Below are 72,089 nucleotides of genomic sequence, written 5' to 3'. Positions count from 1 at the left end.
ACTTTTTTTCCTCATTCTTCTCTCCACCCATTCTAGGATTGCAAGTAATCTAATAGAGATGCTACATATAAAATCATGTTACAAATATTTTCATACTATAAAAGAAGTATTAGGGGAATAAAAGGAAAAAGTCATGAGAAGAGAAAAACCAAAAAAAAAGCAAAATTAAGATGTTGAATATTGTATGCTTTGATCTCACTTAGATTCTATAGCTTTTTCTCTAGAAGTGGATGTCAATTTCTATCACAGATCTTTTGTAATTGTCTTTTATCACTTTATTGACAAAAAGAGCTAAATCTAAGAGTTTATCATTGTACAATGTTGCTGTTAGGTTGTATATTATTCTCTTGATTCTGCTTTTTTTCACTCAGAATCTATTCATATAAGTCTTTCCAGGATTTTCTGAATGCTGACTGATCATTGTTTCTTCTAGATCAATAATATTCCATTATACTTATATATCTTAACTTGTTCAGTCATTTCTCAAAAGAGAATAGAATTTCCTCTAATTATTTACCACTAATAAACTAGTTTCTGTGAATAATCCTGTACCTGTGGGTGTTTTCCCCTTTTTAATGAATTTTTTGAGATACGAATCTAGCAGTGGTATTTCTGGATTAAAGGTCAGATTGTTTTATTGCCCTTTGGACATAGTTCCAAAAGGCCCTCCAGAATGGTTAGATGGGTTCACAATTAAACCAAGAGTGCATTAGTCTCCCAGTTTTACTACATCCCCTCTAACATTTATCATCTCTCTCCCTTCTGTCATTTTAACAAATATAATATGTGTGAGGAAGTATCTCAGAGTTATTTTATTTTACATTTCTCTAATGAATTGTGACAGAGCATTTTTGCTATGCTTTTAGATGCCTTTAATTTTTTTCATCTGAAAACTGCCTATTTTTATCCTTTGGCTATCATTCAAGGATTGAATGTTATTCTTATAATTTTGAATTCATTTTCTATTTATTTTAGAAATGATACCTTTTTCAGAAATATTTGTTGTAAAAATTGGTTCCCAGCTTTCTGCTTTCATTCTAATATTGGTTGTATTTATTGTGTTCATGGAAAAACATTTCAACTTAACATAATCAAAATTATCCATTTTGCATTGCATAATATTCTCTATTTCATCTTTGTTCATAAGGTTTGAATTTCTCTGCATAGATTTCTTGCTCTTATAATTGACTTATGGTATCTCCTTTTATATTTAAATGTTCTACCCATTTTTTACCATATTTTGGTATAGGGTATGAGATGTTGGCCATGCCTAGTTTCTTCCATACTATTTTTCACTTTTCCCAGCAGTTTTGTCAAATAGTGAATTGAGACACAAAATTACTATAGTTATTTCATTCTGTGTCTTATGATATTCATCTATGCCAAGGATCCACCATTATATCTTAAGAAATATCAAATAGTTTTGACAACTGCCACAATTTAATATGGTTTTAAATCTGGCATGGCTAGGTCATCATAATTTGCACTTTTTTCATCAATTTCCTTGTTATATTAATCTTTTCTTTTTTCCAGATAAATTTTGCTTATTTTTTCTAAGCCCTATAAAATAATTTTATGGTTGTCTGAGAGGTATTGAACTAAATAAGTATATTATTTAGGTAAAATAGTCATTTTTATTATTTTAGTTCAGGCTAGCCATGAGTAAAATAAATTTTTCCTAGTTGTTTAGATCTGCTTCTATTTGCATGAAATGTTTTGTTTTCATATCCATATAGTACCTGGGTTGTTTTGACAAGTAGAATCCCATATATTTTATGTTGTATACATTTATTGTGAATGGAATTTCTCCTTATATCTCTTGTTGTTGAGCTTTGCTGGTACTGTCCAGAAATATTTATGCCACTTATTTCAGAACTTGGTGGAGCCCTTCCTCTTACAATTATGCCAATTATTGTAGAATGACTTCTTATAATTATCATCAATGAGCTCAGCAAAGAGTCCTCATAAGGTTTGCTGATAATTCATGATGCTTACAATGATCATTGTGGGTGTCACCACAATAGTGACAGCCTTCAAGTTGACCTTGAAGCTGGCCTTTCCATCTCCAGAATAATGTGGGTCATGTCTTCTTTATAGCTGAAAAAGGTTATCAAGTAGGTGGGCTTAGTGATGGTTATCTTTGTGTAAGTTCTTCACCTTTTCTTGGTGCCTATTGCTTGTATTTTGAGGCAAAAAGTCCAGAGATCCAAACCTGCGAGCAGAAACCTTCCTATGGGTCTTGTTGCTACTGTTGCAACTGGCTGCCACAAAGGAGAGTTGATAAGATATATATTCCTTTCAATCCCCATTCAATTTTCTCCAGAGTTCTATCATATCTAACTTCTTAAAAATTCTGTTCACCTCCTTTACTTGTTTCTTATTTATTTTTACTTAGATTTTATTTGTTTTCGAAGGAGAAAGTGGTCTACCCTAGTAGTTTTACTATTTTCTCCTATAACTTATTTAACATCTTTAACAAATGTATATGTTATATCATTTGACACATATAGGTTTAGAAATGATATTATTTTGATGCTTGTGTTACCTTTTGGCAAGAGATAATTGCCTTCCTTATCTTTTTAAAATATATCTATATTTGCTTTTAATTTATCGAAAATCATGATTACTATCCCTATTTTTATTTTCTTTGCTTCATCTAAAACATAAACACTGTGCTCCAGTTCCTGTATATCTCTTTGCTTCAAATATGTTGAAACAACATATAAAGCATGTTATATCGTTCTCATTTTTGATACTTTGTGCTATCTACTTGCATTTTGTAAGTTTATTCCATTTCCATTCACAGGTATAATTACTAATTGTTTATTTTACGCCATTCCATTTTTTCTACTTCTTCTTCTTCTTCTTCTTCTTCTTCTTCTTCCTTCTCCTCCTCCTCTCCTTTCTCTTCCTCTCCTTTCTTCTTTTTCTTCTTCCTTCTTCCTCCTCTTCTCCCTCTTCTTCTTCTTCTTCCTACTTCTTCTTTTCTTCTTTTTTTATTTTCTTCTTCTACCTTCTTTTTTCTCCTTCCTCTTCTTCTTCTCCATCCATCTTTTTCTTTCTTCTCCTCTTCTTCCTCTTTCTTCTTTTTTCCTTCCTTCCTTCCTTCCTCCTCCTACTTTTTCTTTTACTTGTTCCATTCACAGGTATAATTACTAATAGTTTATGTTATTATATTTCATTTTTCTTTACTTCTTCTTCCTTCTTCTTCTTCTACTCTCTCTCTCTCTCTCTCTCTCTCATCTTTTACTCTGTTCCTCCTCAAAATTTGCTTTGCTTTTGAGAATCACCTGTCTTAATCCATCCTTCATTTTAAAAGTTCCCCCTTTCACTTATGATCATTCATTTACTTTTCTTTCTGTTTTGGTTTTTCTCCTTTCCTTCTTTCTTTGCTTCTTTCTTTTTTATTTCTTCCTGAAACTATATGGAATTCCCAAGAACCATTCCAGAATGACATACTCTTCTTTATTTTCTCATGAAATTATGTACAAAATGATTGCCAATAATTAGACATTGTGTCAGATCTTCACTGAAAATTATAGTAATGGCCTCCTTTTGTTTCTATAACTTCTAATATCTACTTGTCTACAACAAATTAGAAGAATTATAAATAGAATGGAATGGGGAAAAGATTTAGTGAACTATAGACACAACACAACTACTAAAGATATCCCTTGTCAATATAAAATTTAGAACCTCTCATTTTTGAATAATTTAAAGAGCTGTCAATTTCAAGTAAGAAAACAAGAGTGCAGCACTTGAACTTTATCTTGCATGATTTTTTTACCTTTACTAAGTCATTCACATTTTGACTATGTTAAATACCCTTTAGTTACTAAATTGTACAGTTTAAAATATATTGTTCATCCTACGTACTTTGTAATGTTTTTACATTAAATATGTTTTAAAGAAATGAAAGCACTATATAAACAATATACCTCCAAAAAAATTGCAACATTATTAGCATTTCCATTTTCAAATTAGAAGCTCTTACTTCATGGTCAGATAAAAAGGCATATTTTACAATTATTGAATCATGCTCAAACACTCATAATATTTTATATTAGCCAAATGCAGGACAAAATAAGGGATAAAAATATGGAGGTATGGACAATTTAGAAATTTAGAGCCCAAAATGAAGAATTAAAGAGGAAAAACATAGAAGCAAAAATGGTGGTAAGTAGAATAGGAAGAGAAAGGGGAAATAAAAAAAGTTTCTTTGATTTTTCAAATTTTCCAAAAGCTGACTTACAGATAATTCCCCTTCTCATGGGATCTAGATCTTTCTCCCAATAAGATAAAGCAAAAAAAAATGAAGAAGCATGCATTTATAAAATAGAATAATCTATTTCTAAGGGAAAAAATCAAATATGATTCTTTCCTGGATAATTGTTTTAGTGATTATTTTACATTTTACCTGTGAGTTAAATATATCATACGTTTCTCAGTATACAATTGTATCATTTGTTATACTTAACAATTTTAAATTAATAACATCATAGTATCAAACCATTTTCAAATTCAATTTCCATTTGAATATGAAAATACCCTAACTTTTAGAATTTTTTTTACCTTATCAATAATAAATTGATTAATCATTACCCATTCTCTACTATATAAATTCCAGATTTTCTTACTAGACATTTGCATTAATAGTAGGTATTATGGAAGAGAGAGTTTGATCATTGAATCAAAAAGACTTAGGTTCAAATATCACCTCAGACACTTACCACCTGTATGATCCATGATGAGTCAATAAATATCTACTTGCTACAATTTTATTCATCTGTAGATTAATGCTAATAAAAAATGTTACTTCCAGCCAAGATGGTGGAGAGAAGCCAGGCACTGTATTAAGCTCTCCTGGCTTTCCCTTAGAACTCACATGAGCCAAGACCCTTAGCAGATTTTGGATGCACAAAACCCACAGAAGAACTGAGGGGAAGATTTCCCAGTAAGATCTGTCACAGGGAAGTGTGGGTGTGTGTCTGTGGTGGGGCAAAGATCAGATCCCCAGCCTGAAGGTCAGTGGGGTGAGGCTGGGGACTAATGTAAGAACAGTGGTGGAAGCATTTGCTGACCTACTGGCAGGTGGGAGAGCACCAGCATTGAGGCCCAGACTTCTATCTGACCAGCTGGACTGGTCTGGAAGTCCTGGGCCTCAAGTCCTGTGTTTTCAGTGGTGTTCCTCACCCCCTCCTATGGGAGGGCCTGAATTTCTCCAGAACAAACACAGAAACAGCCCAGGTGTTAGTATCTTGTCCCAATGCCCAGGTGTGGCTATTTTCCAGCACTGATTAAACTGATTACAAGGAGAAAACCTTTAGGTTTTGTAGCCTAAGGGACCAGTCAGGATTGTGCCAGTATAGCCAAGGTCTAGCCCCAGACCAAGTGAGTGGACCACAGGCACCAACAAGACAGAAAATCCAGATAAAGCTTCTGTTATCCTTTACTGACCAGTGCACTGAGTAACCTCTTGGAGATCCTATATCCAATGATCAAGGTCTCTAGGAATTTCAGCATGTATGGTCTACAATCAGCCCTTCTACCAACACAAGACCCTAGGGAAAGAGCCCCAAATGAAAAAAGGCCATGGAAAAGTGGGATCAATAGAATGTTTCCTTGGAGATAAGGATACTAGCAAAGAAATGGGTGTAGATTCAGAGGACAATATATATTGACCTACAACTCAGAGAGACTTGATAGAAGAGATAAGAAAGGATGTAAAAATCAAATGGAAAAATTGGATAAAGAATCTCAAGAGAAATTAAACATTATGCAAGAGAAAAATTAATGTCTTACAAATCCTTTGAAAATACAGTTGGACAAGTGAAAAAAGAAAATAATTCTCCACAAAACAATGGGACAAATGGAAAAAGAGAACTCCTTCAAAAATAGAAATAAACAATTGAAAAGGAGATGAAAAGGGTAAATGAAGAAAACCCTTCTCCAAACAAGTATTGAAATCTGTGAAAGCTAATGTCTTCATGAAGCATAAATAAACTATTAAACAAATAAAAAATGAAAAAAATAGAAGAAAATGTGAAATAACACCTTGGCAAAACAACTGCCCTGGAAAATCAGTCCAGAAGAGATAATTGAAGAATCATAGGATTTCCTGAAAACTTTGAAGAGAAAAAAAAAAAAAACAAAATAAAACTGGATTCTATAATTCTGAAAATTGTGAAAGAGAACTGCCATGATATCTTGTAATTAGAGTTGAAAATAATCATTGAAAGAATACATTGATCATCTCCTGAATGGGATGCCAAAATCAAAACATCAAGGAATATTGTAACCAAACTCCAGAACAATCAGATCAAAGAAATAATTTTGCAAGTGACCAGAATGAAATGATTCAAATACCAATGAGCCAGTCAGGAATACACAGGACCTGGATGCATCAACATTAAGGCACTGAAGGACCTGAAATATATTATTCAAGAGAGCAAAGGAGCTTGGATTACAGCCAAGAATTTGCTATTCAGAAAAAACTGAGCCTTTTATTTCAGGGAAAAGATAGACATTTAACAAAATAGGTGACTTTCAAGCTTTCCTGCTGAAAATACAAGTTAAAGAGAAAATTTGGTCTTTGCACAGAAGACTCAAGAATTCATGAAAAGTTAAATGGGGAAAAGAAAAAAAAATGTTATCTAGTAAGACTAACCTGGTTATATCTGCACCGGAGAGGAAGATTCTCAAAACTCATGAGAATTGTAACTCTGTTAGAAGGAATATACTTAGCCAGAATGGATAATCATGACATGTGCTTAACTGTGATGGAATGATTTAAAAATAGTATCTCAATACAAAGGGTGAACAGAAAAGAATTGGGAGGAAAACAGAGATTGAATGGGACAAATTCCATCACATGTAAGAGGTTCAAAGAACCTATTGAAATAGAGGGGAATGAAGGGAGGAGGTGAAAATAGCCTGAATTTTACTCTCCTCAAATTTGGATTAAAGTCGAATTAGCACACACACACACACACACACACACACACACACAGTCAACTGAGTTGAGAAACTTATCTTGGGGCAGTTAAGTGGCTCAGTGAATAAAACACTATCCCTGGAGTAGGAAGGACCTGAGTTCAAATTCTCCCTCAGACACTTAATAATTACCTAGTTTTGTGGCCTTGGGCAAGTCACTTAAGTCCATTGCCTTGCAAAAACCTAAAAAAAAAGAAAAGAAACTTATCTTACCTTCCAATTTTTAAGATGGGAAGGAGGGGAGGTAGAAAGGAGTAATTGACAAAAGGAAGAGAAGGAAGTAGCAGTAAAGGGAAAGAGGGGAAAAGGGGGGATTGGATAGAAGGGGATAGATACACTGAAGTATTTGGTATTCAGAAGCAAGATACTGGGGTGAGGGATAAAATGAAAAAGAGAAAACTAAAAACAGAGGGGAAATAGCAAGGAGGGCAATAAAGAGTTAGTAGTTATACCTTTGAATGTGAATGGCATGAACTCCTCCATAAAATATTACCAGATAGCAGAGTGGATAAAAAACAAAATCTTACAATGTGCTCCTAACAAGAAACACATTTGAAGCTGAGAAGTAAATACAGAGCAAAGGTAAAGGGTTGGTGCAGAATATATTAAGCTTCAGCAGAAGTGAAAGAGGAAAGGGTAGCCCTTATCTTAGACAAAGCAGCTGCAAAAGATATATCTCAATAATAGTGATACGGAAGGAAAGTATATTCGTCAAAAGGATTCCAAAGACAATGAAGTAATTTCAATATTAAATACGCATTTGCCAAGCAGTTAAGCATCTAGATTGTTAGAAGAGAAACTGAATGAGTGAGAGAAAGACATAGACAGTAAAACTCTACTGGTAGCAGGCCTCAACCTCCCTCTCTCAGAATTAGATAAATCTAGTCATAAAATAAGATATCAAATAAGGAGATGAATAGAATGTTAGAAAATTTATATATAATGGACCCCTGAAGATAATTGAACTGAGATAGAAAGGAATATACCTTTTTCTGTAGTACTTGGCAGCTACACAAAAATTGACTATGCATTAGAGCATAAGGACCACATAACCAAAGGCAGAAAGGCAGAAATATGGAATTCATCCTGCTCAGACCATAATAAAAAAATTAATGTGCAATCAAGGGCCATGGAGATATAGATCTGAAACTAATTGGCAACTAAATAACCTAATTTAAAGAATAAGTGGATCAAACAGAAAATCTTAGGAAGAATTAATGATTCATCCAAGACAATGACAATAACAAGACAACATACTACAAAACTTGTTAGATACAGCCAAAGCAGTTATTAGGGGTTTTATTATATCTCTAAATGCATACATGAATAAAATAAAGAGAAATCAATAAAGTGAACATTCCACTAAAAATTGGGCAAATAGCAACTGCTCATGTATAGGATGAGCTAATAAAATAACATTGAAAATTCCACCTAAATTCAACGACTGATTTAGTAACAAAATTGAAAATCTACAATTAAATATCAAATTATAAATTCTGAAAATTAATGGGGACTTTAGTGAAATAGAAAATAAGAAAACAATTAACTAATACAGAAAATCAAGAGTTGATTCTATGAAAAAAACAAGCAAATTAGATAAATATTTGGTTAATTTGATTAAAAAAAGAAAGAAGAAAACCAAATTACTAGCATCAAAAATGTGAAAAGTGAAATCACCACAAAAGAAGAGGAAATTAAATTAATACTTAACAACTATTTTTCCAACTGTATGACAAAAATATTTGATAATCCAAGTGATATGGATGGATACTTAAAAAAATATAAATTGTTCAGGAAAAAGAAGAGGAAATTAAATACCTAAGTAATCCTATGTCAGAAAAAAATTCAACAAGGCATTAATGAAATCCTTAAGAAAAAATTTGCAGGATCAGGTCAATTTACAACTGAATTCTCAAATATGACTAACAAAATATGCCAGCAAGAGATAAAATGAGAATTCCCAGTAAAAGGAGCTTAAGACCATGTAAAATTCTTGGGAATCTACCTGCCAAGACAGATTCAGAAATTCTTTGAAAACAATCGTAAAATACTTTTCACAAAATAAAATTAGATCTAAATAACTGGGCAAATAACAACTGCTCATGTATAGGTTAAGCTAATAAAATAACATTGACAAGTCCACCTAAATTCAACTACATATTTAGTGCCCAACTAATTAAACTACCAAAAAATTCCTCTAGTGAACTAGAGAAAATAAAAACTAAACTCATATGGAACAACAAAAATTCAAGATTATCAATGTAATTATTGAATAAAAGTGCAAAAGATTGCAGTCTACCCATACCAGACCTAAAATTACATTATAAAGTATTAGTTATCAAAACTATTTGATACAGGCTAAGAAACAGAGTGGTGGATCAGTAGGAAAGGATGTGTAAAAGAGAAAGCAGGAAATCATTATAGTAATCTGCAGTTTGAAAAACCCAGAGTCCAGCTTCTGGTTCAAAATTAATTCTTTGATCAAAAAAGTGCTGAGAAGACTAGAAGATAATATGGCAGAAGGTAAGATTAGACCAACAGCTCACATGCTATACCAAGGTAAGGTCAAAATGGGTGTAGGATTTAGACATAAAATATAATATTATAGGCACATTAGGAGAACATGGAATAGTTTACCTGTCAGATCCATGGAAAGGGTAGCAGTTTATGATGAAAGAAGAGATAGAGGAGTTTATATAAAGTTTGATTACATGAAATTTAAAAAAAAATTGCACAAACAAAACCAATGTAACCATGATCATAAGGAATGTAGTACAATGGGCAACAGCTTTTACAACTAGTGTTTCTGACAAAGGACTCATTTCTGAAATATATAGAGAACTGAGTCAATTTTTTTTTTAAAAATTTAAAATAAGGGGCGGCTAGGTGGCGCAGTGGTTAAGCACTGGCCTTGGAATCAGGAGTACCTGGGTTCAAATCCGGTCTCAGACACTTAATAATCACCTAGCTGTGTGGCCTTGGGCAAGCCACTTAACCCCATTTGCCTTGAAAAAAACCTAAAACAAACAAACACACAAACAAACAAATCAATCAATCAATTAATTAATTAGAAATTAAAAAATTAAAATAAAACAGTTCCCAATCAACAATCAAAGGATATGCAAAGTCAATTCTAAGATGAGGAAAAAGCCATTTTGAGTCATAAGAAGCATTGCACCAAACCATTATTAATTAGAGAAATGAAAATTAAGGGATCTCAGAGCTACCACTCATACCTCTCAGATTGACCAATATGACCAGAATGGAATGTGACTAATGTTGGAGAGGAAGTGGGAAATATGGGACAATAATGTCTTGTTGGTGGATTTGTGGACTGATTCAATCTTTCTGGAGATAATTTGTAATTATGGCCAAAGGGTAATAAGAATATGCATACCTTTGTTTCAGGAATATTGCTATTGGGTCTGTATCATGAAGAGACCATGAAAAGGAGTAAAAATTGCTCATGTAGAAAAATATTCATAGCAAATCCATTTGTAGTGGGAAATAATTGGAAATTGAGGGGATACTCATCAAATGGAGAATGACTAATGTACCATAATTTGGTCATTCATTCATGTTACACCAACACAATGAACTTGCTTTAGATTCCATTAGCGTTTGTTATTACCATTAAAATATATACTCCTTGAACCTAAAAATCAATCTTCCTTTCATTTTTATACTGTGAATTTTACCCATTTCCTAGCATATAACAAGGTCTTTCTAAATGGTTTATCATAAATTTATTAATTCAAATTTGAAACATCAATTATATGATAATTTTAAAGAACCTTCACTAATATCAGTAGGAAAGTTGAAAGTAATCTAAAAAGTTCAATGTTCACCTATAATATTTGTGTGTGTATGTATGTATGCATGGACATGTGTGTGTGTGTGTGTATGCCCATATGTACCCACAAGATTTCAAATTTCCTTGTAATACCATTGAAATGATTTTATTGGTCTTCATTTCAAATAGATACTTTAAAAATTTCCCTGTACTTGTTTCCAGTACTTTTCTGTTTTCTTAAACTGATTTTTTCTTTCTCTATTTCTGGCTTCTCTTCCTCCTCCTCATTTATTCTCTGAGCTAGGTATAGCCTCCAAAATTCAGTCCTTGGCCCTTTATCTTGTTAAACTGATCCTGCTTTAAGGCATCCACCTTCACTTCTGTGCTTTTACCTCTCAAATCTGTATCTCCAGCTGTAGCCTTTCACCCTAATGCAAGTCCTGCATCTCCAATTGCCTGTGGTCATTTCACTTCGATGCCAGGTCTCACCTCAGAATCACATCCCTGAGCTGGACTCATCCTCCCTGCAACACAGGTTCCCCCTCCCACTACCCTAATTGCACTCAATAGAAGCAACATTCCTGGAGTTGCCTAGACTTAAAAGATTTTAATCATCTTTTAGTTATCCTTCTGACCAAGCAGGATTTATCCCAGGAATGCAGGGTTGGTTCAATATTAGGAAAACTCTCAATATAATTAATGATATCAGTAACAAACCTAACAGAAATTATATGATCATTTCAAAGATGTTAAAACATCTTTTAACAAAATAAAGCACCCATTCCTATGAGAGCAAAGGTATAAATAGCTTGTTCCTTAGAATAATAAATAGCATCTCTCTGAATATATCAACAAGCATAATATGCAATGGGGATAAGCTAGAGACATTCCCAGTAAGATCAGGGGTGAACCAAGGATTCCAGTTATCACCAATAATATTCAATATTGTATTTGAAATGTTAGCTTCTGCAATAACTGAAGAAAAAGAAAATGGAGGAATTAGAACTGGGAAGGAAGAATCAAAACTCTAACTCTTTGCAGATGGTTTGATGGCATATCTAGAGATCCTTAAAAATATTTTTAAAAATCTACTGAAAATAATAAGCAATATTAACAAAGTCAAATGATACAAAATAAACTCACATAAATCCTTAACATTTCCAGATATTACTAGCAAGATTCAACAGAAAAAAGTTAGAAAGAGAAATTCCATTTAAAATAATTTCAGACAGGTGCAGCTAGGTAACTCAGTCAATAGAGCCCCAGACAGCCCTTGAGTCAGGAGTACCTGAATTCAAATCCAGCATCAGACATTTAATAATTACCTAGCTGTGTGACCTTGGGCAAGTCAATTAAGCCCATTGCCTTGCAAAAAGAAAAAAAATTAAAAAGAAATAAATAAAATAACTTCAGACAACATAAAATATTTGGGAGTCTACCTGCCAAGGTAGACTCAGGAGCTCTATGAAAACAACTATAAAGCACTTTTCATACAAATAAAATCTAAATAACTGGATAAGTATCAACTGCTCATGAACAGTCCAAGCTTATATAATAAGAAAGAAAATTCCACCTAAATTAAATTGCTTATTACTGCCATACCAATCAAACATCCAAAAAATTACTTTAGTGAACTGAAAAACTTGTAACTAAATTCAAATGAAGAAATGAAAAGTCAAGTACATCAAGGGATAAAAATTAGTAATTTGTAAATATGTTTAATAAAATATGTATGAAAAATGCTATCCTGGCAGTTCCCTGCTAAGGGAAGGGAGGTGGGAAGGGAGGGTGGAGTGAAATTTTGTGTCTTAGAAATATGCATGTACAAATGGATGAAAATAAAGAACTATTAAAATTTTTAAACTATTATCAAGGGATTTAAAGATAAAAAAAACACAAAATAAAGTGCTTTAATCTTACCAGATACAAAATTATATTATAAGGCATCTTTTTATGTGTGGTACTGGTTTACAAATAGAATGGTGGATTCTTCCAGCCAAGATGACAGAACAAAGCCAGGCTCTGTCCTGAAGTCAACTGTGTTTTCCTCAGAAATATTATGGATCAATCCTCTTAGCAGAATTTGTGTCCACAACACCCAGACAAAAAACATAGGAGAATATCTACCAACAAGATCTTTCTCAGAGAGGAGAGGGTGAGCCAGGGGCAGAGAGCAGAGAGTCAGTGCAGGGGACTAACCAGAGAATAGCAGAGACTAACCAGAGAATAGCAGCTGAAGCCTTGGCTGTGTAATTGGCAGGCAGGAGAGCTCTAGCACAGAAGGCAGGAAAGTTCCAGAATGTGGCTAGATATAGATTCAGTCAGTTGGGCTGATCTTGAAGATCAGGGTCAAGAGCTCCATATTTTCAGCAGAATCCCTGTGTTTACAGTTGAGTCCCTTCTCCCCCATCCCTATGGGAAAAAATGACTCTTTCCAAAACAAATATAGGCTCTTCTGTGGGCAGCAGAACAGCCTCAGTACTAAATGAGGATAAAGGCGATTAATGATCAAGCCCAAGGGCCCAATCCTAATTGTACAACAACCAGGATGCAGCTACACCATACACTCTACCCAGGCCAAGGGAGTGGGCCATTAATCAAGGTCTTAGATAGTCCAATAGGCCTGCCCACTTGGAGTTACTAAGACCAATGAGCAATTCCTCTAGGGATTTCAACACCAAAGATCTGTGAACCAATCCCTCCCCCAACACAAGATCCTAGAAAAGCCAGCTTGGGGTGGGGGTGGGGGTCCATTGAAAACTAACTTGAAGGAAGAGAACCTAACTCAGAAAGAACTAGAACTTCAGAGGGGAATATGAATTGGTCTCCAACCCACAAAGACATCTTAGAAGAGTTCAGGAAGAAATTTAAAAATTAATTGGAAAAACTGGGAAAAGAAACAAAAGAGAAAGTTAATACCTTGCAAAAAAGTAAACAAATCCTTGCAACAAACAGTTGGACAAGTGCAAAAAGATAATAATTTGCTCAAAACCACAATTGAGGAAATGAAAAACTCCTTCAAACATGGAATTAACCAATTGGTAAAGGAGTTGCTAAAGGTAAATGAAGAAAATTCTTCTCTAAAATAAAGAATGGAATCTGTGGAAATTAATGACTTCATGAGACAGTAAGGATCTGTTAAAAAAAAAAGAAAGAAAGAAAAAAAAAAGAATTGATGAAAATATAAAATACCTCATTGGCAAAACAGCTACCTAGAGAATACTACCAGAAGAGACAACTTGAGAATCATTGGGCTTCCTGGAAACATTGAGGATAAAAAAGCCAGGTGGATATTTCAGGATATAGTGAAGGAAAATTTCCCTGCTATCATGGAAACAGAAGGCAGCACAGTTGTTGAAAGAATAGAATAAATAGATCTCCTTCTGAAAGGGATTCCAAAATGCAAACATCAAAGGATATTATGTGAAAATTCCAGAACTATAATATAAAAGAGAATATCCTGCAAGCAGCCAGAAACAATATAGATAGCGAAGAGTCATAGTAAGGATTACATAGGATCTGACAACATCAACATTAAGGAATAGAAGGGTATGGAATATGAAATTCTGAAGAGTAAGGGAGCCTGGAGTGTAACCAAAAATTCAGTATTCAGCTAAACAGTGCCTTCTCATCCAGGCAAAAGACAGACATTTAACAAAATAGGAGACTTCCAGTTTTCCTGATGAAAAGACCACAGTCGAATACAAAATTTGAACTTCAAAAAGGAGACTCAAGAGATACATGGAAAGGTAAAATAACAGAAAATAAAACATTGCTATCCAATAAGACAAAACTAGTTATATCCTCACTTGGGAGAGAGATTCTCATAACTCTTGAAATTTGTAATGCTATTAGAGAAAAAATTCTAAACCAGAATTAATGGATACTGATGATTTGTCCATGACTCAGATACAATGATTTAAAAACAATATTCCTTTAAAAAGGGGGTACAGAAAAGAGACAGGAGGATGGAGGAGACTGAAAGAGGTAAATCACATTACATGAAGTATAAGGGACCTATTGCAATATAGGTGAAGGAGGGAGGTGAGGCCTGCCTGAATCTTATTCCCATCAGATTTGACTTAAGGAAGGATTAATATGCACACACTCAAGTCAAGTTAAGAAACTTATTTTACCTTTCAAGTCTTAAAAGGGGGAATGCAAAAGGGGTGCGGAGTTGGGAAAAATTTACCAATAGAAGGAAGGGAAGGAAGAAGGGGAAAATGGAAAGGGGAATAAAAGGGTGAGGGGACTTGGATAAAAGGGGGAAAACACATCGAAGGAGGTGGTATTTAGAAGCAAAATACTGGGTAATATGGACAAGCTAAAAAAAGTAAAAAGTTCAAATAAAGGGAAGCTAGTATGGAGGGCAATAAAGAATTAGTAATTATTACTTTGAATGGTAATGCGATAGACTTTATCATAAAACATATGTGAATAATAGAGTAGATTAAAAACCAGAATCCTGCAACATGCTGTTTACAAGAAATTCATTTTCAAGCAGAGAGATTGATACAGAGTAAAGGTATAAGGTTAGAGCATAATATATTTTGCCCCTGATCTCAAACAAAGAGGCTAAAAAAATAGATTTCATTGAAAAAAGATGAAATGAAATTATATCCTTATGAAAGGTAGCATAGAAAATGAAGCTATTTCATTACTAAATATCTATGTACCAAATGGTATAGCATCCAAATTCTTAAGGGAGAACCTGAATGAGTTATAGGAAGACATAGACCAAAAAACTCTACTGGTGGGAGACCTTGGTATCCGTTTCTCAGATTTAGATAAATGTAACTAGATAAATAAACAAGAAGGAATTTAAGGAGATAAATAGAATGTTATACAGCCTGGACATGATAGACCTGTGCAGAAAACTGAATGGGGATAGAAAAGAATATTCTTTTTCTCTGCAGAACAAGGCACTTACATAAAAATTGGCCATGTATTAGGGCATACAATCCCCATAATTATATGCAGAAAGACATAAATGATAAATACTTCCTTCTCAGATCATAATGCAATAACAATCACCTGCATTAATGGGCAATGGAGAGATAGATCTAAAACTGGATACTTTTGATTACACTAAATAAAAAAACAACTTTTGCATAAGCAAAACCACTGTAACCAAAATCAAAAGAAATGTAGTCAATTGGGAAACAATTTTTATAGCTAGTATTTCTGATAAAAGACTCATTTCTAAAATATATAGGGAACTGAGTCAAATTAAAAAAAAACAATTCCCCAATTGATAAATGATCAAAGGATATGCAAAGGCAATTTTCAGATGAGAAAATCAAACTTATCCATAGGCACATGAAAAATTGTTTTAAATCATTACTGATCAGAGAAATGCAAATTACGCATCACTGAGCTACCACCTCACAGCTCTCAAATTGACTGATATGACCAGAACTGACAAAATTGACAGTGATCAGTGTTGGAAGGGTGTGGGAAATCTGAGACTCTAATACATTTTTGGTGGAATTGAACTGATACAAACTTTGTGGAGAGCAATCCGAAATAATGACCACAGGGGCGTAAAATTGTGCACACCCTTTGATCCAGTACTGCGTCTATACCCTGAAAATATCATGATAAAGGGTAGAAACATCACTTGTACAAAAATATTCAGAGCAGTTCTGTTTGTGTTAGCAAAGAATTGGAAATTGAGTGAATGTCCATCAAAGGCTGAACAAGTTGTGCTATATGTATCTTAAGGAACATTATTGTTCTATTGGAAAACAGGAGGGATGGGAATTCAGGGAAATCTCGAAGGATTTGCATTAACTGATACTGAACAGGATGAGCAGAATCCAAAAAACATTGCACACCCTAACAGCAACATGGGTGTGATTATCAACCTTAATGGAGTTGTTTAAACAGAAACCCAAAACTATTACTTTCAATTTTATTTGTGTTTTATTTTTTCACTTTTATTGATTTATTTTATATTTTTACAATAATCACATGAGAGTAAACATAAACTTCCCTCATCCTCCCCAAGAAGTTGAGAAACCTCAAGACTAGTGAGAGAAAAATAATGTATTTCAATCTGTGTTCAGATTGCAATTGCTCTGTCTGTAGCATGATTTGCCTTCTTTATCATGAGTCCACCAAAGAAGTTGCTTCAATATTTTAACCAAAGTTGCTATTACTACCTGAATTTCCCCCTACTCTATTCCTTCCCATTCTCCTTTATTCTATTCTCTCTCTCATTTCACCCTGTCCCTGTTCAAAAACTTGTTGTATCTGAGTATGCTCTGCCACGATCTTGCTTCTCTTCTGTCACCTCTTACCCCCACTTCCCTCCCCCAATCCCACTTAGCCCATCACTTTCCTCTCATTTTTCTCTAGGGTAAGATAGATTTCTATACCCTATTAATTGTGTTTTTTAATTGTTCTCTGCGTCATTTCTCATGGGAATGAAGTCTCACTCATTCCCCCTCACCTTCCCCTGCTTCACTCCATTGAAAAAGCTTTTTCTTGACTCTTATGTGTAATAACTTAGCCCCTTCTTCCTCCCCATTCTTTTCCTCCAAGTGTTTTCCTTTATCGACCATTGGTTTCAACTTTTTACTATATTATACCATTATATTCAGCTCCTTCCTGAGCCTTGCATATATATTTTCCTTCTAAGTGCTAGTAAAAGTGAAAAAAAATTGAGTTGTCAGTATCTTCTTCCCATGCAGGAATACAAACAGTTCAACATCATTAAGTTTCTCATAGTTAGTCCTTCTCATCTGCCCCATCTATGGTTCACCTGAGTCTTATACTCGGACAACAAAATTTCTGTTCAGTTCTGGTTGTTACAATAGGAAAGTTTGAGAATTCCCTGTTTCATTAAAAGTCCATCTTTTCCCCTGAAAGAAGATGTTCGGTTTTGCTAGGTAGTTGATTCTCAGGTGTAAAGCAAGATCTTTTGCCTTCCAGAATATCATATTACAAGTTTGAAGAGCTCATAATATAGCTGCTGCCTGATCCTTTGTAATACTTACTATAGAGTCACAGTAGTTGGATTGTTTATTTTTGGCAGCTTTTTAGTATTTTCTCCTTGACTTGGAAGTTTGGGAATGTGGCTATAATATTCCTGCAAGTTTTGCTTTTGGGTCCTCTTTCAGGAGGTGATTGGGAAATTTCTTCAATTTCTATTTTATCTTCTGCTTCCAGGATCTTAGGGCAATTTTGCTGTATTATTTCTTAAAAAATGAAGTCTAGGCTCTTTTCTTGGTCATGACTTTCAGGTAGCCCAATAATTTCTAAATTATCTCTCCTGTGTTTTCAAGGTCAGTTGTTTTTCCAATGAGATATTATACATTTTCTTCTACTTTTTTGGAATAGTTTTATGTCTCCCTGATTTCTTGCAAAGTCATTGGCTTCTTTTAGTTCCATTCTGCATTAGAATGAGTTTTTTTCTTCAGTGAGCTTTTGTATCTCCTTTTCAAGCTAGCCAATTCTGTTTTTTAAGATATTCTTCTTCACATATGCCCTTTGTGTTACTTTGTCCATTTGGTCTTAACTGGCTTTTAGCACTATTTTCTTCAATATTTTTTGTATGTCTTTCACCAGCTGCTGACTTGGTTTTCATGATTTATCTGCATCACTCTCATTTCTCCTCTGATTTTTTCCTCTTCCTCCCTTAATTAGTTTTCAAATTCTTTTTCAGCTCATCCATAGCCTGAACTCATTTTCTATTTCTCTTGGAGGTTTTGGATACAGAAGTTTCTCTTCTGTCATCTTCTGAATCTTCCATGGGACCAAAGTACTTTTCTATGATCTGATTCTTCTTTTTCTTTTTGTTTGCTCATTTCCTCAAACTATGACTGATTTACTGTAACTCCAAGGCATTGGGGTTTTTGAGGTGGCAACACAGTGACCTTAATTCCTCTAAGGCCTTATGATTGACTGTTCTTTGGTGTATTGATGACCACAGGCTCATCCCTCTACCCTGGAACAGTGAGGATGGTCCCTGTTTCATTATGATAGCATGGAAGCCCAAATTCCAACCTGGATCTGAGTGTGGGCAAACAGAATAGTACTTCCCCAAGGACAGCAGAGAGAGTTCTGCAGTCTCCCCCCACCCACTTTCTTACTGTCTGTGGACTGCATTACAGGAGTACAGGCTGTCTTCCCCTATTCCCATTGCAGATTTTCACTGCAGGGATGCTCTGAGACAGCTGCTCAATCCAGACCCACTCTGGTGCAGTAGAGTTCTCTCATCACCCCTTCAAAGTTATTCCTGGTGATCCCTGGACTGCATCGTTCTGCAGCTGCAGATGTTTCCAACCCCTGGTCCCAGTGAAACGGACTTTTCTTGCAGAATTTCTAAGTTGGCATGGACAAGGAAATTGTATCACTCAGCCTTTTTTTGGGTACTGCCCCTCTAAATTTTGACTAGAGTCATAATTTGAAGGTTTTTGGAGATTTTGGGGGGAATGAGTTTTCAGGAATTCTGGCCTTCAAGCCTCCATCTTGGCTCTTCCCCACCTTCACTTAAAAAAAAAAAACTGTCCTATGCATTACATAATTTTTCTTTGTCTAATATTTGTTTTTTCTTCAAGAATATGATTTTTCTCTCAATAATTCAATTTTGATCAGTATATAGTATGGAAACAATGAAAAGTTTATCTGACTGCTTTCTGTGTGTGGGGGGAAGAGAATGGGAGTGAAGGGAGATGGAGTAAAATGTGTAAAATTCAAAACTTTACAAAATATGATAAAAGCTACTGTTTTTTATAGTTGGAAAACAAATGAAATTTTTATATAATAAAAAAGAAACAAAGTGATGGATCAGTGGAATAAACTAGGTGCAAAAGAGACAGCAGGAAATGATTGTAGTAACACTATTTTTTAAAATGTTTTTTTTTTTAATTTATAGATTATTTTTTTGCAAGGCAATGGGATTAAGTGGCTTGCCCAAGGCCACACAGCTCGGTAATTATTAAGTGTCTGAGGCTGGATTTGAACACAGGTTTTCCTGACTCCAGGGTCTCTGCTCTATCCACTGTGCCACCTAGCAACCCATGTAATCCACTATTGATAAACACAAAGTGTCCAGTTCTTTGATAAATATTACTGAAAAACCTGGAAGATAGTATATCAGAAACTTGGATTAAATCAATATCTTATACCCTAAGCCAAGACAAGTTCAAAATGAGTGAAATATTTAGATATAAAAATATCATAAACAAACTAGGAAATCATGAAATAGTTTACCTGTCAAATCTATGGAAAGGAGAGCAGTTTATGACCAAAGAAGAGATAGAGAACATCATCCAAAAAAAAATGGATAATTTAATTACATTAAGTATAAACTCTTTTGCACAAACAGAATCACTCTAACAAAGATGAAAAGAAATATTGTAAATTGGGCAAGAATTTTTATCACTTGTGTTTCTGACAAAGCACTGATTTCTAAAATATATAGAGAACTGAATAAAATTTATAACAAAAACAAGCTATTCCCAGCCAACAAATGGTAAAAGAATATGCAAAGCCAATTTGCAGAGAAGTAAACCAAATCTATCTATAGTTTTATGTAAAATTGCTCTAAATTCTTATTGATTAGAGAAATGCAATTTCAGGCACTAATGGGATATTGATAAAATAAAATTCAAAGCAAAACAAAAATCACTGATCTAATGAAAGAAACCTAAGAATTGGTTTTAGGCACAATGTAGCAAAATAGATAAACCTTTGCCAATCTGATTAAGAAAAAAAGAAAGATAATCAAATTACCAGAATTAAAATCAAATAGGTGAACTAGTGACCAATGAGGAGAAATGAAAGAGATAATTTGGAGTTATGTTGCTTAACTGTATGCCAATAAATTTAAAAATCTGAGTGAAATGGATGAATATTCATGAAAATACAAACTACTGAGAATAATAGCAGAGGAAAATCATAGTTAAATAACCACATTTCAGAAAAAGAAACTGAAGAAACCAACAATAAACTCCATAAGAAAATGTCTCCAGGTCCAGATGGATTTACAAGTAAATTCTAACAAACATTTAAGGAATAAATAATTTTTGTTCTACATTATATAAAAAAATAGGAATAGGAGAAGTTCTTACAAGTTCCTTTTATGACACCAATATGATACTGATACTAAAACCAGGAAGAACCAAAACAAACAAAGATAATTTTAGATCAATCGCCCTAATGAATGCTGATGTAAAAATATGAAATAAAATTTGGTAAAGATATTACAGCAAATTATTATTAATGGATAATACATCATAATAAGTAGGATTTATACCAGGTAGGCAGGGATGATTCAATATTAGGAAAACACTCACCATAATTGATCATATCCATAGCAAAATCACAGAAATCATATGATTATTTTCAATAGATGCTGAAAAAGCAAATATTGATAATTATATAACATCCATTCCTATTAAAATCATTTGATAAGGGATAAATAGAGTTTTTCTTAAATCTATCTAAAACCATCAAAAATATTATATGTAATAGGGATAAATTTGGAGCATTTCCATTAAGACCAAGGGTGAAAGAAGGTTGCCCATTATCACCTTTACTATTCAATAGAAATGTTAGCTTTAGCAATACAAGAAGAATATTCAATTGAAGAGATCAGAATTGGCAATGAGGAAGCATAGCTTTTGCTCTTTGCAGATGATATGATGGTTTACTTAGAGAATCCAAGAAGATCATCTAAAAACTACTTAAAAATTAACATTTTCAGCAAAGTATCAGTATATGAAAAAAAACCCACATAAAGTATCAGCATTTCTATATATGAACCTCATTGCCCAAGAGCAAGAGAAAGAGGGAGAAATTTCACTTAATCTAACTCTGGGCAAAACTAAATACTTCAGAATCTACTTCCAAGGAAAATCTGGAAACTGTATGAACACAATTTGAAAACATTTCACATCCAAATACAGTCATATCTAAACAACTGAGGAAATGTCATTTGCTCATGTTTAAGTTGAGCTAATATAATAAAAATGACAAGTCTGCCTAAATATATTTACTTACTCATTGCCATGCCAATCAAAATAACAAATAAGTATTTTACTGAGCTAGAAAAAAATGTAACTAAATTCATCTGAAACCACAAAAGGTGAAAAATATCAAAGAACTGATGAAAAAAAATATAAATGTAGGTGGCTGAGTTCTATCAGATGTAAAACTGTACTACAAAGTGGCAGTCATTAAACTGCCTGGTAGTGGTTATGAATTAGAAACAAACATCTACTGTTTGACAAATTCATAGACATTAGTTTCTGGGATAAGAGCCCACTATTTCATAAAAATTTTGGGGAAAACTGGAAAATAGTAAGGTAAAAAGTAAGCATAGATCCATATCTCACAGCTTATACCAAGATTAGGTTAAAATGGGTACGAGTTTTAGACATAAAAGGCAACACCATACATAAATTAACAGACTAAGAAATATTCTATCAGATCTACAGAAAGAGAGATTTATGAACGAGCAACAGATAGATTACATTATAAATTGGAAAATGAATGATCTTGACTATATTAAAATAAAAAGATTTTGCATTAATAAAATCAATTATTTGACATTAGAAGGAAAATAAAACTGGGAAGCAATTTTCACAGCCAGTTATTTTAATAGAGATCTCATTTCTTAAATCTGTATAGAACTGGATCAAATTTGTAGGATTGCCATTCATTCTCCAATTGATAAACTGTCAAAGGATATGAACAGACAATTTACAAATGAAGCTATTAGTTTTATTTGTGATCATATGAAAAATGCTCAAAAATTATTATTGATTAGAGAAATGCAAATTAGAATTATGAGATATCACCTCATACCTATCAGATTGATTAAGATGACAGAAAGGGGAAATTATCAATGTTGAAGAGGCTGTGGAAGTATTGGGACACTAATGCATTGTTAATATAGTTGTGAACTAATCTATACATTCTGGAGACCAACATGAAGCTGTGTCTAAAGAGCAATAAAACCATTTATACCCTTTGACCTAACCATTCCAATAGTAGGCTTATTTCCAGAAGAAATCATAAAAAAGGAAAAAATCTCTCTTGTTTCTAAATATTCATGCAGCTCTTTTTACAATGGCAAAGAGGTGGAAATTGAGAGGATGCCCATCAATTGGGGAATGATTAATCAAGGGATGGAATATGAATGTTACCAAATACTTTCATTCTGTAGGAAACAATCAATCAACAGACTCTAGAGAAGCATGTAATGAATTACAGGATTTAATGCTGAAGGAAAGAATCAGAACAAAGAGAAGATTCTATACAATAACAACAACATTGTGAGTAGATCATCCTTGATGGATGCAATTATTTTCAGCAGTTCAGAGTTAGAACAACCCTAATTGACTGACTATTGACAATGCAATCCCCATTCAGAAGAGGAAATACAAAGCCAACAAAAAAAAAAAAACCCTTCAGAATCTAATTCACTTTAAAAAAAATTCTATGTATTTATCTCCCTTAATGTGAATTCTTTGTATTGAAAATGACTAATCTGTGATCATATTTAACAGAAATGTGCATGTACAATATTCACCTGAATGTTTGCTGCTGAAGGCAGGGGAGTGGGAAGGAAGGGTGGAAAGAACCTCTAAGTATGCATTTACATAAGGATGATAGTCTAAAAATTTTGGTAACATGTATCTGGAAAAACAAAATATCAATAAAAAAGAAACTATGAATGGTTGGATTTTAAAAAAGCATGGGAAAATTGCATGAACCATTGTTCACATTACCAACAACATTGTAAGTTGATCAGTTATGATCAATACATTTCCTCTCAGCAGTTCAGAGATCTAGAAATACCTGTTTTGCCTTCTGCATCCAGAGGTGAAAAAAAAATACCAAAAAGCCCCACAGAGTCTGAATACTATGTTCACTTTCTTAAAACGTATCTTATGTTGTTATCTGTCCTATCTCATGGTTTTCTTTCTTTTCCCTCAGAGTTACATCCTCATATTCAAAATGACTTATATGCAAATATGCTATACACAAAAGTACAGGTATAAACTATTACCAGACTCTTTCCCATTGAGAACAAAGAGTTGAGTAGGGAGTATAGTAGTAAAATATAAAACCTATACATACGCAAATGGAAAATTGTTGAAAAACTTCCATTACAAGTATTTGGAAAAATTAAATAAAAAAGCAATTTAAAGAGATTTTTGCCAGACCAATTCTATGAATGAATTTTCCCCAATTTCTAAATTTTCTTCTAATTTTAGCTGCATTTATTTTATTAGTGAAAAAGGATTTTTTAAGATTTTTGCAAGGCAGTGGGGTCAAGTGGCTTACCCAAGGGCACACAGCTAGGTAACTACTAAATGTCTAAAGCCAGATTTGAACTCAGGTACTCCAGGGTCAGTGCTCTAGAAAAAGTTATTTTTTTAAAATTTTATATAATCAAAAGTATTCATTTTGACTCCTGTGACCTTCTTTATGGCTTTTTCTTTGTCATCATGAACACTTTCCCATTCATAATTCTAAGTGTGGTAATTTCTGCCAGACTTCATTAATTTAATTATAATATCATTATGTCTAAAACTTGAATTCATTTGGTGTTTAACTTGGTATGCACTATGAGATGTCAATTTATTCCTAGTTTCTACTAAGCACAATTTTCCAAATTCAATCTTATTTTGTTATTTTAATTTTAATTTAATTTTTTTCAGATACCATCAGCTCTGTCTCTGCAGTGGATAGCATTCTTCATCATATGTCCATCAGAGATGTCACCCATATTTTTCCACATTTGCTGTTATTGATTGTAATTCCCTCTATCCATTCTTCCCCACTACCATTTATTATATTTTCTCTCTCCTTTCATTCTGTTTTTCTTCAAAATTGTGCTGTGAGGCAGCCAAATGATGCATTAGTCAGAGCACTGACTCTGGGGTCTGGAGGCCACAACCCTACATCCCAACCCAGAGACTCAGCAACCACTCAGTCCTATGGCCCCAGACAGGCCACCCAATCCCACTGACTTGCAAAAAAAGAAAATATGTTGCATCCGCTTACCCTCTCCCATGATCTACCCTCTCCTCCATCACCTACACTCCTCCCTTCCCCCATCCCCTTTCTCACATTCCTTCTCCCCCTTCTTCTTCTAGATTTCCATACACTATTTTAATATACTATATGCTATACACAAGTAAGTTGTTTCCTCTCTAAGCTATTTCCTATGAGAACGAAGTCTTCCTCATTCTCCTCACCTCCCCCCTTCCACCCCATTGCAAAAGCTTCTTCATGACTGACTCTTTTACATAAAATGTTGGCCCCTTTTAGCTCTCCTTTCCATTTCCCCCAGTACTTTCCTTTTTCACCCATTGACACAATTTTTGCCATATATTATACCTTCAAATTCAGCTCCCTTCTTTGCCTTCTCTATATATTCTCCTTCTAACTACTCTAATAAATGCAGTTTATATGAATATTATCAGTATCATCTTCCCACGCAAGAATACATCCAAATCATCTTCATTACATCCCTCATAATTGACTCTTCTTGTCCACCCTTGCTATGCTTCACCTGAGTTCTGGTCTTAAAGATAAAACTTTCTGTTCAACTCTGGACATTTCAACAGGAACATTTGAAATGGCCTTATTTAATTGAATATCTATCTTTTTCCCCTGGAAGAGGATGTTCAGATTTGTTGGGTAGTTTATTCTTAGTTCCATTCCAAGCTCTTTTACCTTCTGGAATATTATATTCTAAGCCCTATGAGTTCTCAATATGACTGCTGTTAAGTCCTGTGTAATACTGACTTTAACTCCATGATATTTTAATTGTTTAATTCTGGCTGATTTTAATATTTTCTCTTTGACTTGTGAGTTCTAGATTTAGGCAATAATATACCTGGAGGTTATTTTTAGATCTTTTGCAGGAGGAGATTGGTGAATTCACTCAATTTTTATTCTCTCCTCTGCTTCTAGGATATTGGGGCAATTATCTGGTAGAAATTCTTTAAAAATGAAGGCAAGGCTTTTTTTCTGATCATGATTTTCAGGCATCCTAATAATTTTTATTTATCTCTCCAAGATCTTTTTTCCACCTCATTTGTTTTTCAATGTGATATTCCTCATTTTCTTCTAGTTTTTCATTCTTTGCTATTGCTACTGTTTCTTGATTCCTCACAAATTCATCTGGTTCCTTTAGATCCATTGTACATTTGAAGAAATTGTGTTGCTCAGAGAGGTTTCTCATCTTCTTTTCCATTTAGCCAATTCAGCTTTTTAAAGTATTTTTCTCCTTATAAACTTTTTGGATTGCTTTTTCCATTTGACCCATACTGATTTTTTATTTAATTGTCAACAATTTGTGCATGTATATTTCCAAACTACAAAATTTCCCTCTAGCCTTCTGTCATTCCCCCTCCCCTCAGTAAGAAACTGTCAGGTTAGCATATTTTGTTAAACATATTCACAAATTAGTAATTTTGTACATGACAAGTTAGGATTAAGGGAAAGAGAAACATAAGAGATACTTTTTATACAGTGTTCATATTTGATAAGTGTGTTCTATTTCCTTTGTATTTTCTTCCTCTAGTTGGGAATAATATAGTCCATAACCAGTCTAATGTAGTTGTCCTAGCTGTCTGGATTGTTGAGAGGAGTTCCTTTCACCAAATTTGTTCATCTCATAATGTTTATGTGTTCATTGTACTCTTGACTCTACTCCCTTTGCTCAGCATCAGATCTCATGTCATTCCATGATTCTCTTGAGTCCAACCATTTATGGTTTCTTATAGAATAATTATATTCCATAATATTCATTTACCATAAATTGATTATCCATTGCCCAATTGATGGGTATCCCCTCAATTTCTGATTCTATGCCACTAAAAAAAGCTGCTATGAATAACTTGGAACATTAAAGACTTTTCCCATTTTTTATATTTTCTTGTCAATATAGTCCTAGAATTGGGGGTCAACAGGTATGCACAGATTAAATGCTCTTTGGGCATAGTTCTATATTGCTCTCCAAAAAGTTTGGATCTGTTCATAACTCCACCAGCAATGCATCAATGTCCCAATCCTCCCACAGTCTCTCCAATATTGATCATTTCCCTTTTTTCTCATCTGGGCTAATCTAATAAGTATGATCTGATACCTTATTGTTGTTTTAATTTGCATTTCTCTAATCAAAAGTTATTTGGAGCATTTTTCATATGATTATACATAGTTTTAATTTCTTTCTTTGAAAACTGTCTTTTCATATTCTTTGACCATTTATCAATTGGAGGATGATGTATGATCTTATAAATTTGAAGCAGTTCTGTATATATTTTAGAAATTAGACCTTTATCAGAACACCTGATTATGAAGATTATTTCCCAGCTTTTCTTCTAATTGTGGCAGAATTGATTTTATTAGCACAAACACCTCTTAATTTAATATAGTTAAAATCATTCATTTTGCAGTTTATAATGTGCTCTAATTCTTCTTTGATCATAAATTTATCCCCTTTCCATAGATCAGATAGATTATTTTTTGGTCTATAAATTTATCCATGGTTTGCTCTTTATGTCTTATCCTGTAGCCATTTTGACCTTTGGTTTAGGGTGTGAGATGTGGATCTATGCTTAGTTTGTGCCATTAATGTTTTCCAATTTTACCTACAATTTTTGTCAAATGGGGAGTTGTTATCCCAGAGACTTATGTCTTTAGGTATGGCAAGCAGTAGTTTGGTGCACTTTCCTTTGAACCTATCCTAATTCACTAATCCATTACTCTATTTCTTAACCAGTACCAGACAGTTTTGATGTTTCCTGCTTTATAGTATAGTTTTAGATCTGGTAGAGCTAGGCCACCTTCCTACATATATATATATATATATATATATATATATATATATATATATATATATATATTTCATCAGGTGCCTTGTCATTCTTGCTCTTTTTTAGCTTCTGATGAATGTTGTTACATTTTTTGCTAGCTCAGTAAAGTAGTTATTTGGTAGTTTGGTTTACCACTGAATAAGTAATTTACTTTGGGTAGAATTATCATTTTTTACTATATTAACTAAACCTAACCATGAGCACTTGACAGTTTTTCAATTATTTTGATCTGACTTTATTTGCATGAGGAGAGTTTTATAATATGTTCATATAGCTTCTGGGTTTGTCTTGGGAGATGATTTCCCAGGTATTTAATGTTGTCTACAGTTATTTTAAATGGAATTTCTCTTTCTATAACTTATTCTTGGGCTTTGTTGTTCTCATATCAAAATGTTGATGGTTTATTTGAGTTTATTTTACATCCTGCTACTTTGCTGAATTTGTTCATTGTTTCAAAGAGTTTTTAGATGGTTTTCTTGGGTTGTCTAGGTATACCATTATATCATCTGTTGAGTAAAACTTGTTTTCTCAATGCCAATTATTATTGCTTCAATTTATTTTTCTTCTCTTATTGCTATTGCTACCATTTCCAATATTATATTGAATAGTAATGGTGATCATGGGTATCTTTATTTCACCCTTGACTTTATTGGAGATGTTCCATTTATTGCCATTAAATATAATTTTTGTTGATGGTTTTAGGTAGATACTATTTATTATTTTAAGGAAAACTCCTTTCACCCCTAAACTTTCTAGAGTTTTTAATGGAAATGGATATTGTATTTTATCAAAGGTTTGATCAGCATCTATTGAGAGAATCATTTGGTTTCTGTTATGTTAACTGGTTTTTAACATGTTGTTTTCTTCAGCATTTTTTCATCTCCTTGACTAAAGTGCTGACTTGACTTTCATGTTTTTAATTTTATCACTCTCACTTCTCTTCCTAATTTTTCCTATACCTCCCTTACTTAATTTTCAAAATCTTTTTATGAGCTCTCTCATAATCTCAACCCAAGTCCTATTTTTCTTGGAGGCTTTGGATACAGAAGCCTGGACTTTCACATCTTCCGAGTTTGTGTTTTGATCCTCCATGGGTCCAAAGTAATTTTCTATGATCAGGTTCCTTTTTTCTGTTTACACATTTACCCAGCCTGTGCCCTGGTTTTTGGGTGCTTCTTGAACTTATGAATACTTTTGGGACACCCCTGAAAGGACCTCAGTTCCTCTAGGTCTTATGAGAGGCTCTGCCTGCTCTCCTTGCTTATGCTTTGGTCTGTAGAAGACCACAGGCATACTCCTCTGCCCTGGAGCTATGAGTAGGGTCCCTACTTTATGGCAATGGGAGGTTCCAGACTGAGACAAGAGTCTGAATATGAAGAAAGCACAAGAGTCCTGTCCTATAGCCAGAGAAGAGATCTTGACAGTCTCTCCCACTCCCTTACTTTCTGTGTGCTGAGTGCTCTGGGAGCAACTGCCAAGCAGCTCCCTGCTGGGCAGCATCTTAAACCTACTTCCATTTACTGGGATCTGGGCTGCCCTGTGGGTCAAGATGGTTCCCCACTCTCTCTGGCAGATTTTTCCCTAATGATATTCCAAATTGTGTTTCATGTTCCCTAGATTGTCATGTCAGGAAATTGCTTCTGCTGCCAGGAGCCAGAACTCTCAGGAACATAGGTACCCTACAGGATGTTTCCAGCTAGATGGAGCTCCTTTGCTGCCACCTGCTGGTACTGGCTGAGGTGGTTCCCCATCTAACCCCTTGGAACAGTGCCTTCCCATGATCTTCCAGGTCAGCTTTGATTGGAGAATTGCCTCACTGGATCTTTCTGTGTGTTCTATCTCTTAAAATTTATTTAGAGTCATAATTTTAAGGTTTTTGGAATATTTTGGAGAGATCTCTTGGGAAATGCTGTCCTCATGCAGCCATCTTGGCTCTGACCCCCCCCTCAAATGCATTATTACCAGAGAAGAGTACAATTGAAATGTTTCTTATTTTCATTACTCTGAACACCAGTTTTCCTTATTTATCTAAGATTTTGTATTCTCATTACTACTATAGTCTTAAAAACTCACTAAAATCTTATTCATTGTCATTTAAATTGCTGGGTTAGTAGGGGCAGCTAGGTGGCACAGTGGATAGAGCATGGGCCCTGGAGTCAGAAGTACCTGAGTTCAAATGGCCTCAGACATGTAACAATTACCTAGCTATGTGGCCTTGGGCAAGCCACTTAAACCCATGTGCCTTGTGAAAACCTAAAAATAAATAAATAAATAGATTAATAGATTAATGGATATATAAATAGATAAATAAATAAATGGATGAATGAACAAATAAATAAACAAGCAAACAAACAAATCAATAATTAAAAATCAATCAATCAATCAATAAATGAATGAATAAATAAATAAATAGATAAATAAATTCCTGGATAGTAATTCCTTAAAGACAGACTACACATAGAAACTTTAATTTGGAACCCAAGATAGGTCTTTAACTTTGTTTCCTTAAAACTTAATCTTATTGATCTAGCCCACAACTCAAAATTGATCAGAAATTTTTAGATCACAATTATGTCATCTACTGTGTCGGGTTTTCCTCTATCCTCTGAGTCATCCTCATTGAAATTGTTGCTTAAAATGTACATTTATCCAGTCATAGTGTTGAGAGTGCAGGGAAGGTTGAAATTCAAGAAAAACTGAAACTCTGTTCAACATGCAAGTCATTAATGTAGAAAGTTGACATATAAAGTTATTTGCAATCATGGTATAATTTTTGCCCAATCCTTTTTGTTTAGATTATTTACGATTCTCGTAGCTTTAAAGTTTTTATATTTGAAGATTTTTGAATATCATCTAAAATAGGAACAGTATCTCAAGGAATTAATCATTTAATTCTGATATACTTTTCACATGAAGAGTTAGCTAGACACAATCCTGCATGTTATTTGCCTTAGTGAAGAAATATAATTGGGGTGGGGAATGAAACAGATGCATTTCCTGGGATACAACATAGGTCAGTAACAATTATCAATATTGACCAACAGAAATTATAAAGAATCCTCTATTATGGAATGCCATGGCAGTTATTCCTTGGTATAGGGAATGACCCTATTTCCCACTACAATTTTTCATGGATTTTAGACCTTGAAGACATTTATATTAGTGTACTGGATCATATTAAGACTTTTCTACCAAAGACTCATGGAATAGCATTCATTTAATGATTCACAGAAGCAATTCATATTATATCCTTCCTTGAAAAAACAGATAATATTCAAATTGTTCAGTGTGAAGGCTGACAAATCCATGGTAGTCATCATTCAAGTTGTAATAAACCTACTTCATGTCCCAATCTGTGCAATTCTTTGACAGTTTGTTTAAAGCGTAAAAGAAGAAGGAATATTAAAGTAAATGCTTCTCACAGTTAAATCCACATGTGAAAATTGGTAAGCATAATTCCATGAGAATACAATGTCCTGCTATCATCCAATGTGACAATAAAATCTTGAGATATTCATATACTTTGACAACTGCATCAAGACCAAAGCCACTGAGTACTAATTTTCACTAAGTTCTAATTTATGCTGGCCTTTATTCTTTGACATTGCAATCTTGAGGAAAATAGGGAATTATGTAGACTAACTGTTAATTGCTAGATCAATTAATAAATAAACCTTTATATATTGTATAAACTTCATAAGCAGGAAATATTCAACAGATTCGTTAAAGCTAAGCTGTCAGCATTAGGCATGGGTCTGTATTCATACCCAATTGAAATCTTTGTAAGTTGGTACAATATTCATGTCTAAAGTTATATAAGATTTAGACTTCTACAAATTTTCCTGATCATGATTGATAGTATATCTTCTCTAGTAACACCTATATGTCAGTTTGATCATGAAAAATATATGAATATGTGACAGGTGGTCACTAAACAATTTTACTACTCTTAATCTGAAAAATATAACATTATATTTATAGCAACTTAATAGATTAGAGTGAGGATTTTCTTTTACTTTTCCCCTTACCAAGTGGATGAAGTAACTCTTAACTGGATACACAAATCTTTACCTCTTCCAAATATATATATATATATATATGTTTGTCTTTAGAACCTCTTATACAAATATTAAGTAATTCTGATTCTCTAAATCAATTATTGGAGAAAAATGAAATAGCTCTTAATGAATACCAAATACAGACGACATAGTTGCTGGTAATTTACTTGAGGCCTCTCACCTTGATATGATTTCTAGTTTTCCTTCCCTATGGCTACTAGATATTGTAATGCTATAGCTCTTCCTATATTTTTGTTATTATTAATATTATTTTTGTTTATATGTAATTACTACATGTGTATTAGGATAAGAAAAAATTTTTCATATTGTTTCTCCATTAATGGAAACTGCATATGCCCTTTCCAGTATCAAGGCCAAATAAAAGGTTAATATTTATTTTGATCCTTCACAAGGCCATATGCTGGTTCCCCCACCCAAGGTCCCCCATCACCTTTGCATGAACTTGGATGCTTTTGTGTGTGCCCGATACTCCCTTTAGGAACTAGACGTTCCTGGAGGTTGAATCTTGGGAGTGTTGGCTACCTGCCCAAAGGTTCAATGTTTAATTAATTTCATGACCTTGACCACGGATCTTCTCATGGTCATGCACGTACTCTTCACACATCCTGGTTAAGTTCCAAAAAAATTTATATAAGCCTATTGGCAATGTGCTGCCTTTGTCTGGGACCCTTTAAAAATCCTTAACATTGACCAGCCCCTCGGAGTTTTGCCTATGGAAAGGACACTTTGCCTGGGACATTTTCCCAGTTGTGACTCTGAAAGGATCTGATTTGGAACTCCCCAGCCGCTGTGGATTCAGACATTGGTGCTCCCCTGATTGGTGATGTTTTCTTTAATATCTATCTTTTTTTTAGGTTTTTTTGCAAGGCAAATGGGGTTAAGTGGCTTGCCCAAGGCCAAGTACTCCTGACTCCAAGGCCAGTACTTTATCCACTCCGCCACCTAGTAGCTTAATATCTATCTTAATGTAGGCTTTGCTCTTCTTTTTTTTTTTTTACCATATTGGGACTTATGGGTTACTTTGATGTAAAACTGATTTTTATCTACCTCTTTTATTAAATCACATCACTAAAAATAATTTTTGTTTTGTTTTGTTGGTGTGAATGTGTCATTTTGTAGTATTGAATAGAAACCAAAACTCCTTAATCAAACATGTCTTTACCTTCTTTTCCCAGGATATTTTTTTCATGTCTTAATTAATTTATACCTGCCTTGTACTCACTCCCCATAAGTAAGTATATTATTTTTTACTGTTTTGAAAGAAGTACATTTCTCAATAGTTCATAGTTCTTCTTCCTAAGATGCTCCCAGTTTTTAGACCTCACATTTTTCAAAAAAGTGTTCATCTTATACATGGGGAAATATGGTGTAGAGTTAGTCTTTTTGTCTAACTTTATATTTCTGCTCATCTATTGATCTGCTCATCTATTGTGTTTGAAGTTCAAATTTTTGGTTCAGTATTGGTCTTTTTGTCAATGAAATTTGAATGTCCATATATCATTGAAATTATTTTTTCCGTCTGAAAGATTATGTCAAGTTTTACAAGTTCCTTTGCCCTTCAGAATATCATATTTCAAGACATGAATTCCTTTAATCTTTAGGCTGATAAATCTTGTGTAATCTAGTCTTTAGGTCCCTGGTATTTAAATTACTTCTTTTTCTCAATAATTGTAGCATTTTCTTCATAATTCTAATTTTGACTACATTATTCCCTAGAGTGTTTTATTTTATTTTATTTGGCTGATAGGTAGATTCTTTCAATGATTATTTTATCTACTTGTTCTAAGACATTGGGGTACTTTCCTTTGATAATTTCCTGAATGATATTTTCCAGGCTCTTGTTTTTGAATGTGGCTTTCAGGTATGCCAATAATTCCTATTTTTTTCACGAGTATCTATTTTCCAGATTGGCCATTTTTCCCTAAGAGTTATTTTACATTATCTTCTATTTTACAGACATTTAGTATTGTTTGATGGAGTCTTAGTGTCTTGTAGAGTCAATAGTTTCCATTTGTTTAGTTCTAATTTTTAGGATTTTATTTTCTTAAGTTAGTTTTTTTTCAATTTCCTTTCTAAATAAGTCAATTTTAATTTTAAATGAGTTGTTTTCCTTTTCCAATTGGTTCATTTTACTTTTAAAAGTACTTTTTTTTCAGACAATTTTTCATATTTCCTCCAAATTATTCGACATTATTTCCTCTAACCTCTTTCATTTTTCAAATACTTTTTGTTCTCTTCCATGGGATCTTTTAGTTTTTGAGACCTATTCACACTCCACCTTGAGGTTTCACACAGAGTAATCTTTTCAATGATGAAATGATGTTTTTATCATGTCTTTCATAGTAGTAGGTTTCTATGTTAGAAACTATTTTTGGTTTATTTGTTTTGTTTTTACTCATTTTCAAAATTGAGTTTCATACCTGATGCACAATGAATACAGACCTAAACCTTTTGTGCTGAAGGCCATTTTTCTGTTTCCTAGGTTTGCTAGGCATCTTAGGTTTTGTGATTTGCTCCCTGTAAAAGTCTAGAACTGTCTGCTGAAGCAGTATTTCCAGGCTAGAACTTTGCTTTCCAATCTGGGTTTGGGACCCTCATTTATATTTATTTAGTGTACTACTGTAATGCTGAGTGAGGTCCTTATATGCTTTTGTTTGCTTTCCTGTTGTTCTAGTTATTCTATACTGCACACCCCTTTTAACAATGTGAGACATTACTTTCCTGAAATTATTCCAAGAGCTGAAATATTGTTTCACTTTGTTTGTTGCAGGGTTCTCTTGCTTTATGAACTGGAAAAACTCAGGGAGTTTAGGGACAGGTAGGTGGTGCAGTGGACAGAGCACTGGCCCTGAAGTCAGGAGGACCTGAGTACAAATCCGACCTCAGACACTTAATAATTATGTATCTGTATGACCTTGGGCAAATCACTCAACTCCACTTCCTTGCAGAAACCAAAAAACCAAAAAACCAAAAACCAAAAAGCAAAAACAAAAACTCAGGGAGTTTCCTAGCTTTGCAACACTATCTTGACTTCAACCAGAAAATCCTCTCCTTTTTCCTTCAATATTAATGAATGCTATGTCTTGTCAAAATCTTTTTCAGCATCTCTTTAGATAATCATATTATATCTATTAGGTTTTTATTGATATGATCAACTATTTTGACAGTTTTCCAAATATTAAACCAATCCTATATACCTGACATAAATTCTTCCTTGTCATAGTACATAATTCTTTTGATAGATTGTTGGAATCACCTTGTTCACATTTTGTTCAAAATTTTTTTATCATTATTTATCATCATTCATCAATCAAATTTGTCTATAATACCTTTTTCTGTTTTATTTGTTTCTGGTTTATGTATCTACACTATAGTTCTATCATCAAAGTTTAATAGGATTCCTTCTAAAACTATTTTTCCAAATAGTTCATATTGTATTGGAATTGTACTGTATATGTTCAGTGGAATGCACACATGAACCCATCTAACTTTGTGGATTTTTTCCAAGGAAATTCATTTCCTTCTTCAATTTCTTTTTGTTAAATGATGTCTTTCATGCATTCTCTTTTCTTATCTGTTATTTTAAGTAATTTATAGTTTCAGAAATATTCTTCAATTTTGCTCAGATTGCCAGATTTAAGTCATATAATTGTGAGAAATATTTCCTAATTATTGTTTCAATTTCTTCTATATTGTTGGTGATTTCCCATTTTTCAGTTTTGATAATTGGTATTTGGTTTTCTTACTTTTTTAAAAATCAAATTAGCTAAAGTCTTATCACTATTATTGGAATTGTCATAAAGCCAGGCGGCTTTATGTTGAGGCCTACTTTACTGTTGAGGCCTACTGCAATATTATATCTTAATTAAGATTTTATTTTTTCAAACAGTTATTATGAACGTTTTTCAACATTCATCCATTAGCATATATTTTTAAGTTTCATTAACTTTCACCCTCCCTTCTCATCCCCTTCCCCTCAGCAGCAAACAGTAAGGTGAATATTGTACACACATATTTCTGCTAAACATGTTTATGGATAAGTCGTTTTGGGTTAAGGTCATACAGTAGGCTTGTTCAATAGTTCAATAGTTTTTTTTCCTTTTAATTATTTTCAATCTCACCTTTGATCATAGATTTTTCAACTTGGTGTTCAATTAGGGATTGTTTTTTTTTATTTTTACAAGTATTTTTTTCCTACTTAATATCTAATTTATTTATTTGTTCTTCTTCCATTTTGATGATAGAAGAATGTATAGAAAGAGAAGTGCCCTAGCTACTGCTTTGGCATCTTTCCATTAATCTTGTTATATTGACTCATTGGGTTCATTCACCTTAATGAAATTATTGAATGTTTCTATGATTTGTTCTCTGCTTCACATTTTGTTTAGGGTTAGATTCTGTAGTTTTAATTTAATCTTTTACTCCCTTGAATTTACATTTATTTTTCTTTCATTATAATCTGAAAAAAATTATTTGAAGTTAAAAAAATTCTTTTTTTACATTTAATTGTGATGCTTTCTTTTCCTATTACTTATTCAATTTTGTGTAGTTGCCATGCGATGCCAAGAAAAGAAAGAGTGCATTCATTTTTGTTCCCATTCAGTTTTCTCCAAATTTCTGATTTCTAACTTTTAAACTATTAAATTTACCTCCTTAACAGCTTTCTTGCATATTGTTCTTGATATTGATTGAATTCTCAGAGTGGACTGTTGAGGCCTACTTCAATATTAGATCTTAATTAAGATTTTATTTTTTCAAATAGTTATTTTGAACGTTTTTCAACATTCATCCATTAGCATATATTTTTAAGTTTCATTAACTTTCACCTTCCCTTCTCATCCCCTTCCCGTCAGCAGCAAACAGTAAGGTGAATATTGTACATACATATTTCTGCTAAACATGTTTATGGATAAGTCATTTTGGGTTAAGGGAAAGAAGATTAAAAGAACTTTTTTTAAATAAGTGAATGTAGTGTTCATCAGATTCTGAAGTGTTGTCTTGGTTTTATATTGTTTTGCTTTAATTTGTTTTTTGTCCCCTGGATGAGCAATGTATTATATCCAATCCTAGGGTTGTCCTAGCTATCTGAACTTCTGAGAGGATCTGCACACAGATAGGCTGATTAACTCACAGTTGTTGCTAATGTGTACACAGTTGTTGTGTTATGTTATCCTTTGCTTAGCATCAGATTCTGTAATTCATTACATGCTTCTCTAAGTCTGATCATTTATAGTTTCTAATTGAACAATAGGATTCCATAACATTTATATATCATTACTTGTTCAAATATTCCCCAAATGATAGGTATATTTTTAACTGCAATTTCTTTGCCACTACAAAAAGAATTGCTATGAATAGTTTGAACCAAGTAGGACTTTACTGAATTTTTAAGATTTCTTCTGAATATGAGATTAATATTGAAATTACTGCACTAAAGGGTATAATAGAGGGTTTTTTTTTTTTGCTTTTTGGGGGCATACTTTCATATTATTCTACAGAAAGTTTGAATCAGTTCACAACTCCACCAGCTAGGCATTAAATTCTCTGTCCTCCCACAAGCTCAGCAACATTGATCATTTTCCTTTTGTGTCATTTTAATCAATGTGATAGCTGTGAAGTGATACCTCATAATTTGAATTTGAATTTATCCAACCAATAATGATTTGGAGCATTTTTACATGAATATATATATATATATATATATATATATATATATATATATAATCTTTCATTTCTTCATTTGAAAACTATCTATTGATGTCTTTTGACCATTTATCAAGGGGAATTACTTGTAACTTTCTAAGTTTGATGTAATTCTCTCTATATTTTAGAGACCTTTTTCATAATCCCTAACTTTGAAGATTGTTTCCAATTTTTTGTTTTCCTTCCACTTTTGACAGCATTGAATTTATTAGTGCAAAAACATTTTAATTTAATACAGCCCAAATCATTATTTTTTGCAATTTATGAAGTAATCTATTTCTCTCTTGTTCATAAATTTCTCCCCTCACCACTGATTTGATAGAATATTTCTTAATCTATTAACTCATCTATGGTGTCACACTTTATGTCTAAATCTTGTAACCATTTTGACTTTATTTTGACATATATGGTGTGATCTGTGGATCTATGCCTACTTTTTGCCATACTAATTTACAATTTTCCCAATAATTTTTCTCAAATACTGACTTCTTATCCCAGCTTTGGGTTTGTCAAACACTAGATGACTAGAGTTATTTACTACTGTCTCTTTTGAAGCTATCCTAATCCATTGATCTATTATTTGATTTCTTAACCAGAACCAGTTTATTTTGATAAGTGCAGATTTTAGAGTATAATTTTTAGACCTAGACCACCACCATCCATTATATTTTTTTCATAAGCTCCCTTGCTAATCTTGACCTTTTGTTGCTCCAAATGAATTTTGTTACTATTTTTTCTAGCTCAGTAAAATAAATATTTGATAGTTTGATTGCTATGGCACCAAATAAGTAATTTAAATTTGTCAGAATTGTCACTTATATTGCTTGCCCTACCCTTGAGTAATTGACATTCTTCAATTGTTTAGATATGACTTTTTGGGTGGGAAGTGCTTTGTGATTGTGTTCATATAGTTTCAGGGTTTGTGTTAGAAATAGATTCCCAAGTATTTACTGTTGCCTATAGCTAATTTAAATGGAATTTCTCTTTCAGTCTCTTGCTTTTGGGCTTTGTTGTTCATATATAGAAATGCTCATGATTTATGTCGGTTCATTTTATATACTGCTACTTTGGTGAATTCGTTAATTTTGTCAAATAGATTCTTAGATGATATTCTCAAGTTCTTTAAGCATACTATTATATCATCTGCAAAGATTGAAAGGCTTGCTTTCTCATTGTCAATTCTGATTTCTTCAACTTATTTTTGTCTCTTACTGTTAAAATTAATATTTCAAATGCTATATTAAATAGGGATAGTGATAATGGGCATTCTTGTTTCACCCCTGTTCTTATAGGAAATGTCCATGGTTTATCCTCATTACATATGATTTATATATGATTTTATAGGTTTTATTTATTATTTTAAGGAAAACATTTATTTCTATATTCTCTAGTGCTTTTAAAAGGAATGAATGTTTATTTTATCCAAGGATTTTTCAGCATCTATTGAGAAAAAAACATATGATTTCTGTTGGTTTTGCTATTGATAGGTTCAATTATGTTGAGTATTTTGATAATAGTGAACCATCTCTGCCTATAGTGTATAAAACCTACCTAATCATGATGAATTGTCCTAGTAACTAATCACTGTAATCTCTTTGCTAAAATTTCATTCATGATTTTAAATAAATGTTCATTAGGAAGATTGGTCTATATTTTTCTTTGTCTGTTTTAGTTCTACTTGGTTTAGGTATCAGAAGCATATTTGTGTCATTAAAGGAATTTGGCAACTCCTATTTTTTTTGAAATTTTTTTATATAGAATGAGAATTAATTGTTCCTTAAGTGTTTAGTGGAATGATCTTATATATCCAATTTGACTTTGGATACCTTTTCTTAGGAGTTTATTTATTGAGAGTTTTTTGAAATTTTTTTTTTCCTGAAATGGGGTTCTTTAAGTATGTTATTTACTCTTCTGTTAATCTAGGAAGTTTGCATTTTTGGAAATATTCATCCATTTCACTCAGGTTACCACATTAATTGGCATACAGTTCAGCAAAGTAACTCTAAATTTTCTCTTTAATTTCCTCCACATTGATAGTTAGTTCAACATTTTCATTTTTGATTCTGGTAATTAATTTGCTTATCTTCTTTCATTATCTCAAATCAGATTGGCCAAAGGACTATCTATTTTATTGTTTTTTTTCATAAAACAAACTCTTAGTTTTATTTATTAGGTCAATGTTTTTATTTTTTGTTTCAATTTTATTGAGCTCTTCCTTGATTTTCAGAATTTCTTAATTGGTACGTAATTGTGAATCTTTAATTTGTGCTATTTCTAGCTTTTTTAGTTACATGCCCAATCATTGATCTCTACTTTATTTTATTTTTACATGCATTTAGACATATAAAACTTTCCCTCAAAACTGCATTTAGGTACATTCCATAATTTTTGTTATGATATCACAGTTACCATTTTCTAGCATATAATTATTGACTATGTAATTTTTGTTGTTTTATCCACTCACTTAAAATTAAGTTATTTTGTTTCCAATTTATTTTTGGTTTATTTTTCCTTGATAATTTATTGTATCTAATTTTAATTGCATAGAGATCTGAGAAGTATATTTTTATTATTTTTACCTCACTGCATTTGATTATAAGGTTTTAATGTCCTATTAAAATGCTCAAGTTATTAAAGGTACAGTGTACTTTAGGGAAAAAAATGCATAATATTTTCTATCCCCATTAAGCTTTATCCAGAAGCCTATCGTATTTAAGTTTTCTAAGATTTTCTTAATCTTTTTACCTTCCTTCTTGCTTATTTTTTGGTAAGATTTATCTAGTTCTGAGAGAGGGAGATTGAATTCTACCAATATTAAAGTTTTTCTGTCTATGTCTCCTTGTAATTCGCTTAGCTTTTTGTTGAGGAATTTGGATGTCATACCACTAGGTACATACATGTTTGAAAATTATGTAACTTCATTAACTATGTGCTTCTTAAGAAGATGTAGTTTCCTACCTTATCCGCTTTAAAGAGTTCAATTTTTGTTGTTGCTCTATATAAAATCTGGAACACTATTTCTGATATTTTTATTTCAGTGGAAGCATAATATATTTTGCTCCATCCTTTTACCTTTGTGTACCTCTTTGCTTCAAATGTGTTTCTTGTGAACAATATATTGTAGGACTCTCACTATAATAATTTTGCTCTTTATTTCTTTCCTGTAACTCACTTAGCATCTCCCTTAATAATTTGGAATAGATACTACTTGTTGCATATATGTTTAGTATTGATATAATTTCATTATCTATGGTACTTTTAAGCATGACTCAGTTTCCTTCTTCTTCTTTTCTACTTAGGGTTTTTTTTTTGCTTTTACTTTGATATCAGGATTGCTACCTTTATTTTTTTCAATTTTCATTTGTTTTATTGCTTCTGCTGAAGAATAATGAATTCTATTCCAGTCCCTTACTTTTTGCTCCATATACTTCTCCCTGCTCCAAGAGTGTTTTTGGTAAACAACATATTATAGAATATTGGGTTTTGATGCACTCTGCTACCTGCTTCCATTGTGTAGAAGAGTTCTTCCTATTCATATTCATTGTAATGATTGCTGATATGTGTTTCCCTCCACTCTATACTTTCTCCTATTATTCCTCCTTATTTCACCCTTCTTCTTATCACTAGTGTTATACTTCTGTCACCTCCTTTGTTCTATTCTTCCTCCTGTCAGGAAAAGTACATTCTCCCATTTAATCTCTTCCTCTCCAACTTCCCTGTCTGTATATATCTGTATTTTTCTATTCTGCATATTATTCCCTCATTGAACCAATACTGCTGAAAGAAAGATTCGAAGTATGCTCATAGTCCACTACCTCGTTTTGCTCTCCCCTGAAATAGGTCTTTTGTAACTCTAAATATGAAATAATTTGCCCTATTCCATCTCTCCCATGCTCTAAACCCATTGTCCTTTTCTTTTCATCTTTAAAAATTTTATATCTTTCCCTCAATTTCACCTTATCTCTTTACTCTCTGTCTATGTTTATTCCTTCCAGCTGAACTATTATTTATGGATAGTTAGATGACCCAGTGAATAAAACATCAGTGATATAACTGAGTACAAATCTGTGCTTGGCCACTTGACAACTATTAGTGACTTTTGGCAAGTCACTAAATTTTGATTGTCTCATATTGAGGTTCATCTCCAGTCATCCTGAACCATATCAGACTATTGGACCCAGATAGGTATGGAAGAGAAAGTGATGCACTTTACTTTACACAGCACTCCCCCACCCTAATCAAGTTCACTTGCTTCTCATGGCTTCACCTCCCTGATGTCGTAGTCTTCATCAAGAGCAAAAGACAAATGTAATAATTATCGATATTAGTTATTCATTTTTTAAGAATTAAAAATGTTTGCTTGCCATGTAGAAATGTGAAGAGCTTAGCTTTATTGAATATATTTATTTAATTTCTTTCTTTCTTTTCCCTTTTTGCCTTTTCATGGTTATCTTTGATACTGATATTGGAGATTTTTGCTTAAATCATTTCTTCTATTTTCAAAGTTTGAAATTATTATATTTCATTAATTTTCCCCCTGAATTATGATGCTTTATTTTGTCAAATGTTTCTCATTTGTAGTTCTAGTTCAGATGCCTCCCTAGAATTTGAACTCTTTCTTTCTGTGCACTTGCAATATGATTTTCTTGACCTGATAATTCTGAAATTTTACCTAATATTCTACCTGAATTTTACCTGAATTTTTTGGGGAATATGGTGGGGGTAATCATTTTTTTCCTGAGATGATTGGTTTATTCTATCAATTCTAATTTTTGTCTTGGTTTCATGGACATCAGAGAAATTTTCCTTGGCAGTTTGCTGAAATGTTGTCTAGCTCCTTTTGATAATGATTTTCAATTTCTCCAGTGATTCTCATATTATCTATCCTGGATTGATTTTCCAAGTTAATGTTTTTTACCATGATATTTAATATTTTAATATTAATATTTAATATTAAAATTCTGCTTCATTTTGATGTATTTTTATATCTTACTTACAGTCATTAGACTCCACTAGTTTTATTCTAGATTTTAAGCAATTATTTTCCTCAATTACATTTTATACTCTTTTCCATTTGACCAATTTTACTTTTTAGAGAGTTATTTCATTTTTTCAAGTTTCTTCTATCTCTCATATAATTTTAAGCTCCTTTTTGAGTTCCTCCATGTGTTCTTTCTGTGCTTGAGATAGCTTCCTATTACTCTTTGAGGTTTTGTCATTTTGTCCTCTTATGGTGTTGTATCTTTGTCTTTTCTGTCATCATAATAAGTATTTTGTAGTCATGTTACTTACTGTGTATTTTTATTGTTGATTTTGACCTTGTCTCTTCCTTTTAAATTTAGGTTCTGCTTCCCAGTGTGGAAGAGGCACTATCTAAGGCTTCTTGTGACAGTGGATATAAGCTCTATTTGTTTACATAATCGTGTGCTATTATCCTCTATCCCATGTTTAAATATTGCTGAGTTTATTTTATTTATTTTGGTATCTAGTGTGTACTGAGGCCCAGTAGAGTGTTTTTGCATTTCTCTGGTGTTACATTGAACCACATGGATGCCTGGTCTCTACTGGATGCAGTTTTTGCCTGGGGCTCTTCTGAAGCAATTGAAGCTTCTTGGAGCTGGAATCTCCTCTGGCTATCCTTAGGCAAATGTGATATTTGTGCACTTCGCTGATTTTCTTTTATAAAAGTATGACTGACATTTCCTGAAGATCTTTACAGTTTACTGGCATAAAGTAATGTTCCATCCCATCTCTTTGTGAGTTTTGCTACTGCAGGACTTGTTTGGAGTTACTATCTTATGTCTATTTGGAAGTGAATATGGAGAGTTACAATGAATTACTACTTACTCCATCTCTTGGGTCCAGGAAGTTCAATAGAATGTCTTAAAAGGAGATCAGTGTGAATAAATACAGAGAAAAAAATCAACTAATTTAAGAAAAGCATGTTAATAAGGATTAAAATGATACTACTGTAATCTGCTCTTGTGCAAAATATAATCTAAAGAATTATATTCAATTCTGATCACTACAGAATAGGTAGCACATTGACAGTGTAATTATTTCAGGTGTTTTGTCATGAAAATTTATGACCAAGATGTGAGTCACATGAGGTTTTCTAGGCTTCCTCTCAAAAGAATTCTTCTTGGGAGATTTCTCTAAAGCCTTGATTTCCTCTATATATCAAGGATAATTATCTCTGTGTCCAGTAAACTTCTTAACAAGAAATTCCTATGGGAAGAACACAATTGGGTAGTCTCTAAGCCACCCAGACTGCTATTGTGAAAATAAAATTGCAATTGATAAAAGTCTTAATATTGATTGTGAGTCCTAGACTTTTTGAAAAATTTCAAAGGAAAAGCAAAATTCCTTGGGAATCTACCCCCCCAAGGCAACCCAGAAACTGTATGAATACAATTACAAAGCACTTCTCACCCAAATAAAGTCAGATCTAAGCAATTGAAAAAATGTAGATTGTTCACACTTAGGTAGAGTTAGTAGAATAACAATGATAATTCTACCCAAATTAAATTGCTAATTCAGTACCATATGAATTAAATTGCCAAACAACTAATTTTCCTAAGTGAGAAAAATAGTAACAAAATTCATTTGCAACAACAAATGATCAAGAATATCCAGGGACCTGTTGAAAAAAAAATGTAAAGGAAGGTGGCCTGGCTCTATGAGATAGAAAACTATACCATAAAGCAGCAGTCTTTAAAACTTCCTGGGAATAGTAAAATATATAGTAATGGATCAGTGCATTAGGATATCTTCAAAAGAAGCAGCAATAAATGACTACAGTTGTTTACTGTTTGAAAAACCCAGACATTAGCTTCTAGGATAAGAACTCACTATTTGACAAAAATTTTTGGGAAAACTTTAAAATAATTTGGCAGAAACTAGGCATGTACCCAAATATCATAAGCTTTAGACATAAAGTACAACCCTATATATCAATTAACAGACCAAGAAATACTCTCTCTGTGAGATGTACAGAAAGAGGAGAATTTTATTATCAAACAAGAAATAGAGTAAATGGTCAATTGCATAATAAATTATTTTTACTATATTATATTTAAAAGGTTTTGTACTAATAAAAGCAATGCTGCTAATATTAGAAGGAAAGCAGAAAGTTGGGAAAGGATTTTCACAGCTAGTTGATTTTATAAAGGTATTATTTCTAAAATCTTTAGAGAATTGCATCAAATTTATAAGATTGCAGGTCATCCCCCAAAAGTTAAATTGTCAAAGAATATGAACAGAAGAAATTAAATTCAAAAGAAGAAATTAAAATTATATTTAATTATATGAAAGGAGGCTCCAAATCATTAATAATTATGAGGTTCTAACACACACCTCTAAGATTGGAGAAGATGACAAAAAGGGAAACGAGCCATGTGGGAAGATTGGGACATAAATGCATTCTTGGTGGAGTGATGAACTGATCCAACCATTCTGGAGAGCAACATGGAATTATGCCAAAAAAGCAATAAAAGTGATTGAGCAATTCAAATATTAGGCCTATATCCAGAAGAAATCATAAAAAATTGGAAATATTCCATATGTCCTAAAATATTCATTGGAGCTTTGAATGTAGTTGCAAAGAATTAGAAACAGAGGGGATATCCATCAATTGGGGAATGGCTGTACAAGTTATGGAATATGAATTTTAAGGAACACTACTGTTCTATGATAAACCAGAAATAGTCAGACTCTATAGAAGCATGTAATGAATTACAAGAACTGATGCTAAGCAAAGGGAGCAGAAATAAGAAAATCTTGTAAACATGAAGAACAACATTGTTGATCAACCTTGATATATGCAGCTTTATTCAGCAGCTCAGGGAGTTAGGACAACCCTAAAAGACCAGCTATGGGCAATGCTATCCCCATCCACAGAAAGAAAAGCAAAACAAACAAAACCTGAAATCCTAAAGAATGTGAGTGAACACTACATTCTTTTTTGTTTCTGTTTTTTTTCCAAGTCAATGGGGTTAAATGACTTGTCCAAGGTCACATAGCTAGGCAATTAATAAGTATCTGAGACCTGATTTGAATTCATGTCTTCCTGACCCTATGGCCAATACTCTATCCATTGTTCCACCTAGTTATCCCAACTACATTCACTTTTTAAAAATTTCCCTTATGTATTTCTTCACTATCTCACAGTTTTCTTTATTTTCACTTCATCTTAATTACTCATACCTAAAAAGACTAATCTGTAAATATGTTAAAGACAAGAGTATTGACATTACTCACCTGACAGTTTGCTGCTGAGGAGAAAGTGGTGGGAAGGGAGTATTGAAGGAAATTATGTAACTTTAAAATATGCATGTGGATTAAGGCTGAAATACTTTCATATCATGTAATTTTAAAAATAAAATAAAATTTCAATATAAAACCAAAAAAAATTCATAATGAAAATAGTTTGGGATTGAATAAAATTTTGTGTTAGCATCAACCTGTAGCTAGTGGTAGCTGGAAAACCTAGACAACAATTTAGCTTCTATCTAATATTAAACTAAATGCTAAATATTATACTTTGTCAGTTGATAAAGGAAATTGACTTATTAAATTAATAATTTATAATGTTTTACTTTTATTTTATTAATTGGTTCAGAAAAAAAGAATCCTTGTATTCTCATCCATGTCTCAGATATGTAAGAGATGCCCCAGTAGTCATTTCCCTTTTTCATGAAGGTTCCATTGTAGGTTTTTTTTATGGAAACTTCCTAATAATTACATTTCTTGATTCATTTATGAGTTCTGCTTTCCATTCCCATTTAATAAACATATATGAATGTCAGTGAAGGCACATAGCAGCAGTCCAATGGGAAATTGTTTCAAATTTAGAATCAAAGTAAACTGCCAGATCAGCAAGAAATTATGTATCACATATTGTTGTGTTGGAGATTCAGCTGGTGAACTTATTTGCTCTAAATTTAACACTATTTATTATGGTATAATAAAGAAAGATACTTCCAGGATGGAGCCAAGATATTTATGAGAATCTAACATGCTCCCAGAGCTTTTCCCTACCAAAGATAAATGAAGACTCTTTTCTGATGTTTAAGCTACAAATTCCACCAAAAAGGAAAGATTCAAAGAAGTGATCAATGTTAGACATCCTGGAGGATCTTCAGAGAAGCTTTCTCTCTTATGGGGAAAAGGGAAAGTAAAGTCCAGGAGATGGGAGAGCAGGAGAGTCAGCAGGAGCCCCTTAGCCACAGACCAATCCAGGTCCTGGCAGGTTGACAACTGCAGAGGTCCTGGCAGCCGGAAAGCAAGACAGCAGGGAAAGTCTCAACTACAAACAAAGTCTAAACCCTAGGAAAATTGGGGCAAAAGACAAGGATTGGATTGGGGAACAAATCACCACTAAGTCAGAATCTAGACAAAAGAGGAAACAAGCATCATGGATCCAGAGGGCAAAATAATTGTTGAAAAAAAAATACATCAGTCCCCTCCAGGAAGTGATCCAAAAATGAAAACACCAAGGAATGTTGTGACCAAATTCCAGAACTATAAGATAAGAGATAAAATCCTGCAAACAGCCAGAAAGAAAGAATTTAAATTACAAGGAGCCACAGTAGGGATTAAGCAAGACTTAGCTGCACCAACATTAAGGGATCAAAGGATCCAAATCACAGATTCTGAAGAGCAAGGGAGCCTGGAATGAAGCCAAGTATCCACTATCCTGCAAACCAGAAGCTTCTCTTCCAGGGGAAAAATGGACATTTAATGAAATAGGAGACATCCAACATTTCTTGATGAAAAGACAAGAGTTAAATAGAAAATCTGAACATCAAACAGGAGGCTCAAGAAACACATGAAAAGGTTACAAAAAGGAAAAAAAAAACCTCCTGACCAATAAAGATGAAAATGGCAATATCCCCACTTAGGTGAAAGATTCTCATAATACTTGAGAATTATAACTCTATTAGAGAGAATATATTTAGCCACAAATGACGGACACTCGTGAGTTTTCTGTGACTCAGATAGAATTATTTAAAAACAAACCTCTTTTAAAAGGTGGACAGTAAGGAGACAGGAGGACAAAGGAGCTGAATGATGTAAATCTCATTACATTAAGATGTACAAAGGACCTATTGCAATAGAGGAGAAGAAGGGAAGAGATGTGACCTCCATGAATCTACCTCTCATCAGATTTGGCTTTAAGTTAACTTACACATGCTCAGTTAAGTTAAGAAATGTCTCTTACCTTTCAAGTATTAAAAGGGGAAAAAGGGACAGGGGAAGATGTGGAGGGAGAAAAAAGGGAAACTAACAGAAGGAAAGGAAGGAAGAAGAGTAAAAGGGAAAGGGTAAAGATAGGGGAAGGGGGTTGATATAGGTGGGCAAACACTGAAAGTGGCAGTATTCAGAAATGAAATACTAGGGAATATAGATAAACTGAAAAAAGGGGAACAATATAGAGGGAAGTTAGCATGGAGGACAATAAAGACACTAATTATAACTTTGAATGTGAATGGGATGAACTTTCCTTTAAAACATAAGCAAAAAGCAGAGTGGATTAAAACCCATAATCCCCTAATATGCTGCTAACAAGAAACTCATTTGAAGCAGATATATATATATATATATATATATATATATATATATATATATATATAGATTAAAGGTAAAGGAAGGGAGCAAAATATATTTTGCTTCAGCTGAATTGAAAAAAGCAGGAGTTGCAATCCTTATCTCAGACAAACCAATTGCAAAAAATGGATATTGTTAAAAGAGATATGGAAAGACTCTATATTCTCCTAAAAGGTACCAAAGACAACACAATAATTTCAATACTAAATATGTATGCACCCAATTGTATAGCATACAAATTCTTAGAGGAGAAGTTGAAAGAGCTACAGGAAGATAAAGACAACTAAGCTTTACTAGTGATAGACCTCAACCTCCCACACTGAGATTTAGATAAATCATAAAATAAACAAGAAGGAAGCTAATTAATTAAATAGACTGTTAGAAAACCTAGTTATAATAGACATATGAAGGAAATTGAATGGGGTAAGAAAGGAATATATTTTTTTTCCTATAGTATATGGCACTACCACAAAAATTTTACATGTACATCAGTGAAATAGACTAGGGGCAATGGAAGGAAATGATTATAGTAATCTGCTGTATGATAAACACAAAAAGTTCAACTATTGGGATTAAAAACTCTCTCTTCAATAAAAAAAAAAAACTGTTGGGAAAATTGAAGTTAGTATGGAAGAAACTTAGATTAGGCAAGCACGTCACACCCTATACCAAGATAAGATCCAAATGGATATAGGATTTAGACATAAAAAACAATGTTATAAGAAAACTAGAAGATCAAGGAGTAGTATACCTGTCAGATCTTTACATACATTCTATCCAGTATTTAAGGCACAATTGGTTCCAATTCTATACAAACTCTTTGGAAAAATAGGTTAAGATAGAAGTCTGCCTAACTCTTTCTATGACACCATTATGTTTCTGATACATAAACCAAAAAGAGTTAAAACAGAGAAAGAAAATCAGAGACCTATCACCCTGCTGAATATAGATGCAAAAATCTTAAATAAAATTCTACCAAATGGTTACAACAAGTTATAACTGGGATAATACATTATGACCAAGTAAGATTTTTCTGGAATGCACTGTTGGTTCAGTATTAGGAAAATTGTTAGTATAATTAATTATGTCAACAACAAACCTATCAGGCATCATATGATTATATCAATAGAAGCTGAACAATCTTTTGACAAATATACAGAACTCATTACTACTAAAAACCCTAGGGAATGTAGGAAGAAATAGATTGTTCCTTAGAATAATAAGCAGTATCTATTTGAAATCATCAATAAGCATCATAAGCAATGCAGATGGCAAGAGGCAGTCCCAATAAAATCAAGAGTGAAACAACGATGCCTTATCACAACTAATCTTCAATATTGTATTAAGATGTGAGCTTCAGCAATAAGATAAGAAAAAGAAATTGAAGGAATTAGAATTGGGAAGGAAGAGACAAAACTCTCACTCTTTGCAGATGACATGATGATATAACTAGAGAGTCCCTAAAAATCATCTAAAAAACTACTAGGAATAATTAGCAACTTTAGCAAAGTCACAGGATATACCATAAACCCACATAAATTCTCAGCATTTCTATATATGTCTAGCAAGATGCAGCCAAAAGACATAGAAAGAGAAATTCCTTTCAAAATAACCTCAGACAACATAAAATACCTGCCAAGACTGAATCAAAAACTTATTGAAAACAATTCTCACACAAAACACTTCTCACACAAATAAAATCAGGCTTAAATAACTGGGCAAGCCTCAAGTGCTCATGGAGCTAATATAATAAAAATGACAATTATACCAAAACTAAACTACTTGTTTAGTGTGCTACCAATCAAAATTAAAAAACAAAATTACTGTAATGAGTTTGAAAAAAATTGTAAATAAATTCACATGGAGAAATTTCCATGGATTCAATGGAAATAAGTGAAAAAAGAAGGTGACAACCTTTCTAGATATAAAATTATATTACAAAGCATCAATCATAGAATCTGTCTGGGACTGGCTAAGAAAAAAATGGGAAATCAGTGGAATAGACTAGGTGCAATAGCAGGAAATGATTATAGTAATCTCCTTTTGATAAACCCCAAGAGTCCAGCTATTTCAATAAATACACTCTTCAATAAATACTGTTGGGAAAATTGGGAGTTAGTATTGTAAGAAATTGGATTAGACTAGTACCTCACACCCAAGATAAGGTCAAAATGGATACAGGATGTAGACATGAAAAACAATATTATAAGCAAACTAGTAGATCAAGGAACAGTTTACCTGTCAGATCTATGGAAAGGGAAGAAGTTTATGACCAAGAAAGAAATGGAGAACTAGAAAAAACCAGATAAACTAGATAATTTTGATTCCATTAAGTTAAAAAAAGCTTTTGCACAGACCAAACCACTGTAACCAAGATCAAAAGAAATGTGGTAAATTGGGAAATAATTTTTCAACTAGTACTTCTGACGAAGAACTCATTTCTAAAATACACACAGAACTAAGTCTTATTTTCAAAAAAAAGTCATTCTGCAATGGGATATGGAAAGTCAATTATAGATGAGGAAAGCAAAGTGATCCATAGTCATCATAAATTGTTCTAAATCCCTACTTATTAGAGAAATGCAATTTAAAATATTCCTGAGGAACTACCTCACACCTTTTAGACTGGCCAATAAAACCAGAAATGACAATGATCAAACTTACAAATGATATGGAAAATCTGGGACACTAATACATTGTTGGTGGAATTGTGAAATCCTCCAACATTTCTGGAAAGCAATTTGGAATTATGCCCAAAGGGCAACCAAAATTTGCATACCCTTTGATCCAACAATACCACTACAGTGTCTATACCCTGAAGACATGAAAAAGGGTAAAAACATCATTTAACCACAAATCTTCATAGCAACTCCGTTTGTGTTTGCAAATAATTGGAAATTGAGTGAATGTCCTTCATTTGAGGAATAGCTGAATAAATCTTGGTATATTTTCATTTTGGAATACTATTGTTCTATTAGAAACAGGAGAGATGTGAATTCAGGTAAGTCTGCAAGGCTTTGCATGAACTGATGCTGAGTGAGATGAGCAGAACCAGAAAAGCATTGTACATCTTAACAGCAACATGGGGATGATGATCAAACTTGATGGAATAGTTCATTCCATCAGTGCAACAATCAGGGACAATTTTGTGCAAACTGCAACAGAGAGTATCTTCTGTATTCAGAGTAGGAATTTTGAAGTTTGCTCAAAGACCAAAGATTATTAACTTTAATATAGAAAAAAATATCTCATTATGTAATTTTGCTAATAGACTGCCTTCTCTGGGGGGGAGGTCTGGGAGAGGGAAGCAAGATTAGTGCAAAAATTGTAAAACTCAAAACAAAATAAAATATATAAAAAAACAGAAAAAGAAGAGATCAATGAATTTGGTATACAATTAAATTGCTAGAAATAGTACAAATTAAAGATCCCCAATAAATACTAAATTAGAAATTCTGAAAATTAAGAGACAGATTAACAAAAATGAAAGCAAAAAAACCGTTGATTTCATAAATAAAACTAAGTTGATTTGATGAAAAAGCCAATAAAATAGTCATATCTTTCATTAAGATAGTTAAAAAGAAAAAAAAGAAAGTTTATAACCCAATTATCAGTATCAAAAATGAAAAGGGTGAACTAACCACTAATGAGGAGAAAAGTAAAGAGATAATTCAAAGCTACTCTTTTCAATTGAATACAATAAATTGCATAACTTGAGTGAAATGGATAAACATTTACAAAATACAAAATGCCTGGATTAACAGAAGAAGAAGAAATAAATTACTTATATAACCCCATTTCAGAAAAAAAGAAATTGAAGAATCCATCAATAAATTCCCTAATAATGTCTCCAGGTTCTGATGGATTTAAAGGTGAATTCTACCAAATATTGATGGAACAATTAATTCTTATTCTACATAAACTATTTAAAAAAGGAGTTCTGCCAAATTTTTATGACACTAATATTTAAACCAGGAAGATTCAAAACAAAGGAAATTATAGACCAATGTTCCTAATGAATATTGATACCAAAAAAGCATTGAAACAACAGTAAGTTATTACTAGGATAATATACCATGATCAGCTAGGATTTATATCAGGTAGGCAGGTTAGGAAACGACTCAACATAAATGAACATGTCAATAGCAAAACCAACAGAAACCATATGATTATCTCAAACTTTTTCATACTGAAAAAGTCTTTGATATAATAAAAAAATCCATTCATATTAAAAACCACTAGAAAATTTAGGAATAAATGGAATTTTTCATTAAAATAATAAATAGTACCTTTCTAAATACATCAACAATTAAATAATAATAAGCTCAGAGCAAACCTAATAAAATCAGTGGTGAACCAAGGATGCCATTATCACATTACTATTCAATATAGCATTAGAAATGCTTGCTGTAACAATAAGAGAAGAAAAAATAATTGAAGAAATAAGAATGAATAAGGAAAGGAAAATTTTCACTCTTTGAAGATGATATGATGGTATACTTAGAGAACCCAAGAAAATGACCTAAAAACTCATTGAAACAGTAAAGTAGCAGGATATAATATAAATCCAAATAAATCATCAGCCTTTGTATACATGAACAACAAATCCAAGAGCAAGAGATAGAAAGAGAAATTCAATTTTAAACTATAATTTAACTATATATATATATATATATATATATATATATATATATATATATATATATATATAACATTATATACTTGGGAATGTGTCTCCAAAGACAAACCCAGAAACTATATGAAGATAATAATAAACTCTTCTCACTAAAATAAAGTCAGCCACAAATAAATCTAAAAATCTCAATTGTTCTAGGTTAAGTTGAGCTGATATAATAAAAATGACAATTTTAGCAAAATTAAATTAGTCATTTAGTACCATACCCATCAGACTATCAAATAAGTGATTCACAGAGCTAGAAAATATAATAACAAAATTCATGTGGAACAAGAAAAAAGTCAAGAATAGCAATGAAACTGATGGAAAAAAAAACTTAAAGGATGGTAGTCTAGCTCTACCATATCCAAAACTATACTATGAAGTTGCAGTCATCAAAACAGCCTGACACTGTTTAGGAAATAGTGTAATGGACCAGTAGATTATTATAGGTTCAAAAGAAACCACCATAAATAACTACAGAAACCTACTTTTTGTCTAACCCAAAGACATAGTCTTCTGGAATTTGACAAATATGTTGTGAAAGCTTAAAAATAATATGACAATCACTAGGCAGAGACCTTATCTCATACAGTATACCAATATAAGGTCAAAATGGTTCAAGGATATAGGCATAAATGGCAAAATAATAGATAAATTAATAGACAAAGTAATTATCTTTCAGATCAATGGAAAGGAGATATACTTATGATCAAACAAGAATTAGAATTATTTTGACTATATTAAATCAAAAAGTTTTTATATTAATAAAATAAATACTGGCAAAATTATAAAGAAAGCAGAAACTGAGAAACATTCTTCACAACAAGATCTGAAGCAGGTCTAATTTCTAATATTATAGAGAATTACATCGCTTTTATACGATTACAAGTCTTTCCCCAATTGATAATTCATCAAAAAAATGAATAGACAATTTTCAAATGAAGAAATTAAAGCAATGAATAATCATATTAAAAATGCTCCAAATCATTATTTATTAGGAAAATGCAAATGAAAACAACAGTGAGACTTCACCTCACACCTATTAGATTGGCCAAGATGAGAAAAAAGGGAAATGATCAATGTTGAAGAGGTTGTGAGAGGATTGAGACATTTATGCAATGCTGGTGGGGTTGGGACTAGGATCCAACCATTCTGGAGAGCAATATGGAAATTTACTGTTCATTCCCTTTGACCCAGCAATTGCAATTCTAGATCTTTGTCCAAAAGAAAATTTTAAAAATGGCAAAAGTTCTACATGTTCAAAAATATTCATAGTAGCTATTTTTATAGTGGCAAAAAATTGGAAATTGAGGGGATGCCCATCAATAGGGGAATGGCTAAATAAGTTAGGTTACATGAATACTATGGAATATTATCATTGTATAGGAAACCATAAATGATCAGATTCTAGAGAAGCATGGAATGACTTACAAAATTTGATGCTGAGCAAAGGGAGTAGAACCAACACAACAATGTACACATTTTAAACAACATTATGAGATGACCTTGCTGAATGGAAGTAGCTCCTCTCAGCATTTCAGAGAGCTAGGACTACCATATTAGACTGACTATGGACAATGTTGTCTCCATCCAGAGTCAGAAAAACAAAACAAACAAAAAATAACCAACCCTTCAAAATATGATGAATATTTATAAACATTGTCTCTTAAGTATCTCTTTTCCTTAATCCTAATTCCTCACACCAAAAATGACTAATCAGTAAATATATTTATCACAAATATGGAGGTACAATACTATCCTGATTGTTAGCTGCTGAGGTGAGAGGGGTAGGAAGGAAAGGTGGAAGGAAATTTTATTATGTAAAAGTATACACATGCATATGGATGAAAAAATAAATTAGTTAATTAATAAAAATGAAATAATGTCTGTTGAAGAATTTTAACATAAATTAATTATATGTACATTTGGTGTGTAACAGCCCAATACTTAAGAAATTTTTTTATGACTTTTGAGATTTTTATTTGTTAACATTATTTCTTACATATAAATATTGATTTAATTGGTTCCAGAGTGAAATTAATGCACTAAGGATTTCTGTTAACTTAAAAATAATTTATGAGACAGAAACCTAAAATCTGAAAGAGCTTGATTAGAAAAAAATATACATTTTTAATTATATAAATATTTTATTTGTTTTCCACTTATATACAATGGTAGTTTGTACCAATTAGGGATTTTGGGGAAATTTTGATTTTTACAATTTTTCTCCTCCCTCTTTTCCCCCTCCTACTAACGGAAGATAATTTGTTATAGTCTTTGTTTCTATGATATGCACAGATCAAAACTGAATGTGTTGAGAGAAAGAACAGATCCAAAAGAAAGAAAATATTAGAGATAGCAAAACTGTGGTATACATAAAACAACTTTTAAAAATAGAAGATAATGATATTTGGTCTTTGTATAAACTCCACAGTTCCTTCTATGGATACTGATCATATTCTCTTTCATGAATCCCCTAAAATTAACTTTGAACATTGGACTGAAGGAGTCAGCATGTTCATTAACAGTGATTATCACCCCATGTTGTTGTTAAGGTGTATAATGTTCCTCCAGTTCTGCTCATCTCACTCAGAATCCTTTCATTTAAGTCTTTCCAGGCTTTTCTGAAATCCCATGCCTCATGATTTCTTATAGAAAAATAGTGTTACAGCATATACATATGGAATTTATTCAACCATTCCCTAATTTTTGGATATCCCCTCAATTTCCAGTTCTTTGCGAATACAAACAGAGCTGCTATGAATAATTTTGTAAATGTGGGATTTTTAATCTTTTTTCATGGAGATAAACCCGGTAGTGGTATTCCTGGATCCAAAGGTATGCACCATTTTATTGTCCTTTGGGAATAATTCCAAAATGCTCTCCAGAAAGATTGGATCACTTCATAAATCCACCAACAATGTATTATTGTTCCAGATTTCTCACAACCCCTTCAACATTTATCATTTTCCTTTCTGGTCATAATGGTTAATCTGAGCTTTAGTTTGTATTTCTCTAATCAATAATGATTTAGAACAATTTTTCATCTAACTATTGATTGCTTTGATTTCCTCATCTGAAAATTCCCTTTGCATGTCTTTGACCATTTGACAATTGGGGAATGGCTTCATTTTTTAAAAATAAATTTGACTCAGTTCTCTATATATTTTAGAATTGAATCCTTTTTCAGTAACACTAGTTGTAAAAATTGTTTCCCAGTTTACTTCATTTCTGTTGATCTTGGTTATAATAGTTTTGTTCACAGAAAAAAAAATTTAATTTAATGAAATCAAAATTATCCAGTTTGTTTTTGATAATGTTTTCTATATCTTCTTTGATGATAAGTTGTTCCACTTTCCATTGATCTGACAGATAAACCAGTTTTTGTTCTCCTGATTAGCTTATACTATTATATTTTATGTTTAAATCCTCCTTGAATTTTGATTTTATCTTGGTAAAAGGTATGAGATGCTTGTTTTATTGTAGTTCCTGCCATACTATTTTCCAGTTTTCACAGATGCTTTTACTGAAGAATGAGTTCTTAACCCAGAAACTGGACTCTTTGTGTTTATCAAACAATGAACCATTTAAAGGAACAATCCATTTATTCCTGCATTCTTTGGTGTTTAGAGTAGGAATGAGTGTTGCATTTTGTCAAAGGCTTTTTCTCCATCTATTGAGATAATCATATGGTTTCTGTTAGATTTGTTATAGATATAGTCAATTATGATGAGTTTTCCTGATATTAAACCAACACTACATTCCTGGAATAAATCCTTCCTTCTCATAGTGCATTAACCTAGTGATAATCTGCTGAAATCTCTTTGCTAATATTTTATTTAAGGTTTTTACATTCATATTCATTATATAAATTGATCTATATATTTCTCTTTTTTGATTCTTTCTCATATGAATATCAGCATTCTATTGGTGTCAGAGAAGGAATTAGGCAGAGTTCTGTCTTTACCTATTTTTCCCAAAAAATTTTTATAAACTTGGAACCAATTTTTCCTTGAATGGTTGATAGGATTCACTTATGAATTCATCTGACCCTGGAAATTTTTTGTTAGGGAACTCATTGATGGCTTGTAGATCTTTCTTTTTTCCCTTAGATTTCTTTATATAGATATATTTAAATTCCTCTGCATTTATCCTGGACAATTTATATTTTTGTAAATATTCATCCATTTTACTTAAATTTATAGACATTCATTTCAGCAAAATATTTTTGAATTGCTGCTTTAATTTCCTCTTCATGGTGGTGAATTCACCTTTTTTGCAAGGCAATGGGGTAAAGTGGCTCGTCCAAGGCCACACAGCTAGGTAATTCTTTAGTGTCTGAGGCCTGATTTGAACTCAGATACTCCTGACTCTAGGGCTGTTGCTCTATCCACTGTGTCACCTAGCTGCCCCCACCTTTTTCTTTTTTTGATTCAAGTAATGTGGTTTTCTTATTTTTTATTAAGTACATTAATCAAAGTTTATTTATTTTATTTTTTATAAAAACAACTTTTGGTTTTATTTATTATTCCAATAGATTTCCTGCCTTCACTTTTTATTAATTGTTCCTTTAAGTTTTAGAATTTTTAAAAGTATTAAGTTGGGGATGTTTTTTATTGCATACTCAGTTGATTGATTTCCTCTTTCAATATTTTATTCATGTAAGCATTTAGAGATATAATATGTCACCTAATAACTACTTTGGGTATATCCCATAATTTTTGGTATGCTGTCTTGTTAATGTAGTTTTGGTTGAAATCATTAGTTCTTTCTAATATTTTTTGTTTGATCCATTCATTCATTCATTATAGATAGGTTATTTAGGTTCTAATTAGTTTTAGGTCTCTCTTTCTATAGCCCTCTATTACCCTTGATTTTCACTGTAATATGGTTTGAAAAAGATGTATTCAATATTTCTGCCTTTCTGCATTTGATTATGAGGTGTTTATGTCCTAATATATGATCAATTTTTGTGTAGGTACCGTGTGCAGTAAAAAAAACCCAGTATATTCCTTTCCATGTTCTATTTTCTCCAAATGTCTGTAATGTCTAAGTTTTTAACATTCTATTTACTTCCTTAATTTCTTTCTTTTTTATATTATAGTTAAATTTATCTAATTCTGAGAGAGAGAGAGAGATTGTGCTCCACCACTAGTAGAGTTTTACTGTCCTTGCATTCCCGTAACTCTTTCAACTTCTTCTCTAAGAATTTAGATTTTTATACTACTTGATGCCTACATATTTAGTATTGAAATTACTTCTATGTTAACTTTTAGGAGAATATAGTTTCTATCCATAACTCTTTAATGAGATTTATTTTGCCCTGACTTTGGCTGAGATAAGGAACTCTATCCCTGCCTTTATCACTTCAGCATAATATATTCTGCTCTATTATGTATTTACTCTGTATTTCCATGATTCATATACATTTCTTGTAAGCAGCATATTGAAGGATTCTGATTTATAATCCACTCTACTTTTTGCATTTTATGGGAGAGTTCATCCCATTTACATTCAATATTATAATTTTTACATTTTCATTATCCTCCATTCTATCTTGCTTCCATCTTTTATTTTTCCTCCTTTTTCATCTTTTAACTATTCCCCGTTATTTTCCTTCTGAATACCACCTCCTACAATGTGTTTGCCCTCTTCAATCCACACCCCTCGCTTTTCTTTCCCCTTTCTCTTTCCCCTTTTTTCTTTCAATTCATTCTATCAGTTTCTTCTTTCCTTCTCCCTCCCCTTTCTGTTCTTAATACTTGAAAGTTAAGATAAGTTTCTAAACAACTGACTGTGTCTGTTGATTCCCTTCTGAGCCAAATCTGATGAGAATAAATTTCAGTCCATTCTCACCTCCACCTTCCTCCTCTCTTTTGTAATAGGTCCTTTACATCTCTTTATGTGATGCAGTTTACCCCATTCAAGCTCCCCATTCCTCCTTTCTCTTCCCCTATTGAAGAAGATATGGTTTTTCAATAATTACATTAGAGTCACAGACAAGTTTTGAATCTCCATTCCTCCTGGATAAGATTCTTTCATCTCATAGAGTTACAATTCTCAAGGGTTTTGGGAATCTTCCTCCGAAGTGATAATATAGCCAATTTCATCATATTGGATGGCAAATTATTTTTTCTTTTCTCCTCTTTACTTTTTCATGTACATCTTGGGTCTCCTGTTTGAAGACCAAATTTTCTATTTACCTCAGATCTTTTCATTAGGAAAAGTTGAAAATCTCTTATTTTGTTAAATGTGTATCTTTTCCGCTGGAAGAGAAGGCTCAATTTTGCTGGTTAGTGAATTGTTGGCTGCTACTGAAGATCCCTTGCTCTCCAGAATATCAGATTCCAGGCCCTTTGATCCCTTAAAGTTGATGCAGCCATGCCCTGTGTAATCCTGGAGTTTGAACACAATATTCCTTGGTGTTATCCTTTTTGGATCCCTATAAGGAGAAGATCAATGTACTCTATTAATTTCTACTTTGTCATCTGATTCCAGTATATCAAGGCAATTTTCTTTCCCTGTATCCTGAAGTGTGGAATAAGCTTTTTTTCCCCCTTCTTCAATGTTCTCAGAAAGTCCTATTAAAATTAGCATCTTTCATAGTTATATAAAATGTGCTGGCAAAACTTTTCTCAGAATTGTGTCTCAGGACATTAATTAAAGTTTTTTTTTTAATTTTATTTATTTAAGGCAATGGGATTGTGTGACTTACAAAAGCTCACACTGCTAGGCAATTATTAAGTATCTGAGGCTGGAATGAACTCAGGTCTCCTTGACTCCAAGGCCTGTGCTCTAATATATTACATCACCCAGCTCCCCCCACAAAATTAAGGTTTTCAATTAATAGAGTATAAATTGAGAAAAACAAAATGGTCAAAATGTGAAGAAAGTTGTATATTTCATTTAGATTTATAATAAGATAGTAATAATACAATAACTATTATAAGAAGAATAACAGGACTGTTCTTATAAATTTTTTAAGAGACCCTCTAAGATATCATTATTTATGAGATTTCTGTGCAACGATTGAAATCTGACAAATCTTCCTGTTCATTTCCACGTAAATTCCATTATGGAATAAGTAGACATGCTTTTCTAACATAAAGGAGTTTAATTTTTTTTTCATTAGGTAGATACCTTCTCCAGTCTTTCTTTTAACTTAAATCTGTGTTACACCAATGAGAATATAGGAAAGACCTAAGACTTTGCTCTTTTGCTGAGTAAATTATATTTGCCCATAACTTAAAAAAAGTAAACCAAATTGCCCCAAAGGGCCCACAGAACAGTTAAAATCCTGAACACACTAAGTCTGTGAAAGTATTTCCAAAACAGATTTCCCCAAAAAGATTGATGAACCATAAAATTAGGTGCTTAGATTTAGGAAAAAATGTTTTACTATTATACATTATGGAAATGATTTTTCAGGTTCATATATCTTCAGTACTTATGAATAAATTTAAAATGTGAAAGGTTTCGTTGATTTCTTTAAAGAGGGATTCAGACAGGCACTGCTTACCCACCAAGTTAGCTACAAATCATTGATGCTAAGAAAAATACTTTAATCTGTTGCTATTAAGTCTTGTGCTGGTTGTTTTGCCTTGGAGTTCTCCTTTTCTGAAGTGGAAATCCATTTTGGAGAGGATTAGTCTATGGTGGCCTAGAACTAGGCATCACATCAACTTCTTCACCATCATACACACACACACACACACACACACACACACACACACACACACACACACATATATGTGTATATATATATATATATATATATATATATGCATATATATATATATATTATAACATGGAAATATCAAAAATGCCAATGTTTACTCTACTGGTGCATCCACAAAGTTTTACTATAATTAAGTAACTAGAATTTAGTATTATTGATGAGATGGTCAGGAAATATACAATCGCAAATTGTAAATGTCCCTTATATTGCTGTTTCCAACTCCGTTCCTCTAAAAGACACCCTGTTATGGCTGTATATCTGTTCTGTTTAATATCACAGAAATTCATTGAAGGACCAAGTTCTAAGCCCAAGTCAGGAGTAGCCATCGAAGACCCAGTTTAGGATTGTGTCTGCACACCATGTGGGTTAAGTTCAACAAGCTCAAAGCAGCTACCATAAAAACCATTTTACATATGTATGTGTGTGTGTGTGTGTGTGTGTGTGTGTGTGTGTGTGTGTGTGTGTGTGATAGACAGATAGATAGTGAGATAGAGAGATAGATGATAAATCTATTTCAATCTATCTATCTATCTATCTATCTATCTATCTATCTATCTACCTAATAAAAAAGCAAAGATCTCTCAAATATTCTCCAGACTTTTTATCTGATACAATATCAGCGTATCAACTTAAATATTGAGGCCCAGTACCACTTTCTTCATGAATCTACGTTCCTTGGATTTGATTTAATAATGACAAGCTATTTTCCAAATCATTTGGGATTATTTCTCTTTAACCATTTTTTTAATGGATTCTCATGTCAATATTCTTTCTTTCTTGAACAGAATTTTCTTCCTCTGCTCTGTTCTTTGTCTAATCACTATAACAAAAATGATACTTTTCTAAAAAGACTTTAACAGAGTAAGAAAAGTACTCTGTCAGAGCTGAAGGAATGACATTCTCTATTGTTAACATTCTAAATTTACAGAGAGAAAAGATTTGCTACCTTCTGAAACTTATAAAAGTGAGGGACAAGTTATCTAAACTCAACATATTTATTAGAAAAAAATTAAACAAAGGGGTCAAATGGGATTTAAGAAAGCAAACATACCTGCAAACCAAGCTCTACATACCACTTAATAAAATAAGAGCTTTCCAGAAAACATTGAAGTCCTATTATCTCCTCCTGACAACTTTAACAGAAGAGTGGGAATGGAAGGAATGACTATTCTTAAAGAAAGCATTTCAATTCATTAAAAAAATATGAACTGCTGCTCTGGCAAGATATTTGGATCCCCTTTTCTACCCTTAAAAAACAAATTCTATTCATAGATAACTTTAAAAATGACATTTAAAATTATGCTCTGTGAACTTCTGAAGCATAGGATGAAATCTTTAAGAATTTATAAACATAGAGAATCATTTAATAGATCCAGGATGGAAAGTGCAATATAACTGTGAGTTGACATGGCCTAACCCCAAAATAATTATATTTCGCTGTCTCCAAATGTCATCTTTTTATAAAAGTGACAAAGCAAATTAGTTTCCTTTTAATGAGCAGTCAAGTGCCTGACATCTGGATTATTGGCCAGTATTGCTAAAAAAGAATTTAACAAGCAACTGGTCAAAGGAATAAACAACAATAACATCATAAACTATGGCAATATTCTCATTGTTATTCATATTATAATGCTTTTCTGTATTATGTAAGGAACTTGTTGTTTGACTATTCAGAAACAAAAGTATATATTAATTCAGGAAGTTTTTCATATATGTTTATTTTTACATTTTACTTAATATTATATAATAAAAGGGCATTTTGTATTTGGGTATCTTTAGTAACAAGGTAGATACAGTAATTAAGGTGTTTCCTTTTTTATTCTTGTAATCTTCTATTAAGGGTTGTTCCTATAAGATATAACTATGCCATAGACATCTTTATCATCTACCCTTTAATATATAATTTTATTATTTGATCAAAATAAATATATAAGATACTCTTTTATCCAAATGTGTTTACATGTTGAATAAGAATTTTTTCCAGAATTTATCCATGATCATTTCTCATAATTTTCAAAAATCTAAAGGGTTCTTAAACAAAAGTTGATGACTGTTTCTATGTCTTCTTAAGATATAACAAGGTAAAAGAACACATGTTGAAACCACATGCTAAGAGATTTATGATCTATGGAAAGAAAAACAAATGTTCATGATGAGATTTCAAAAACATAGAAATATATTTTTTATTTAGTTTGGGCATTTCCTTTTTCTGGAGGTCTTTAAAAATAGGACTGATTTTCCTCCTTCCTGAATTATTTAAGTATTAACCTGAGAAATGATGCTTAATATTACCTAACACAGTTTCATCCCATGCAAAGAAACTATGATTAAATTTTAAAAACAAATTCACTTTGACTCTCTATATGTGGATAAAAACTGTTTAGTATGCTTTAATTCAGGGTGACCTATAGCTCTGAGTACTGACATTCAATTAAAACAAAGAAACATTCAGTAATTTCCTTCAATTCTTTGATCCTGAAATAAAAAGAAAAGGCAAAATTTTTAAAAATGTATTATTCATATTCTCAGTGATTATATAGTTTACATTAGATAAAAGATCATGCAATATATATCAACTTATTTGTATTGAAGTTAGATTTTAAAATTAAAAAAATGGAAATAGTTACATCCTGCCTTGTATATAGCTTCAACATCAAATTTACTTTTGTCCTTTCACTTTAAAACAAAAAGCATGAAAAACAATTTCATTGTAAAAAGATTGAAGAGTGTTAATATAATCTCTGAGGAATAGTCAACTGAGACTTGAAACCAAGAAAGTATTCTTTCATCTTTTTTTGCTAAAACAAGAATGTTAAAATAGAGAAAAAAGAAACAAAAGAGTAACAGTAATCACTCTCAAAGAGGTCTACTTGCATCAATTCTTTCACATAGGAGAAACCTGCTGCAGTCACTTTGATCACATTGTTCCTTACTGTTAAGACTGGGAATAGTAGAATGGATTGATTTCAGAGGGCATCCTCTTCCCCTCATTTTTCATAAAACTCAACTAAAACTGTAGTTTATCCATGATGATTTCTGGTTTAATATCTTATTACTACCCCCTCCCCATCTCTAAATCCTTCTCTGTTATTAATTGAAACTTTCTCAACAAAGTAAAAAAGATGAACCCGTAGGAGAAGTGGTTGTCTTCAGAAAATGATTAATCATTATATCCTTAAGGATCTCAACCCAGAGAATTCATCAAGATCATGTCCATCAAAGGGCAAGAATATTTTTTCTTGGCTTAAAGAGATGCAGAATAGTTTGTGCCTATAGGGCTACTGACAAGTTCAACAGAGTAAAATAGAATCATGTAAGTTATATACTTGGATTGAAGTTTCATTTGGCTGTATCCATTTAACTGTGAACTAGCTTAGACATTATTGATAATACTTTTTTATGTTATCTCATAACCTAATTCATGTCATAATGGATCATTTCACATAGGTTAGTTAGGAAAATGGCTTATTCTTGATTAAAAGACTTATTTCTCCTCACCACCACTTTGATACTTTTTCCCTATTGAAAATAAATTCAATTTTCTGTTCAAATAAACTTAAGTGAATAAAAATAATTTCTTTCTAGAAATCTAATATTAGTTATATTTAAGTAAAAGACTATATTATGGCAAGTAGATACGATATGTCTTTATCAAAGCTGCTTTTCTTTTATAACCATCATAGTTCTTAGAATATCTTTAAATTAAAGAATAACATAGAAGCAATTTTGGAAGAATAAGATCAATTCTCATACATTTGATCTGTGGAGCAGAAATTTTTTATAAATTTCATCTATATTTTTTGACAGGATATCTGAGTGGAAGGAGTTATCTTTCAATTTCCACTGTGGGTTATTATAGCATTGTAGAGTTCAGATGAATTCTGTTTCAAGTCAACAATGAATATTGTGATACAATGGTTTAAAAATGAAAAAAGCAGTCACAGAATTAGGATAACATAAGTTCAAGGCCACCCTCTGACAACTGTGTGATTTTTCTATTACATTGGGAAATCTACAATAATTTAAGTGGCAAAAACATGTGATAGTCTGTGTAAGCTTAGGGGGATTCCCAATGCTAATGTCAAGTCTGGTTTCTTTAGCTATCCCTATTTATTCAACAAATACTTGATGATATCTTCTATGTAAAGGACCATATAAATCAATTAGGTTGCCCACTCATTAGGAGAAATTTAATCACGTTATCCACTGACTGGCTTATTAAATATTTTAAAGGTTACCTAGTTCAATTTCTTAAGCAATACAAAAAAGCAACACCAAATTCTATTCAATAAAAATTTATTAAGTACCTGCTTTGTTCAGAGTATCCTCTAGACTCTGGGGAAGTTATAGAAAATTATGAAAGACAAGTTGCATGACCTTATAGAGCTTCTTCTCTGGTGCAGACATATGGCATACGCACAACTATCAATTATAAAAAAGAGATAATAAATTACTAGAAGTATCCAAATGCACTGTTATGTGTAGTTCAGTTTTAAATGAGAGTAAAATGAAAATGACTTGACAAATATTAAATGCGAGTAAGGAAGACATAAGGTGGTCATCCAGCCTATGATGGTAAATGTATGTTAATAAAGAAAGTGTTTTCTTATAAAATAAAATATTTAATTACTGGATGAATAAAAATATTTTTGTTCTGCCAAAATGAATCCGAATACGCTTCCCTCTGTCAACTTAGTTGTTAATTTTAATCACTGTCACACTAAAGGAGAAGCACTTTTCTCATTTAGAATAGCATAATAGTGAAACACCATCATTTACTATCCCAAAAGGAGACATGGACAGTGAACGATGCAATGATAAGATCTTAACTCAGGATGATAGAAGGCAGTATGGACAGAATTTGTTCTTCTTTAGCAGGTAAAAACAAATGAAATTATATAGAAAATATAATTATGTCAGCAATCTAACAGATTATTCCTTGGTGACTGCATTCATGTGAATTTCTCTCTGTACGCTATGAGATCTCTAATTTCTAAAAGTGTTCTGTAGTGTCTTTTGTGCTACTTTCAAAATTGTATTTTGGAATGTAGAGTGTATTTACAGAAGACTTAAGGGCTACCAAAACCATTTCTGGGCTGCTTCACAACTTTGATGCTCAGCTCAGGCACCCAAATCTTGCCTGTGACTCCAAGAAACTATTGTACATTCAGTAGCCACAGTAATGTAAACTGTTTCAGTGGACAGAGTAAACCAGGTTGAGGATAACTGAAAGGTTATTAAACCAGTAGGTGAGTTAGGTTGCTGCCTATTCTTAGTCTGTGAACTCATACTGGTGAAAGGGATAGGTGAGAAAAATTAATTCCAACAGTTATGAAGAAAGTTGATGCAGGTTCTATGGAGCACTTACGGCTTGGATATTGAAGATGAAAAAGTCATCCATGGCAACTAGTGTCATTACCGTTTGTTTTGACTTTTTCTTGCTATTATCCCATGATGACTAGAAGAGAGAGATTTTATGCAACTCTGTTTCACTTAAATCCAATCCATGAATCCAAAGACTTATCATTTCACTACTTCTATCTCAAAGTCCTATGACAATAGGCAAGTGATGAAGGAGCAGGTGTAGATAGGTAATGCAGTTCATAGGGTCATGTCCACACACTGAAAGCAGGTGAGTTTTGGAAGCCCCCTGGGTGTCCAAGCTGATTTCAAAGAGTGTCTCTAAAAATTGTCTTTTTTACCCAATTATGACCTGATTACCATGACAGACAGTTATCCCATCCTGGTGGTAGAAACTCTCCAAAATGACAAAATCATTTTCAAAGAAGATTCCACTCATTGGTTGTGTGAGGCTGTACTTGTCATAGATAAAAATAAGATCCAATAGACCTGAAAGATGAATAGTTCTTGTTGTAAGAGACTCAGCAGGCATCATATACAAATATCAGTTCTGATAGAAATTAGACTGACAAATGAAAAACAGCCTATAGATTTGGAACTGGATACATGTTTTTTTTTTTTTTTTTTTTTTCTGGAGTGATTATAGGTAAAGGGAACTCTGTGAAGCTGGGTTAAGTTTTTCAATAAGAACTAATCTAATCAAGAATCTTGTATGTCTATGAGAAGAAGTGAACCACAGACTCGTGACTGCTTAAAGGAAAAATTCCACACAACCATTATCTGAGTCTATACTCCCATGATGACAAAAGGTGATGAAGCCAAAGAAAAATTTTATGAAGACAGGGAAACTCTCATCATCAATGTACTACAAGGGAGAAAACTTTTAATTCAGGGTTCTTTAATGCTATAATAGACTCAGACTACCAGAAATGGGAGAAAGTACTGGAATGAAATGAAATTAGAAACAGGAACAGCAATGGTCATCTACTACTGAAGATTTGTGCATCTAATGATCTCAACACAAACATTTTCTTTCACTTTCATAAATGTAAAAAAAAAACCCTTCCTGGACACAGACTTGTAGTAAATATTAGCATCCAATAAAACCATGTGCTTGAAAGGAGAAGAGTCAGACAGGATGTGAGAATAACAAAGGCAATGTGTGGTTCAGAATGTTGGACTGATTAGAGACTCATTCTCTTCAAGGTAAATATTTACAATCACTACTTCTGGATCAGAGCTAAGATGCTGGTTTAAAGCTAGCATACCCGCAGTTTTCCCATACACAATAGTAAATGAAGTCTCTGCACAAACATTAAAGTTACAGATCTAAGCAAAAAAAAAGATTCAAAGAGGTTTCCAATGGGATACATTGTGGGAGATCTTCAGTGAAGGTGTGTCTCCTTGGGGAAAAGGGGGAAATGTAGCCCAACCAAATGGGAAATGGAAAAGCCAGCAGGAGAGTTTTACACAGTGAAGTTCAGATCTTGATAGCTTGACTAAAGCATAGGTCCTGGCAGATAGATAGCAAATCAGCAAGGAAGGTTCCATCAACAAGCAAAGTCTGAATCCTGAGAACACTGGGGCAAAAGACAAGACTGGGTTGGGAACAAACCATTGCAAAGGCAGAACCTGGGAATAATGGAAGATGCAAATCTGAAAAGGCAACACATGGACTGCATAGGCAATATCATGGCCAATGACAATCCAAAGATCAGACCCCAGCCACAGCATAAAAATCTTGGAACTAAACTCCCTATAACCCAGGAACATAGTTCAAACAATAAAGTTGAGTAAAATGAGTAGAATAATGCTTACTATAGAAAGCCACTATACAGATAAAGATGATAACAACACCTCAGAAGAGGAAAACAATGGAAAATTATGTACATAGGAAGTCTCAAAAGAGTCTAGGACCTGGACTTAAATTCAAAAATTCATAGAAGGGCTTAAAAAAGAATTTAAAAACCAAAGAGAGGAAGAAGAATGATAGAAAAAAGAAATGATAGACATGAAGGAAAAATTAAGAAAAAATGACCAAAGAAATCAACTCCTTTAAAAGTAAAATTAAAAAACTAGAAAAAGAATTAACTCTTCAAAAAAATAAAATTGATGAACTGGAAAAGGAATGTAACTGAGGAAAGAATAAAATCAACCAACTAGAAAAGGAAGCACAAAAGCTAACTGATGAAAATTAAATTCTCAATAGGAGATTTGAATATGTAGGAAAAAATGAATCTATGAGACTATCAAATTCCATCCAACAACATAACAAGGCTGAAAAAATTGAAGAAAATGTAAAGTACAATATAGGAAAAACAATGGGCCCGGGAAACAGATCTAGGAGAGATAATTTATTAACCATTTGACTACCAGGAAGCCTAGATTAAAAAGTAAACAGAAAATATCTTACAGAAATTTATTAGGAAAAACTGTCTAAATCTGTTGGAACAAGAAGGCAAAATAGCCATTGAAAGAATACATAGAAGTCTTCCAGAAAGAGATTCCAGGATAAAAACTCTTAAATATTATCATATACAAATCACAATATTCACAAATAAAGTAGAAAGTACTGCAAACAGAAAATGTAAACAATTTAAATACAAAGACAATACAATCAGACATACACAGGATGGATCAGCTTCAACAATGAAAGACCAGGGAATCTGGAATACCATACATCAGATAGCAAAGGACCTTATATTACAGTCAAGAATTTTATTACCCTGCAAAGTCCAGCACATTCTGTTAGGGGAAATGAAGTATATTCAATGAAATAGAAGACTTCGAAATTTCCTGTTAAAATGGCCAGAACTTAACAGAGAATTTGATCTCCAAATACTAGATTCAAGAAATGTATAAAAGGTTAAATGAAAAGGGGAAAATTCAAAACAAAAGAAATGTTACTCAAGAACATCAAATTGTATACAACCCTGAAGTTAAGTTATAATACTTTTAACTCATGGTAATTGTATTTTAGGACAATTAAAGGGTTGAATATAATTAGAGATATTGGATTTAGAGGATAAGGGAATGTTTGCATCTTGTCTCCCCAATGAAGAGAAGCTAGATGACATCATTATGTTTCAGACAATTACAGATTGAAAAGCTGGGGTGTTCATTCTAAATTAATGTGTTTTATTTTCCTTTGAGCTATTTTAATTCTGTTTTGTTCAAAAAGCTTAGCAATTTCTAGGAGGGCATTCTATGGTGAGAGATCTGTTGTCAGTTTACAAGCACTCAGAGACACCAGAGGGTGGTGGGGGAGTGGGGAAGAAAGTATGCTGGTGGGGGCTACAAATGATTCATAAAATCCTTTACTTTTGCATGATGTTTTGTTTCATAAGGATTGTGTGTCTTTGGAGGGTACTTAAAAAGGGGAAAGATATAAAATGATTATAATTTGATATGATTAATGACTCTTAAGAAGTTCATTCTTATTTGGTGTCTATGAGGCAATGCAGATTATCAACCAATGAACCAATAAACCCATAATTTTATTAGATTGATAGTAATTTTGAGCTTATCAAGCAGTCAAGCAACCAATCAAGCTCTGATTGATGGTATTTTGATAGGTATTACTTTAATGATAATAGATAACACCAGGTGAAAAGGTACAAAGACTTGTCATAGTAGCAGGAATGAAGGGAGGGCATGAAAAATGAATAAATTCTATTCAATAAATTTGGCCCAGAAATGGAATAAACCATTTGGGTTTGAAAATCTATCCTACTCTTTGGGGAAGTGACAGGGGGAAGGAAAAAAGGGGCGGGAGGAGGTACTGATAAAAGAGAAGGCAAAGCTATTAGTGAAAATAAACTTAAAGTTAAATTTTAAATAAAAAGTTAAAGGGGAAAGAATGTAAAACTTTAGTGAGGAGGAATAAGGGGACAGGAAAGAGAAAAATAAAAATGGGAAACAATTGCATGGAGGGAAATACAAAATTCATAATATTAACTGTAAATACAAATGGTGTAAACTCTTCCATAAATGGAATCATATAACTAAATTGATTAAAAACAAGACACCAACAACATATTGTTTACAATAAACACAACTGAAGCAAACGGATACACATAAGGTAAAAGAAAAGTGTAGAACAAAATATATTATGATTCAGCTGAAGTAAGAAAAGCAGGGGTAGAGATTCTGGTTTTGTATAAAGCAAAAACAGGGCAGCTAGATGGCAAAGTGATAAATACCCTGGAGTCAAGAGACATGAGTTTAAATTCAGTATCAGAAACTTAATAATTACTTAGCTGTGTGAGCTTGGCCAAGTCATTTAACCACATTACCCTGAAACCCCTCCCCACAAAAAAAAAGATAAAGCAAAAGAAAAAAAATGATCTCATTAAAAGGGACAAGAAAGGAAAATGTATACTCTTAAAAGACAGCAAAAACAATGAAGTTATGTCCTTATTATACACAAATAAACCTGATGATATAGCATTCAAATTCCTAGAGGAAATGCTGAGTGAAACCTTCCTCTCTTAGAATTAGTTAAATACAACCACAAAATAAACAAGCTGAAAATTAAGAATGTGATTAAAATCTTAGAAAATTTAGATATGATAGACCTCTGAAGAAAACTTAATGGGAATAGAAAAGAATATACTTTTTTTTCTGTGCAGGACATGACACCTATACCAATATTGATCGGGTAGTAGGTCATAAAAATTATATTCATATGCACAAAAGAAGAAATAATAAATTCATACTTTTAGATCATAATGCAAAATAAATTAGATGAATAAAGGGTCATAGAAAGATAAACCAAAAATTGTTAGTTAATTACCTTAATTTTTTAAAATTAATTAATTAATTTATTCTTATTTTATACAAATGATTATTTTTAATACATTACTAAAATATTCTTGTTTCAGAGGAAATATAATAACCCCTACCCCCCAAAAATATACTCACATGAACGATAAAGTAAAAGTGAGAGAAAAAAATTAGAATTAAAATTGAAAATAATAATAATGATAATGATAATGATAATAGAAGTAGTAGGTGTGGTCAGGTAGCACAGTGGACACAGCACTGGCCCTGGAGCCAGGAGCACCCGAGCCCAAATATCCGGCCCCAGATACCTAACATTCACCCATCTGTGTGACCCTGGGCAAGCCACTACAACTCCATTGCCCTGCAAAAAAAAAAAAAAAAAGGAAAAGATACAAAATAAAATAAATTAGAAATAATAATATTAGTAGGGGTGGCCAGGTGATAGACAAAGCACCAGCCCTGGAGCTAGGAGCACCCGGGTCCAAATCCAGCCTCAGATACCCAATAATCACCCAGCTGTGCAGCATCAGGAAAGCTATCCAGCCCCATAATTATAATAAATGTGCTTCAGTGTGGGTTCCAGCACCTCCAGCTCTGTCATGGATGGATCACATCCTTTATGATAACCCTTCACAAAAGTTACTTCCATATTTTTCCACCATTGTCATTGCTGATCACAATTCCCTCCATGTGTACTTCTCTACTACCATATCTTACGTTTTCTCTCCCCTTTCACTCTGTCTCTGCTGTAGGGTAGCAGAGTTGTGCAGCTGACAGAACCCTGGCCCTGGGGCCAAGAGTTCCCAAGCCTCCATACCACCCCTTAGGCCCAGCATCCACCCGGCCCTATGTTTCCAGACAGGCCATCCAATCCCAGCCCCTTGCAAGAAGTAAAAAACAAAATGTGTTATATCTGACCACTAACCACTTAAGGTCCATCCTCTCCTCTATCTTTCACATCCCCCCCACTTCCCCCTGTCCCCCTTATCTCCTTCTTACTACAGATGTCTATACCCATTGAGTATATATGCTGTTTCTTCTCTGAGCCACCTCTGATGACAGTGAAAGTTCCCTCATTCCCCCTTGCCTTCCCTTTTTCCATATTGTTGCAATAGCTCATTGTAATAAAAAGCTCTTATTATATGAAATATCTTAGCCTATTGCATCTCTCCTTTCTCTCACTCCCATTATAATTCTGTTTTAGCAATTGACTCCATTTTTACACCACATTATATCTTCAAATTCAGCTCTTTCCTGTGCTTCATCTATAAAAGTTCCTTCTACCTGCTCTATTAAATGAGAAGGTTCATATGAGTATTATCAGTATCATTTTTCCAAGCAGGAATACATGTATTACATCATCATTAAGTCCCTCATGTTTTTCCCTTTTCCTCCACTCTCTATGCTTCACCTGAGTACCTGTATTTGAAGATCAAACCTTCTGCTCAGCTCTGGCCATTCCAACAGGAGCATTTGAAATCCCCCTGGTTCATTGAAAGTCCAT

The sequence above is a fragment of the Macrotis lagotis genome, chromosome X (assembly GCF_037893015.1).
Source record: "Macrotis lagotis isolate mMagLag1 chromosome X, bilby.v1.9.chrom.fasta, whole genome shotgun sequence".
Taxonomy (NCBI): Eukaryota; Metazoa; Chordata; class Mammalia; order Peramelemorphia; family Peramelidae; genus Macrotis; species Macrotis lagotis.
The sequence above is the reverse complement of the archived record's forward strand: the minus strand, read 5'-3'. Positions refer to the sequence as shown.